The sequence below is a fragment of the Protomyctophum parallelum genome (genome assembly GCF_964188405.1).
Source record: "Protomyctophum parallelum genome assembly, chromosome: 22".
Taxonomy (NCBI): Eukaryota; Metazoa; Chordata; class Actinopteri; order Myctophiformes; family Myctophidae; genus Protomyctophum; species Protomyctophum parallelum.
The window spans coordinates 31,803,848-31,875,936 of record NC_139714.1 but is presented as its reverse complement, the minus strand read 5'-3'; the positions used below and the strand labels follow the sequence as shown (position 1 = coordinate 31,875,936).

Genomic DNA, 72,089 nt, shown 5'->3' with positions numbered 1-72,089 from the left:
ATGACTGTTGGTAGGGCGTTCCACATTTTTGTGGCATAGGAGCGAAATTAATTGTTAGTGCCGAATCTGGGTTGCACATGGTTTGTTGAACTCCCTCTGGTGTTGTGAGTGTGGACTTTGTTGTCCTTAAGGAAGTATTTAGACAGGTGCATGGGGCCGCGTATCTTGGTGGTGTAGCAAATCTTGTGGACCAGACCCATTGCAAGATGCTGTACTGTAAGATGACCTCACCCAGATGCTTTCTCAGTTTTAATGGCTTATCTGATTCTTGATTTTTAATCTCTTGTAACGAATGGGAATGGGTAGCTAGTCTAGTCTATGACTGTAAATGTATAGGCTACTGTAAAGCAGAGTCGGTGTCCCTCTAAAGGTCTCCGGCACACCAGCAAAAAAAAACGACGAAAGATGATTATTATTTTTATTTGAAATGAATGTATGTAATTAACAAATCTTGTGTTTGCCTCTTCGGTTGTGGAATACTGAAAGAACAGATATTTCCAATCAAGACATCTGATGCAGCAATGTCATTCATTTAAATTCCGCATTCTTATTTGAAGACACTATGAATTTGGACATGGTACAGAAGAAGTTGGTCGTGAGAAGCAATCAGAGTTCCGTTACATGAGGGAGGCCACAATATAGATCGTCTTTCACTTTGAATGATGAGAAGGGCTTCACTTCAAGGCTATTGATTTACCTTAAAGCTAAATGATCACATTCTCGCCTCTAGAGGGCTGGAAAACATCCTTTCAACAAGACCTAAATCAAGCAGATTGGCTCAACTAAAGCAGCAACCTTAAGCCTGAGTTCAATCAGATTTGTTTCATTTAAGGACCACTTTACCTACGTTCAACCGATCTTTCTACAGTCATCACTAATGTTCATTATAAGATGGCACCATTTCTGTCTATTAAGTCAGACATTTCAGATACCGACCTAACCTTACCAATGGCATTGATGGTAGGCAGCTACATATTTTGTCTCAAAGTGGGTTCCAAATTGACCCTTGCAGGTCTGTAAATTACGCGTCAATGTGGTTCCATTTGTGCCCTCTCAGGGTTATGGGGTCCTAGAATTAAAACGTTAGAGTCTAACGGTTAGAGAACCACTGGTCTAACCTATTCATTGTACTGTCAGAGTGAATGGCTTCAGGGCTGGCGGCGAGGATACTGATCAGAGGAGGTGTCAGCTGCTGAGTGGGCAGAACAAGCCTCCCCCCGTCTCCTCTTCCCTTCCTCCCAGGAACCCAACACCCAAACCGGGCCACCAGGGCTATGTGAACACTGGCTGACCAAATCAGATCTTTGGCCTATCCAGATTGGGACTAGATTTGTTTTTTTTATCAAGTCTGAACAACGACTGAACTGATCTACAAGCTCACAGTCACAATGCGGCGGGTGGTGAGCGTGTAGATCAGTTATCTTTGGCAATATTCCCTGAATACAAAAATCTGATCTGATCACTTGTGAATGACATGTCAGTCCTAAAAGTCATACTTGAGAAATCAGAATGCGGCCCATTGGATCCACTGGATCCATTGGATCCCATTGGATCCAGTCTGCAGAATGTGAGGAATCCTTCTGCCTTGTGCTTTCTCACACGTTCTCACTTCTCACCCCTCATCACACTTACGTTAAGTACAATTTAGAGGATTTCTCTTTACTTGTTATGTAGCATAGAGCACATTTACAATGCTCCACACTCCACAGCATCTCATTTTTACACTACAATTATTTGAAAACTTTAGTTCCTTTGTAGATGTAGATTATTATTACAAAACATACATTAACCAATTAAGCTATAGTTTACACTTGATCAACTCAAAAAGGCATAGAGCAGTTATTTAACTATTGCTGAGTGAATCAACCTATAGAGACAGCTACTGTCATTCTGCCAGCAAAACAGAGTTTTATTGAATTCCTTTCTGTTGCTGCCTCTGCAGAACACAGCATCTAACCAGTGGTGGATAAATACTGATTGATTGATTGATTTATTAACAGTTTTCAGAATTACAGTACATTTCAAGTACAACTCAATACAACAACTGTTAAAGGTATATTCAGTGATTTCACTTAATTCAAATATCACTTATTTTTTTGTTTTGTTGTGATAATCCTCCCTACTATAGAGTGTGCTGGCCATATAAGGAGTTCCTCCCTGTCCCCAGTTAACCCCTGGGGGTCAAAAAACCTTAGGTTTCGTTTTTGACTCTATCCTGATTGGACGAAAGGCTGGGTCCCACAGCCAAAAACGAAACCTAAGGTTTTTTGAGTGAAATCACTGAATATACATTTAACTGTGAGTGGACGACACCATAAAGCATTACACTTGTTAGGGCCCACCATTCTCAATTCATCAAAACAATTAGAGACGTACGAATATACACAACTATATAGTCAAAACAGGAACTCATCATAGAAGGGGTGGGGGTGGGGGGGATTCAGATTTTACGGGGGCCAGTTTAGAATTGCAGCCGTCCGTAGGTGCCCTTTGAGGGCGGTTTTGAAGGAGTCAAGGGATTTGCATGTCTTAATGACTGTCGGTAGGGCGTTCCACATTTTGGTGGCATAGCAGCGAAATGAATTTAGTCCCTTGTTTGTGCCGAATCGGGGTTGAACTCCCTCTGGTGTTACTTCAGGCTACTTTTAAATTAAAGTACCAATTCTGCAATATAGAAGTAGAAGTGTACTTGTAGAAGTACAAAAGTATTGACATCAAAATGTACTTAAAGTAGGCCTACTCATTATGCAGAATATCCCGTTTCAAGTTTTCAAATGTATTTTTTTCTTTTGAAAATAGCAGATCTACAAACTCACAATGTGACGCATCACGGCCCATTGTGAGCTTGTAGATCTGCTATTTTCAAATGGCCTAAATGTATATAGGCATATAGACAGTGTATGTTTTGTTATAATAATCAAAATCTTCAAAGTAACTATAAGTTTTCAAATAAATGTAGTGGAGTAAAAGTATACAATATTGGGATCCGAGATGTGGAGTAGAAGTAAAAGTATTGGAAAAATGGAAATACTCAAGTAAAGTACAAATACTGTACAGTAGCCTACTTCAGTAGTTACTTTGCGTAGACACACAGCTGTCATTGGGTTGAGAATTGAGAATTCGGAAATTTCTAACTTACTAATATGATATTTTCTTTAAGAAATTGAATGTATAGTTAATTCAAAATGTATTAGTTGTCAAATGTATTATTTTGTAGATTTGTGTTCCTGATAGTATTTAAAACAACGTTAACATGCTAATATGAGGCTAACATGTTGGCCAGGCTGATGCCGTGATTAGATCATCTCTGAAATACTGTAAGTAAATGCTTACAATAAGCACTATATACAAGCTTACAATTAGCACCACACACACACACACACACACACACACACACACACACACACACACACACACACACACACACACACACACACACACACACACACACACACACACACACACACACACACACAGAGAGAGAGCGAGAGAACACAAGGTTGGCTCACAGTCAATGCTTGACATTGTAGAAAACTGCTGTTGTAGCATTCTCTAATGTAAACACTGCCCTCTGGTGGGGAGAAGATGCCAGGACAGCCCATTCTTATCTGGGGGATAATAATTCACTGCAATGCAGTATATCAATGAGATGGTACAATCGGGATCTGGGTTGACAGGGCTTGCATCACTCCTTTACAACAATACATACACGTAAACAAGCACGTGAGATCTACTTTATGACCACAAGAAAGTCCTATACTGAATGTGTGATTGCAAATATATCCAATCTCTCTGTTTTGTCCAAGTACTAAGCTAAACACATCCTCTGCATTGCAGGAAGAAAAAAAAAGCCTCCTAGATTAATTTGCTTCTTAATGGGCCATAAAGCCATAATCAGCACAATTGCAAAGGGATTTTCTTGCCAGCTAGGCCTAAATATGTAATCCAAGTTCTTCTTCAAACCCTAGAGGGAAGCCGCGGTGAAACACATGTCTCTTTATTGTGAACACTCTTGGAGGGAGAACCCATGCATTATTTGCAACTACTTGAAACTAAATCCCAACAGAGTGATTTGAGGTTGTTTATTATCCCATTCTGAACGGGCACCCATTTTGGTGTCGGCATCATATTATGCTTTAGCTATTGAAAAATAGCAGATCTACAAGCTCATATCGCGCCACCGAGTGGCGCGATACGAGCTTGTAGGTCTGCTATTTTTGAAGAATCGAAGAGCGACTGACATTTCTAGAATTTGATCTCAGGTCAGAATGGGTTCATCAGGACCAGTGTGTGTCCGGCGGAAACCTCGTATGAATCTGATCTCAGGTCAGAATGGGTTAAGTGGTGGGTTGTGTCTTCCTTGTGGTGTAAAACATAATTCATGAGCAAAGCTGCACAGGGTGGTAGCCAGGTACGTGCTGCTGTTTGTGGACCATACAGCATTTGTCTGTGTGTGTACTTGTTACTAGCTACTTGTTGAGGGCCAAATGCCCCCACAATACATAGTAGAATATCAGAAGTAGATATTTTGCGACTTGCAAGGATTATTTTCCAGGTGCTCTCAGGAGAATCTGAGATTCTATGGTTAGAAAAATATGTTTTTGGGTGGCGCACATACACAGCTTTGTGTGTGTGTGTGTGTGTGTGTGTGTGCCTGTCTGTCCGATTGAGCACAAATGGTTTAATTAATTAGGCATACAATTTTGAATAGACGCAGGTTTGGGTTAGAGTTATTAGGGTGGGAATTATGCCTGATTTATACTTGCACCAAAAATAGCGGATCTCAAGCTTAATTTATAACAATTTATTTTAATGTTATTTATAAAAATTGCTGTCCTAAATGATGATGATGATGCATAATAGCATAGCAACACAAATGGTAAATGGTGCATTTATATAGCGCCTTTATCCAAAGCGCTTTACAGAGATTGTGCATTACATTCACCCATTCACACACACATTCATACACCGATTGCGGCGGAAGCCATGCAAGGCACCAACTAGCACATCGGGAGCAATTTGGGGTACAGTGTCTTGCTCAAGGACACTTCGACATGTAGACAGGAGGAGCCGGGATTCGAACCGCCGACCCATGGATCATTGGACGACCTGCTCTACCTCTTGAGCCACAGTCGCCCCACACAAACATGTGCGAGTGCACATGCGCGTGTGGGTGAGTAGAAAGCAGACGCACAATGTTTGACATAATGGTTATTGGTTGTACCAGCGAATGAATGCTCCACACAGCAGACATGTCATGGAGCTCGGTAGGAAAAACATGTCAACATGATGCACAACGTCCACACAAACAAGCCCATCAAAAAGCTTAACATTTTGAGTTAAAGGTTTTATGACATTCATTTTAATTTCTTTTTCTTTTTTCTTTTAGGTTTTATGACCTCAATTACACCCAAAAAACCTGAACTTTGAACATTCAGTGGATTTTCTGTGGTCTGAAGTTTTCTTTGGGGTTTTTTGGGCCTTTTGAGCTACAATGAAAACAGGCAACACAGTGAAACAGTGACATCTGCTGGCAAATCCCATTGACATATATGGGATTTGCAGTAAGTGATGTCACTTACTGCCGGCAAATCAGATCACCTGTTTGAGCCAGAAAACCCCAGACCACAGAAAGTATACTGAATGTTAAAAGTTCATGTTTTTTGGGTGCAATTGAGATTAGAAAACCTAAAAGAAATAAGAACAATTCCAAAACCTTTTTTTTAATGTCACAATCCCTTTAAGGACTTCACAATGAAACACGTAAAGCAGAGGCAGCATAACACCATGGGCTCTCAGTGCTCTCTGAGGGTGGCTATACTGGCTAGAGTCTAGACACATAACCACTGAGTTGGTTTGATGTGTTTGTGCCACTTGACCTCCAGAGAGGTCAACCTAATGAGCCTGCTCCCCTGGTGCCCTTCAAGTGCCAAGCGCTGGAGTGCAGAAAACAATGCCGTTTAAACAGATGCTATTTTAAATGGTGTCAGAGTGTAAGACTGGCAGCCACTGAATGGTTTGCCGGGGCTCCTTTGATGCTGTTTATATCCGTGGAGTCTGTCAGCACATATAATCATACTGCAGATTCCTCTCACTCACAGCCTGATACAGGCCACTCTGGTGCCCGGCCACTCCGGTGTGCACGTGTTGTCCAAGATGGTTCAGCACAAATATATTAGACCAGTCGTTCTCAAACCATTTTTGTTTTATAACAAGGACCCCCAGTTTGGTGTGAATTAGGCCATGGACCCCCATAACCCTGAGAGTGTACATGGAACCAAATGGACCTGCCAGTGCCGCCTACTGTTTGGTCCGTGCAGCCAGACAAGGGAGAGGCCAATATGTCTGTCACTGTCTCTCTTTGTGATCCTTCCTTTATGGCATCGCATCCTCCTCCTAGCAATTAGCTTCTGTGGCTGCCGCGTGTGCACTCACACAAAAACAGAATGGACATAGAAAGCATACACTTAAGAAAAAAGGTCTTATAGAAAACAAACTCCGGAACCCGCTGATTGGCAGACCTGTCTGCCCACTCTGGCTTTCCTGGTTAAGAGCGTGGTCGGTGTGGATGTGCTGTGGTTGTCCCCTGGTCTGGTCTGAGCCCAAAGACATGTGAGCCCGGGCCGGGGCAGGCCCGGCCCGCTGCTAGGGTACAATAACACAGCACACTGACACAGCCACAGCACCGGATATCCGAAACACTTAGTAACTCATCAATCCATATTTAGCCTGAGGCTTGTAAATAACTGTAATCCCCCCCCCGCACAGAGCACACATGACTGGAATTGTGCATTGACAATTGAATGAATCAAGGATTTGTTTCTCTCTCTGTAAAGACAAGATATGAATCAAGGATGCAAAAACAATATAAATAAAATTAACTGATTCGGCACTAACATGGGAATTGATTCCTTCTACTATGCCACCAAAATGTGGAATGCCCTCGAAAAGTGTGACTCTACCCTCCTTCAAATAGGAGTCTCCTGTCTGCAATTTGCAGCTGGAATGGACTAGAGAGAGACTAGAGTCTTCTGGCTACCAAAAGAAATTACCCGCACTGTTTTGATTCAAAGTTTACTGCTCCTAGTATTGAATGATATTTTAGTTTGTTTTGTTATGTCTTGAATACCACAATGGAAACAATCATCAGTTCTTGGGTATCATGATGGAGTCACTGTCAGTCAGAATCAGATTAGCCTTTATGTTTACAGGTGTAAGGAAGTGGGTGAAATTGTCTTTTTCGAATGTGCTCCATAAGTTGTAGTTTTTGTGTCGAAGACGAGAAAGGCTAATTACGGAGCCCCTGAATGGCCATGTATTCAAAATATATTTTATCTTGTACGGACAAGATAATATCTTGTACGGACGAGATAATATCTTGTACGGACGAGATATTATCTTGTACGTACAAGACAAAATATATTTTGAATGCATGGCCATTCAGGGCCACCGTAATCACCAGAATCGTTACCATTCATGTGTATGAATTCAAGTTCAAATTAATATAAGCAAAATAGCAGATTTACAAGCTTACGTGTCGTGACGAGATGCACTATGAGCTGTAGATCTGCTATTTCTGCTGCTTTTGACAAGTTTGGAAAATGACTACATACTGTATGGCCTGGCCTGTGATGACTTCTGTTTTCGTATCAGTGGTGCTCAAAAATGTTCATGTCAAGGACCCCCAAAATGACATGTATTTGGCCACGGACCCCCATCTCAAAATGTTTTGTTCCAGGGACACCTCAGAAGAAGAAGAAGCAAAGATTTGAATAAAAAAATGTTCACTAAAAATATATATTAAATGATTTATCCAAATCTTCCAGATAAAAAAAAGCAGATCTATATCTGCAATTTTTGAATAGCCAACCATTGTGTCACAAACCCCTCCCTCTCTCTCTCTCTCTCTCAAATTTAAATAACATGACTGTCCCCGCCTGCGGAACCTCCATAGAAGGGCAACCACGTGAGCCCCACAGACACCAACTACCGCTCTGAGTCATTCTATGTATAATAACAAGAGCTGCATTAGTGGTTGAGGGGGACAAACTGCCTCCTAACCACTTCCAACTAACAAGCTCAAATTAAGCGTGCATGCTGATGACCTCACGACTGCCAATTTAACCCATTCTGACCTGAGATCAGATTCTAAAAATGTCTATTACATCCTGACAGTTTCATTATTAACCCATTCTGACCTGAGATCAGATTCTAAAAGTGTCTTCGATTTTTCAAAAATAGCAGACCTACAAGCTCGTATCGCGCCACTCGGTGGCGCGATATGAGCTTGTAGATCTGCTATTTTTAAATAGCTAAAGCACGACATGATGCTAATACCAAAATGGGTTCAGGTCAGAATGGGTTAATCAGTCTAAATCAGTATATTGTAGTTCTCAAAACCTTTTTTAATTTAATTTAAGTAATTCGGAATTATTCAACATTCTTTAACGCTTTTAGGTTTTTTCAAACATTTTCAAAAATAGCAGATATACAAGCTCACAGTGCAGCATGCACAGAGTGACACGTACGCTGCGACATACAAACATTCCCATTGAATTTATTTTGAACTGAACAGTACTATGCATTAATAACTTAACAATAATTTGTTGTACTTTTAGTAATTTTATCAAATCTGTACGGTAGAGATTAATACAACTACGAAAATAATTGTAATTGTTGGCTGTTCACTAAGGAAGTTTTTGTTTTAGGAAAATTAATAGAAAAGGCATATAGTTGCGTTGCAGAACAATATATCCATCCGTAACTCACAGCCTGGACAATGATATGTATAGTATTCTGTTTGTTGTGTTATCTTGGTGTATGCAAATTTGGTGAGTGGATCTTGTAAGCCTGTGTGGGCTGGCATCTTGCGGTGCAGGACACTCTGTCTGTCTGTCTGTTTGTCTGTCTGTCTGTCTGTCTGTCTGTCTGTCTGTCCGTCCGTCGGTCCGATGGTCGGTCGGTCGGTCGGTCGTATTTGATCTCCCTGCTCTTCTGTTGAAACATTTAGATTGTGTCATGCATGGTCAAGATTCAATTCATCCCCTGAACACGAAGGCACGCTTATTAGCCCAGTCAGGTGGTCAGCACTTTCACATCACAGAAAGTTACATATAGTGCAGCTTTTTAAACATTTAAAAACGTTGTTGATTTTTAGAGGCCTTCCATTCATTCTGGTATAGCCTATACTCTATATAGTGTTTCTACTTTTGTTTAAAGCATCTGTGTACTTATTCCACCGCCACGTGACTTTGTTTTGGGAACATATAGCGGTGGAGACGTTGCCATTTTCACTGCATTCACAACAATGTCCCAAATCACTTCCTGTGTGAGGTTATAATGAGACCTATAAGTGGGTGAGAGTCAATTGAATGACCCCCCCTCCCTCTCCTCTAACAATTAGCATAGACTACAGTCTAATGAATTATCTGATGGTTTACCGTATCACCCCATTAACCACAAGCAGTTGCAACACAGCTACTGGACCAGAATGTAAACACCTATACGTGTGAGTGGAAGCATGGCGTTGTGTGACCACAGACAGTGTTTGCACCACGACCGGCAGCTGATATTTTTGGTCTGAAACGTAGGCAGTGCTGTGTGGGAGCCGTGGAATGCGTGACCACAGGGCCTTTTGGCCTCCGGGACGGCCCATCCTCCTCCTCCCCCCGTTGTCTGGGTGCGCGGACACGGACCATCACGTCCCTGCTCCAGGTTCTCTCACTGTGTGACAAACCACAGCCGACAGACACCCACTCGCCAAACTGGAAAATGACAACCCTTGGGGAACGGCATGTTACTGCCTCTGGATCAGAGTAAAAGAGAAAGCAAGGCGAGGAAGGGAAGGGAAGCCGTGATTGCTTCCGGCCTGAGTGTGGGCGAACGGGCCGGGGCGGGCAGAGGACATGTCGAGGTTCATGTCACTCTGCACCGGGTCATGGGTCATACTCATTACCTCTGTGATGTGGGGCCTTTGTCTGGGCTCTGGAGCAGCGTTTTCCCAAACAATGGGTCGGGAGACGTCTCGGGACCCATTTTTTGGGTTGCGGAACCCATTTTTATAGGTCGCAAGTAGGTTTAATTTATTTTTTATTCTTTATTTAACCAGTAAAAACATCTGGCCAAGAGGCAGAAACAAAATTACACTTCAATGCTATGTGGCCTGGGCCGTGGCTCAGCGGTCCAGGCACCTTGGCTGGTAATCCAGTCTGGCAGTGTGCCACGGGTTCGACTCCCGATGTTGACGGCCCTTACGGCATGTCACACCCCCATCTCTCTCCCCATTTCCTGTCAGCCTATACTGTCTATCTCTCCATAAAAAATAAAAAAATAAAGGCGAAAGCCACAAAAAAAATACATACGTCCAGAAACCTATACAGTATATATACAACAATACTCCAAAATGGTACACTAACAATTACATAGGCACAGGACATTTTGCACAGAGCAAATACCCAAGTACATTAAGGAAAATAAATAAATAAATATATGGGCCTATGCAATGGCTAGTACACATCCAAACATGTGCAGGTGTTGGACTGTACATTTAACCCATTCTGACCTGAGATCAGATTCATACGAGATTTCCGCCGGACACACACTGGTCTGATGAACCCATTCTCACCTGAGATCAGATTCTAAAAAAATGTCAGTCGTTCTTCGATTTTTCAAAAAATAGCAGACCTACAAGCTCGTATCGCGCCACTCGGTGGCGCGATATGAGCTTGTAGATCTGCTATTTTTCAATAGCTAAAGCATAACATGATGCTGACACCAAAATGGGTGCCCGTTCAAAGCAGGGGCCAAAGAAAGCGAGACACTTTACCCCCCTCAGATTTGAAGGCTGCTGGTACTATACACATTAGCCAGACAATTAATCTGAGGTTTAAACCATTTTTTTACCAAATTGGTAAAAAAAATGTATTACCAACTGGACTAATTATCCAGGAAAATATATATTATTGGTTCAATTTGAAATTACAAAAAGAGATCTAACATAATGTATTTTTTTAATCCCATCAAAACATTATTTTTAATGAAAATATAAAATATAAAATATATTTACAAGTTTCAAAAGCGTGGAATCGCATGTTGTGAGCTTGTAGGTCGGCTATTTTCACAATTTTTTAAATGGCGCTTAACTTAAAAAAAAAACTTTTGGTCATGTCATCATCTACTCTTATGTGAGTCTTATGTGAACATCCGATTGTAAGTTGCTTGATTCAGTATTTAGATATTTGATATACATTTTAACTGCCCTGTCCCCTTACCTATACAAACCCATTATAACTTAAAACTCCATTTTAACCATGATAGATTCATCAAAAACACCTAAAATAAATTCTGTTGACTGATATTGTCCTTCTAATACGTGAGGTTTCCGTGGTTTGTCATTTACTGTTTTCATTTATTTTTTATAATTATTTTGAAAAAAAAAAACACTGCTCCTCCAGCTGCAGCTCCTCCTCACAAAATCAAAAATAATTATTACAAATAAATAACTCCCATAACTCATTTTGATAGGTTGGATTGGGAATGGCTTAGGGTTGACGAAAGAGTACAAGATTCACTAAGATACCCATATAGGCATGTACCTCATGTCAAAACAAAATCCTTAATGTCAACAAAGTCCATGATGACAACACCACCAAAGGGAGTTCCACAAACGACGTTCAACCCAGGTTCGGCTCAAATAAGGGGTTAAACTGATTTCGCTCCTATATGCCTAATCCCTAGACTCCTTCAAAACCGCTCTCAAAGAGCACTTATGGGTGGCTGCAATTCTGCATGTGTTGCATGCATGATGATTTCCTTTTTTTGCATAGTGTATAAAGCTTACTAGGCTATATCTGTCCTTAAATGTTCTGATGAATTGAAAATGGAGGACCCTTATGTAAACAAGTCTTAGTGCTTTTTCTGGTTTTATCCACTTCGCAGTTTGTGTGTTGACCTGTAGCCTACTTACTTATACTTTCATTGAACAGAGTAGGCTACCCATTCTACAAACCGTTAATACATTTTTCAATAAGAATCGCCTGGGCTCGTGCTGCCCTCTGCTGGAATGCAGAGGCCATGCTGGAATGTTTAAGTGAATTCTCATTTCTCAACAGCAAACTTTAAGGTCTTCAAAGTTAGCTCACCGACACAATTGAGTTTGTTTGTATGTTTTATTTCTGTCTTTACTTTTGTGTAAAGTCGTTTAGCCTACCACACCACCATGTGCCCAACGGTGTGTGTGTGTGTGTGTGTGTGTGTGTGTGTGTGTGTGTGTGTGTGTGTGTGTGTGTGTGTGTGTGTGTGTGTGTGTGTGTGTGTGTGTGTGTGTGTGTGTGCAGAGCCGAAGAGTTTGATCAATCCTCATGGGGGCCCGTCCGTCCCCCCCGCAGCCCCGCCTCCCCGCACCCCCCCCCCCCCCCCCCCCCCCCGCCGCAGCGCGGAAAAAAATAAGTTGTTTTCGCTGGTACTTTTAAAGCAGCTTCTATAGGCCAATGTCCAAGCCAAGGTGAGGACTTTCAGGACTATATTATTTTTATTATGAGAGAGAGAGAGAGAGAGAGAGAGAGAGAGAGGGAGAGAGAGAGAGAGGGAGATTAAGGGCGCGTTCGGCTATGCGCACCGGGAATGTGGTCAGTTTGTTGAGTGTGGTGGGCGGTGACGTCACAGAGTGCGTTCAGTGTGCCTTATTTACGAACGACCAGTTACAACACACCATTCACACTGAGCAACCCTACCCTCAGGGTAGGGTTGCTCAGTGCGTGCAGCCGTGCACTCGGCACACCCGGTGCGCCGCGCACTGGATTTTCGAACGACAACGCACTGAGTGCACTGAATAAACGAACGACAAGAGAGCACACCAGTGCGTTCAGGGCGCATTTCCGAACGCGCCCATAGAGAGATACGGAGAGAGAGAGAGAGAGAGAGAGAGATCATAGCTGGCGGCGGGTGCGTTTTACCTTTGGGTAGGCTACAGAATTGCGTTGGGGGGGGACTGTCGCGGCCGAGCGAAGCGAGGCCGCCGCCGCGGATTTATTTATTTATTTATTTCCCAAATGGTCTAAAAATGAGTTCTTTAGCATACTTTTACCAATGAATTAGCCTATACACAGACAGCGACTGATCAGCCTATTTTGGACGATATGGGTCTTTTCTCGAGTCAGTGTGTAGTCTCACTAGTCTGTGGTTAGGTCTCTTTGGTGAATTCTTGATCAGTGCAATATGTCACGCCTCAAGAACAACTACAAAATAAACCAGATTAGCACTTTTTAACACCTCTTGGACGGCCGGTGTCTCTCAAGACAGACTGTTGCCTGAGGAACAACAGGGGAGGCGCTGTTTTCCCGAATATTTGACGATGGGATTCTCAGATTGCCGGCGGAGAGGTCCAAAATGTTCGGAATTCCCAGAAAATATGTAATGTAAATGTAAAATGTCCACGAAAATCTTCATGGGGGCCGAAAGGGGCCCTAGGATTCTTCATGGGGGCCATGGCCCCGTGGCCCCCACAGACTCTACGTCGCTGTGTGTGTGTGTGTGTGTGTGTGTGTGTGTGTGTGTGTGTGTGTGTACGCGCGTGCGTTCGTGCGTACTGCGTGCGTTGCCCGACTGCGCGAGAGCGCAGGTGTGTCTACTGTGTAAGCCACAGTGAATATTTGAGGCAGGCAGGCAGCTCTGTAGCCTCTGTTACATTCCCATGTGTCCCATCATCAGATCACGGTGTTAATTATTTAGCGTTCTGTTTAAATAAAAACAGTCAAGGTTTTCAGTTCAACAGGAGGATTTGAAACGGCGCGAGCGAGTGTGATCCAACACAACATGCTACGGGGGGCACGTCGCCACGCGGCCATGGTATGTTTTTTTATAGCAGTTTTAATTGGTGTACCGATAAAGTCATTCTACTTGATTTTTAATATTTAGCCTGCCCACTGCATTAGGCCTAATTAAATGATTGGTAGGCTATAGGCTGGTGCGGTCATCTCGCCCCTTTGCCAACTTTGCCCCGGAATTTCGAGAGGTGATGACGGCTCGCCCCGGATAGCTCGCCCCCAAAGCATGGATATCTCGCCCCACAGCGTGGATATCTCACCCCAAAGCACGGATATCTCGCCTATTTTTTTACCTTATTTCTCATATTAGAACATTTAGAATCAATGCTGTTTGTCAAAGGAGAACATTTAGAACCAGTTTGTTGTTGTAGTTGTTGTTGGTCAAATAAGAAATATGCATGGTTAATGAATGGCTTGAAGTATGTTTTGTATTATCAAAATCTACAAAGTAGGCTATAAAGTCTTCAAATAACCCATTCTGACCTGAGATCAGATTCATACGAGGTTTCCACACTGGTTCTGATGAACCCATTCTGACCTGAGATCAGATTCTAAAAATGTCAGTCGTTCTTCGATTTTTCAAAAAATAGCAGACCTACAAGCTTGTATCGCGCCACTCGGTGGCGCGATATGATAATTACTAGATGTAGTGGAGTTAAAAGTAAAAATGTTGGACCTGAAATATTGAAATGTAGCGGAGTAGAAGTGAAAGTATTGGAAATTGGAAATACTTCAAATAATATAAATGCTTTCTGTCCCTAGAATCAGAACGAAAATGTGGAAAAGCAGAATTCACGATTACGCTTCACATATACAGAACAAACTCCCAGAAAACTGCAGGTCTCCTACAACTCTTAGTTATTTTAAAACAAAGCAAAAAGCATTCCTGTTTACCACTGCCTATCATTGAGATTGTTTTTCTGCACTGTAATTTTTCTCTTATTTTGCCGTTTATTTTTTATGATATTCATATTACCGGCATGATTATTATATTGCTCAATTAATTTCACCTATACTGGGAGTGTGTGTGTGTGTGTGCAAGGTTTCAAACTGATCGGTCCGCAGCGGTGCCTGACATTATCTGGTTCATAAATGCAGACTGTGTCCGCTGCCTGGACCGATCCAAGTGAAACTTTCCACACATAATACCATGCCAATATATAGACCAAGAGCGTTTTGGCCTTTAACCCATTCTGACCTTAGATCAGATTCATACGAGGTTTCCACTGGACACACACTGGTCTGATGAACCCATTCTGACCTGAGATCAGATTCTAAAAATGTCAGTTGCTCTTCGATTTTTCAAAAATAGCAGACCTACAAGCTCGTATCGCGCCACTCGGTGGCGCGATATGAGCTTGTAGATCTGCTATTTTTCAATAGCTAAAGCATAACATGATGCTGACACCAAAATGGGTGCCCGTTCAGAATGGGTTAAAAGGATATTTCACTTTCAAACATGTTAGATTTTTAACGTTCTTGTTGTGTGTGTGTGTGTGTGTGTGTGTGTGTGTGTGTGTGTGTGTGTGTGTGTGTGTGTGTGTGTGTGTGTGTGTGTGTGTGTGTGTGTGTGTGTGTGTGTGTGTGTGTGTGTGTGTGTCAAGGTCCAGTTCAATCCAGATGGTTCAGTCCATGTCCTTGTCTTCGTCCTAGCCGGGCTAGGCCTAGATATTGGTGTACACTGCACCTCAGTGACAGCCGTTCCAACTGCAGGACCACCAACTGCTGTTGTACCAAGTGCAGAAGAAGGTGGCTTAGCGTCTATCAAGTATGGTAAATAGCTTTTTTCCCCTGACTTCTAGCAATATTGTCGCTGCTCTTCTTAAAGGGGGTATATTCAGTGATTTCACTCAAAAAACCTTAGGTTTCGTTTTTGGCTGTGGGACCCAGCCTTTCGTCCAATCAGGATAGAGAGTCAAAAACGAAACCTAAGGTTTTTTGACCCCCAGGGGTTAACTGGGGACAGGGAGGAACTCCTTATATGGTCAGCACACTCTATAGTAGGGAGGATTATCACAACAAAACAAAAAAATAAGTGATATTTGAATTAAGTGAAATCACTGAATATACCTTTAATACTTTTCATTGGTTCGTTATATTTATAAAGTACAGTCCAAAAGGTGCACGACGCACATCCGAAAAATATTCCTCTGGGATCACACAGGCAACACTGGAGAGAGGATAAGATCTACATGCCGTCTTTTTACTCCAAAACACAAGGGTTTGTTGTGGAGTACAAGTACAGTCTGTACAAGCTTGTAGACGGGCTATTTTTGCTACTTTTGTGTGACACATAATTTACGGAAAGAAAACAAAAAAAGGGAGATAAAAGGTTTCTGCCTGACAGCAGTGATATAAGAAATGTTATAATGTAGCCTATACGGTACAGGCCCATACACCCACGCACACGTGTGCACACACACGTGCACACACACACACACACACACACACACACACACACACACACACACACACACACACACACACACACACACACACACACACACACACACACACACACACACACACACAAGTTGTTGTAGGGAAGGCTATGTGGGGATTATCTGACGCGATCTCACACATGCCTCTTGCCTCAATAAAGTACATAGAGTTTTAAGTGGTTAACCCATTCTGAACGGGCACCCATTTTGGTATCGGCATCATGTCGTGCTTTAGCTATTTAAAAATAGCAGATCTACAAGCTCATATCGCGCCACCGAGTGGCGCGATACGAGCTTGTAGGTCTGCTATTTTTGAAAAATCGAAGAGCGACTGACATTTCTAGAATCCGATCTCAGGTCAGAATGGGTTAATCAGACCAGTGGGTGTCCAGTGGAAACCTCGTATGAATCTGATCTCAGGTCAGAAACTCTTGTCTTCCCCATGGACGACTCGTCCTCAGTGCCTGCTGACCTTGAGCCTCCCTATCTGGAGGACGTTTCTGCGGAAGCTGTCGTGGGAGGCAACGAGGCCCAACCCAATGCTTGGCCCTGGCAGGTAACATTTTAGGAGGCAACGAGGCCCAACCCAATGCTTGGCCCTGGCAGGTAACATTTTAGCAATCTGGTTTCATTTGCACGCACGCACGCATGCACGCACGCACGCACGCACGCACGCACGCACGCACGCACGCACGCACGCACGCACGCACGCACGCATGCACACGCGCACGCACACGCACACGCACACGCACACGCACACGCACACACACACACACACACACACAGAGTGAGAAATATGAGTAAGATACGATTACGTTGCCATGGTCAGGTCACGTGTAAAGCAATCTGAGTCTGAGAACCCATTGTCGAAAAACAGCACCCTCCTTTCCTTTTTTGAATTTGAATATTTGATGTTTGTCTCGAGAGACTACGTGTTTGTAAATTAATCAAAGATGCGATTATAATCCATTTCTAATGGATAAAGCCTTTGGATCCAAACCTTCTTTAGAGTGTTGAAACACTCTAAGAAGGGTTGGATCAAAAGGCCACTATACAACCACTATTACACTCTCCAGTTGGCGGGTCGAGCAGTGATTGGCCAAATCACTGCCCCTCTCATCCTGGCTTCCAGCTATAGACGAATCCACAGAGTGGTTTGCCTCCTGCCTAGCTCATTCTGACCGGCACCCATTTTGGTGTTGGCATCATGTCGTGCTTAAGCTATTGAAAAATAGCAGACCTACAAGCTCGTATCGCGCCACCGAGTGGCGCGATACGAGCTTGTAGGTCTGCTATTTTTGAAAAAAAATCGAAGAACGACTGACATTTTTAGAATCTGATCTCAGGTCAGAATGGGTTAATCAGACCAGTGTGTGTCCAGTGGAAACCTCGTATGAATCTGATCTCAGGTCAGAATGGGCTAGGGTCCTCCTACGTCTCACCGGACTGTTTGTGCGGTGTGCATGCGTCTGTCCTTGTCCACACTTGGCCCTACTCTGGTGTATTTGAGTCAAGGGAGCCTTCTCTGTGTCTGTATGTTGTCATTTAATCTGTCCTAGCGAGTTACTATAGTTACTTTGTAGATTTTGATTATTATTTACAAAACGGAAACATATACATTTCCCACTTGACTTCAGCCCTATATTCATTTCAGCCATTTGGAAATAGCCGATCTACAAGCTCACAATGTGTCGCAATGTGACGCATTGTGATCTTGTAGATCAAATTTCTAAATATATTCTTTAATACATTGTTTATACATTTGAGAACTTGTGAAATGGAACATAATGAGTACTTTCTACTCATGAGTACTTTCTACTTACTTTAGGTATATTTTCATACCAATATTTTTGCTCAAGTACATTTTGAATTCTGGACTTTTACTTGTAACAGAGTATTTCTACATTGCATTATTGATACTTTTACTTGAGTAAACACAACGACCACTAGTGGTTGCCATACAGCACAAATACGTACGTAGCAAAATGTTTAGGAACTGCTAATGCCTGATCTCTACAGTATGGAGCTTAAATTACCTTTCTTTCACTAGCACTGTTTGATTGATTGAAATATTTATTAACAGTTTGTAGAATTTACAGTACATTTTAAGCACAAACTCAATACAAAGACTGTTAACTGTGAGTGGACGACCCAATTAAGCATTACACTTGTTTACAACAGGGTCCACATTGTTCAATTCATCAAAACATTTAGAGACATACAAATAGACACTTCTATGTAGTTAAAGAACAGAACAGGAATTCATCATATAGGAAGCGAAAAGGGAAAAGATACATTATACAGTGAGGGGAAATGGGGCGGGGGGGAGGGGATTCAGATTTTACAGAGGCCAGTTTCGAATTGCAGCCATCCGTAGGTGCCCTTTGAGAGCGGTTTTGAAGGAGTCAAGGGATTCACATGTCTTAATGACTGTTGGTAGGGCGTTCCACATTTTGGTGGCATAGGAGCGAAAATAATTTAGTCCCTTGTTTGTGCCGAATCTGGGTTGTACATAATTCATATGTATTGGTGTTGTGTCTCAGATCTCGCTTCAGTATCAGGACAGGACTGGCAGATACATCCACGTGTGTGGAGGAACCCTGATCGGGTTGAACTGGGCCATGACTGCGGCTCACTGTGTGGACTGGAGGTAACATAGTTTAATCATAAATCTCTGTGTGACTGTGTACATATGCCTATACTTTCCTTTAGGGCATTTTAATGCATGTGAATGACACATCAGGGACAGTGAAATGAATACACAAAGTGAGAATCCACGATTTGATGTTAACAGAATCTATGTCAATTGTTTGTGTGCAACAACTCAGGTCCGGGCAATGGCGCGTGGTCGTTGGCGAGCATGATCTGAACAGGGACAGTGGCAGGGAGCAGGTTATGAACGTCAGTGGTGTCCACATCCATCCCACCAGAAAGACAGCCAGAGGGTGGGTTGGGTGGAACATCAACATCATACTATTTATCATAGATTTCAAGAAGACCCCGCCTAGACATTCAAAGTAAATATGTTTTCACTGACACACACAGGGCTGTATTTTGCGTGTCTTAAGTACCAGGTCTTATTACCTAACTTGAGTAAACTAAAGACCTGGAGGTGTGATCAATGCCATTTGGCTATTCTGAGTGGCCAAAGAGCATTGACCACGGTCTTTAGTTTACTCAAGTTAGGGAATAAGACCTGGTACTTAAGACACGCAAAATACAGCCCACAGTAGCCTACAGTATATTGTGCTGGTTGCCCTGGAAGATTGTGTAGGTGTATTGGTTACATTTTGATAATGTAACCTATTGTTTTATTTTAAACAAGAAACATCTAAAAATAAATGTAAAATTAAATAATGGTTTGAGATGTTTATCTGTCAAAGTACAGTATATGGCTTGGTTTATACTGAAATTGTAAGTATAAATCAGACTTTAACCCATTCTGACCGGGCACCCATTTTGGTGTTGGCATCATGTCGTGCTTTAGCTATTGAAAAATAGCAGATCTACAAGCTCATATCGCGCCACCGAGTGGCGCGATACGAGCTTGTAGGTCTGCTATTTTTGAAAAAAATCGAAGAACGACTGACATTTTTAGAATCTGATCTCAGGTCAGAATGTGTTCGTCAGACCAGCGTGTGTCCAGTGGAAACCTCGTATGAATCTGATCTCAGGTCAGAATGGGTTAATAGTCCAGCCGACAGCTGACAGTAGTCTGTGGTCTTTAACAACACAACACCTACAGTACACTGCGTGTGCTTAAGTTTCTCTTAGATATGACATTGCCCTGCTGCGCCTCCACTCTGATGTCAGCCTGAACCATTATGTCCAGCTAGCTTACCTACCACCTTCTGGACACATTCTGACTCACAACACCACCTGCTTCATCACCGGATGGGGGCGTACTTCCAGTGAGTTGACATATTACTTTTTTTAATATATATATTTTTATCCCACGATTTTGTAACCCATTTTTCTGTCAATCATCTAATGTGATCCTGGGCTAAACCTACACACCCTCCACCAACCTAGTCCCCATATATGGGGGACAAGGGGAGAGCAACGGACTTGAACTCATGCTTCCTTCATGCCTGAGTGTCCAAGTTGCTCCTTTACACCTGACAGGGAGTTGACATATTACATAGTCGTTGTTAAATGGAAACCTTGTAGGCCTATGTAAAAAAAAACGTAACTTTTCAGGGAATGGAAAAAAGATGTTCCAATTGATCCAATGTAGTTGTTAATTTAGTCACAAGCTGTTGTGAATCATCACAACCCTTCATTGGTTAAATATTTATAAATCCCACAGACCTTCAATTTTAGAAATCTTCAAATAATACCAAAAGATAGCCAATCTACAAGGTCGCAATGTGACTGCTGCGAGCTTGCTATTTTCGTCACTTTTGAAAAATCATGAAAGTGTGTGAACTACTGGATTTAGAAGGCATCATTTGTAGAATCGGCCTCAGCTTTTTTAAGCATTTTCCCTTTTCCTTTCACAGCTAAGGGACACCTATCTGCCCAACTGAAGCAAGCCCATCTCCCTCTGGTAGACCACCGGACCTGTACCAGAGATGACTGGTGGGGACCAGCTGTAACGGCCGCCATGATCTGTGCAGGAGGTGGTAATGAGGCTGGCTGTAATGTGAGTGCGCTGGACATAATAATAATAATAATAATAATAAAACTTTATTTGTATAGCACCTTTCATGACATGAAATGCAGCTCAAAGTGCTTTACAGAACAATGGAGAATAAAAGAAAAGCAAGGCAACGACAAAAAACAAGCAGTAATGCAATACAGTGAGGACATGAATAACAAAAAAATAATAATTAAAAAAAAGAAACTACCATCACTTGATTTATGGTCGCAGCAGTTCATGAATTCATCCTGCAGTCAGTTGGAATTATTTATTTATCATTAATAATAAATAAATAAATCATTAATTTATCAATATTTACCATATTCATAGCCAATAGGGGGGGGGGAGCTTTAGAATGATGTATAAAATGATATAACGTTTAAAATCTTGAAACATATATGAAAGTATGAAACAGCATGTAATCACACGCTGTTTATTTATCAGTAACTGGGTCCTTATAGACCAGACAGTGGCCTTGTGGTTTGAGTGTCTGCCCTGAAACTAGGAGGTCGGGGTTCGCTCCCTGGCCGGGTCATACCAAAGACTGTAGAAATGGGACCCAGTCCCCCTTTTTTAAACCAGTCCCTTGACTTGAAGTGCTCTCGGGAGGTTCCCTCGTCAGGAAGTGCCCCTCCAGCTGAATCAAGTTCCCTTGATAAGGGTGCTGGGTATAAAGAACAGTTGGAAATGCACTTGCTCTCCTTGTGCAGAAACAGGAAACAGACGCCATTCGTTGCCATCACGCCATTGTGTTACCTGTTATTTTATTTGTACAGTTATATTGCATTGCATCGTGTATATGTTTGTGTGACATGTGGATTTCATTAATATGGACATTTAAAAGGAAGTACAGCGTGACTGTCAAAAAGGACATTTCATAATACATCCATGGTGTTTATAATAAATCATTGTGTTAAATGGTGTTTTGTTTGTGTGGTTTCATTTATAGTTTTTCACGGTGGGGTCAAATGCAGAGAACAAATTTCACTGCTCTAACGTGTGTATGGGGCGGCGGTGGCTCAGGGGTAGAGTGCCTGGATGGTAACCGTAAGGTTGCCAGTTCGAACCCGGGCTCCCCCAGAGTTACTGTCGAAGTGTCCTTGAGCAAGACACTGAACCCCTAATTGCTCCTGATGTGCTAGTTGGTGCCTTGCATGGTTTCCGCTGCCATCGGTGTATGAATGTGTGTGTGAATGGGTGAATGTAATGCACAATCTCTGTAAAGCGCCTTGGATAAAGGCGCTATATAAATGCACCATTTACCATTTTATTTTACCATTTGTAACTAATCGTACGACTTTGACTTTAGACACTTTCTCTTTCTGTCTGCCACTAGGGTGACTCTGGTGGCCCCCTGAACTGTGAAGTGAATGGCACACGCTACCTCGTCCTTGGCGTCGCCAGCTTTGTGTCCAGCGAGGGCTGCGATGTCCCTAAGAAGCCCACTGTCTTCACACGTGTCTCTGACGTCACAGAATGGATGAACTCGGTCAGTATAAGATATGTAGAAAGGTTTATCTCATACATTTTATGAACCCCATATAGATTTGAAGCGACATCATACACGTGTATTGAATCCTATACTTGACTGTGGACTCAAGTGGTTTCTTTTTAAAGATATTTCTTTGGCTTTTTGCATAATCGGGAATTGCTTTCGTTTTAGTCTAGTTTTATTCGACTAAATATCCTACAATTTTAGTCGACTAAATCTACAGTTGATTTTTGTTGCATGCTGAAAATAGCCAATCAACAAGCTCACAACGTGTCGAAGTGTTGTGAACTTGTAGATCTGCTATTATCAAAATACCTGAGCGCAACCACGCATAAAATGTCTTTTAGTTCTACTGGATATCTTCTATTCCCTCCCTAATATTTAGTCTAGTTTTTATTTGACGAAATTGTCTGGTATATTTATATTATAAATTGTTATATTTAGTCTTAGTTTTAGTCATCATAGCTTAGTTTTTATTTAGTTTTCATCAGTGAAAAAAGAATAACAATAAAATATCTCGTAGCCTGCTGCCTTTTTTGAGAAAAGTCGGTTTGAGGGAAAAGGAAGTTCCAGATTGATGAGTCCTGCCTGATGACAAAAGAAAATACAATGACTACAACGTGACGTAGCGATATGACTACAACATGACGTAGCGATATGACTACAACGTGACGTAGCGATATCATCTGCTCCCGACCCGATCATAAACCTGAAAAGGAATTCTGCCCACTGTGCCCATGCTATAAAATCATAGTCTGTCTCTTGTTCGTCTTGTTGCAGGTAATGAACGGTTGCTGCTGCCGAGTGGATGTCTGCTATCCTGTGCTTCTTTTTAGTTATTTTTTTTATACTCTTATACTTTCTTTTTAAGCCTTTCCTCACCAGGACTGCCACTGGCTTCCGGTCAAGTAGGCCTAAAGAATTTCAAAAATACTCCTCACTACCTAGTTACCTGCAAGGCCTTCCTTCACCAACCTCCCATCCAGTGGTGGAGGAAGGAGAAAGTGCTCAGATATTTTAAGTAAAAGTGCCAATGCCACAATATAAAAGAATACTCTTACTTACGAGTAAAGGGCCTGTGTTCAAATGTTACTTGAGTAAAATAAAAGTATTGACATCGAAATATACTTAAAGGACACAAATGTTGTGAGCTTGTCGATCGGCTATTTTCAAATAGCTTATGTATAAAATAGGGCTAAAGTGGTTCATGTTTGATTGATCAAACATTTTATTCACAGTATGTACAATGGGTACATACACACGAAAAGCACAAGTCAATAGAAAAACTGCTACGAGGATGAAACCAGAAAAGCACTAAGACTTGTTTTAGTACTTTTCCGGGTCCTCCATTTTCAGTTCATCAGGACATTTAAAGATGTTTCAACTGTTACAGAGATTACACAATGCGGAGGGTGAAGGCGAGATTTATTGCAGATAGATTGATACAAGTATGGAGCTGGGATGGGTGAATGGACAGAACAGGTGACTGATGCATGATAAACAGAATGATGAGGAGGAGACATGGTGAAGGAGCTTTGGCGTGAGCCCCCGTGGGGACGGGCCGGAGCCTCAGCTCGGATCCTGCCTGGCGAAGGCAGGGGGGCTCTTGAGCCTGCCCCCCTGGGGCTGACCTGGTGGAGCCTGCTGCTGGGCGGCGTCGGGGAGGTGGCGGGTACGTACCTGAACGGAAGCACAGATGAATGACGGGAAGGAGAGGACGCGCTTTTAAAGGGGCGCGGATAAGGTAACGCTGATCTGATTGGAGCTGTTGAGTGATGGGTAGTTCCATCTCTCAGTTGAACTGACGTTTAAAACTAGCACACAAATATACACTTCTATGAAGGAGAAGAAAAAAAGGAAATAATCATACAGTTAAAGAAAGTAAAAAAAGGGGGGGGGGAAAGTATGGGGGAAAGGGGGGGAACATTGACATTTTTACAGGGGCCAGTTTCAAATTGCAGCCGTCCATTAGGTGCTCTTTGTGAGCGGTTTTGAAGGAGTCTAGGGATTCACAGCCATTTCTTAATGGCTACTGTTAGGGCGTTCCACATTTAGTGGCATATAGGAGCTAAATTAATTTAATACCTTGTTTAATCTGGGTTGAACGTGGGTTGTCCTATGTATGTATCATGTTGTACGTTTTAAGATAATTGTACTAGTGGAGTAGAAGTGATGCTTGATGAAGGTCTGACAGACCGAAATGTTGCAATAATGTATGAATAAAAGTTTTGTATTGTCAAGACAGTGTGCGTGACTCTCCTCTTAATTCCTACTAGTGAAGTAGAAGGTTTTCTGGTGACACTGCAGCTAATGCTTTCAAAGATTTGTTTGACCTGGCAGTAGTGTTATGTAAATTGTAAAGTAAATGTTTTTTTTTGGTTTGGTTTTGGTGGGCCCCTAAAGTAACTTTGAGAAGCCACTGGGGGTCGCTGACTCCCTGTTGAAGAAGACCGATGTTTAGGCCTCTGCTCTTAAAAGACATTAATACGGTAATTGTAGCATGCATTAGACTACACCGTGGCCTCCGTCATTTTTATACAGTTCAATTACAGCTTTTAAAGTGATACAATGACAATCTGATCCCCAGGTCTGTAACGGTCAGATGTTGCTTTGCTTCCTATATGATGAATTCCTGTTCTGTACTTTAGCTACATAGAAATGTATTTGTATGTCTCTAAATGTTTTGATGAATTGAACAATGTGGACCAGGTTGTAAACAAGTGTAATGCTTTATGGTGTCGTCCACTCACAGTTAACAGTCTTTGTATTGAGTTTGTGCTTGAAATGTACTGTAAATTCTGCAAACTGTTAATACATATTTCAATCAATCAATCAATCAATGTTCGCCTGGCAATGCAGCTTATTGTTTGCTTTAGCAGATTCGACACGTTTCTCTTCCGGAAAAATAATACAATTTATTAACAACTTTATTAACAAATAAAACTTTGAGCTGCATCTAAAAAATAAATAAAAAAAAAACATTTGACAGGTCAGAATATTTCTTCGCAAAAAGTTTAAAATAGATATATTATTTTAACAAAAGGATACGGTTGGCATTTTATTCTTTAACCGTCGAATCACGTGCGGTGAATCGTCAGATGGGTCAACATTCAACAAAGCGTCACAGACTAGTGTTCGGGCGGGCTGGTTGAAATAGTTCAGACTTCAGAGTTGTTTGTTTTATCGTGGGTTTTAATCAAATAAAACTAACGAACTAGTTTACATTTAGTTTAGTTTCAGTCTCGCGCAGTGTCACTTTACGTTACACCGTCACTGCTACCCGTCGACACGGCGTGAGTGTGATTGTAACGCGCCGTTAGCTCGAACAATAACAGTAGCATTAGCATTATCACTATGGATCGACCAGCGAGGTTTGTAACTTTTGATTGATTGATTGATTGATTGAAATATTTATTAACAGTTTGCAGAATTTACAGTACATTTCAAGCACAAACTCAATACAAAGACTGTTAACTGTGAGTGGACGACCCAATTAAGCATTACACTTGTTTACAACAGGGTCCACATTGTTGGACCAACTGACTTTCAATTGTAGGCTACATCATGTATTTTGTTTTGATTGTACTGTTCCACTTTTTTGCTTTGACAATGTAAACGTATGTTTTACCTTTTTGAATTGGATTGAATTGCAACCAACCACAGCAATTCTTAAAGTTACATAAAAAAGCTCTAAAAAAAAAGGCTTAACGTGAGAAATACACCTTAAGTTTAGCCCCTTCGGAACCCTTGCTTACCTTTTCTGTATTTTTGGGGAGACTACTAAATACAGAAAAGGTTAAACAATGGCCCCGAAAGGGGCTGTTCATTAAAGTAGCTGCGTGTATGTATACGTTGTTGTACTGGTACATTAATGACTTAATTCATGCTTGGGGAAATAACAGCCACAAAGGGGTTATTTCCCCTTTAAGATACATGGTCCCTATAACTTTAGTTTTCCAACAGGAGAACAAAGATGGTCAACTATCGTGATTCCCAAGACTTTGGCGATGACGATGGTGAGTTTTGTTTCATGCATATTTAATTTCAATGCATTAATTTATTTATTTTCAATTCATACAGTAATATACATACACACTTATAACTAAAAAACATTGCATGGATGCACCTGGGACGTATCCTCAGTGATGTATCCTGAGGTCAACGGGGTTTCGGGTCTCTCAACATCATACCCCTCACTCAGGCGACCCAGCCGGGAGTGATCAAGTCCCGACTTACGTCCCAGTAGCTACCCTCAATCAGTCCCACTAGGGAGAGTAACCAGGGGCACACAATCCATTGGAACTACTCTGCCAGGGCTGGGAGGTACACTTCTGGCACATGGATTGACTAAACTCTGTGGGTTGTCTCCTGGCCGGGCCCCTCCTACGTCTCACCAGGTCCACTCCTGCTCTCACCAGGAGTAGAGCGAGGACCTGTGCGTTGCACCAGAGTCCCAGCACCAGACAGTTCATTCAGGAGTGGTTATTACTTAATGTAATAATGGCCTTAGCCTAACGCAAATGATAGATCGAAACAACCATATCAATAAGTTAATAACCATATAATAATAATAATATATACGATTTATATAGCGCTTTTCTGGGTACCCAAAGTCGCTTTACAGAAAGAAGTTCAGACATATTTATTAGAAAACTATTAAAACTATTTAAAAAGGTTTAAAAGGTTAAAAACTAGAAATCAAAATCAAAAGAGGGACAAACAAGAAGGGTGTGTGTGTGTGTGTGTGTGTGTGTGTGTGTGGGGGGGGGTTATGTAGGGAAAGCCAGTTTGAAAAGGTGGGTTTTGATCCTGGTTATGTAGTGAATTAGTGATAATGAACATGATTTACCCTTTGAGCGCATCACTTGGATTCCAAAGTTGTATAATTATGCTTTCAGTGTATTCCTCCCCTATCACAAGAAAAACATATTCAACAATGTCTACATGGAGAACATATGTGAGCCTTTCCAAAATGAGGTATAGAACACGAAGCAAACTTGAAAGTAAAAGGCTGATTTGACATCCAGCCAATGCGGAAAGATGTAATGATGACCAAGCTTGAACAGTACTATTATTCAAGACGATTCTCTTGACTTCTATTTGTTTCAATTCAGGTGACGCAGCCTGTCAGGTCTAGGGGGTGTGGGCTGTAACATAGATACAGTACATAATCATAGACATATAGAGCATTCAGCTCGATTAAATGTAGGTTTAAAAGTTCATCTTAAATTGAGTGCTTCATGTTAACAATCTAGTTAAGCAATCTAGTTTACTGCTTATTCAGAATGGCTCCACCGCCATTCTTATTCTTATATATTTTGTTTTATAGAGGGACAGATGGTAGGCTGACAGGAAATGGGGGAGTGAAGCCCACCACACACCGGCTGCGTCCGCCGCGCGGCGGACGCAGCCGCCTCCATTATTTTCAATGAACCTATCGCACACCGGCTCCGTCCGCCGCGTCGCCTGGCGCGCCGATAGAACCCAGTTCTATTTTCCAGGCGGCGCCGCACGGCAACGCGTCGCGCCGCAGACGGTCGCAGACGGTGTGTGTCGGGCTTGACATGCAGTAAAGGCCATCGGGATCTGGCACACTGCCAGATTCGGACTACCGGCCAGGGTGCCTGGGCCGCTGAGCCACGGCCCAGGCCCCACCACCATACTTCATGGTGGAGAGTTAAACCACTGGCTCTCAAAGTGGTGGTCGGGGGTCCCTGAGTTAGAGGTGGTTCCAGGGGCCCACAGCTAAATGATTGTTATATTAATAATCTTTATTGTCCCGAAGGATATTCGTCTTCACAGTCTGTTCAAACACCCACATCAAAAACAACACAGCCACAAACGGCGACTGTGTACAAAACTACAAATGGAACCCTATTGGTCTGTAACTCTGACTGTTATGAGAGTCTGTGTGTGGCCTAATTCATACCAAACTGTGGGTCCAGGAAATTAAAAAGTTTGAGAACCACCAAGTTTATCCTCATCATCAGAGTTGTATCTTTCTTCTCATTTGAATTAGATGACTTTTCCTCCAGCACGAAAGCTCCCCCACGCAAAAAAGCCAGAGAGGAACTGAAACAACAGAAGATGAAACCATCAAGCAAGCACTCTAGTCAAGAAGACAGTGATTCACAGTCCAAAATAAGCAGCCAAGACAGGTGGGGAATACATAATGCATCATGTGGGTTTATTTACTGCATGTCTGTGAGAGTGTTTTATTAAACCATCTCTGTCAGGTGGAAAGGTATTTCTTAATCACTATTGTGACAGTATGGTATACCATTTATTTATTTAGATTTAGATTATTTAGATTTTCTTATTGTTACATGATGCAACGCCTTGTGAGCTTGTGTATTTTGCAAATATTTATTTTGAAAGTATAAAATAAGGTTCAAGTGTTTCAAACTAGGAAAAGACAACTCTTATCATATTACTTAATTACAACCAAAATACCAGATGATGATTGATGGATGATTATATCAGTGCAATATATCGATATTCCCCATTCTCTCGAATGTGTGTCCAGTCATCTTCTGTACTGTACAGTAACAGTCAGAGTCACAAGCTTTTCTGGTGACATTTGATGTTGAAAACAAAGTGAGTCTGTTGTAACATCAGTTTAATCACTGGCCTGCAGCACGCAAGGTTGACCACAGTTCCTGCTCTAATTAGCATACTGTACATGTTACAGTAGCCACCACGTGTAAACATACAAACTCACATGTAAGCTTGTAGATCTGATATCACACATTTTGCACTACACCTGTGTTTGGTGGCAGACCCAAGTCAGTCGATTATATAAAAGAAACGCCAGTTTGTTGATATTAAAGGTATATTCAGTGATTTCACTTAATTCAAATATCACTTATTTTTTTGTTTTGTTGTGATAATCCTCCCTACTATAGTGTGCTGGCCATATAAGGAGTTCCTCCCTGTCCCCAGTTAACCCCTGGGGGTCAAAAAACCTTAGGTTTCGTTTTTGACTCTCTATCCTGATTGGACGAAAGGCTGGGTCCCACAGCCAAAAACGAAACCTAAGGTTTTTTGAGTGAAATCACTGAATATACCTTTAATTATTAAATAACACTTATCGCTAACAATCACTGAGAAAATGATTGATTGTTGCAGGCCTACTTGAAATAAGCCTGAACTCCAGCTGAAATTCTGTCCTTTTGGTTTTAAAGAAAGCCATTGGTTGAGAAGGTGTTAAAACGGGATCTAGAAGCTGCCCTCACGCTCTCCCTGCTGCATTCTTCAGATGGGAAAGAGGATCCGTCTGCCAACGTCACAGGTTGGTGCAGTGGTCAGCAAAACACACCCTGTTACATTTTGTTGACACCGAAAACAGTGTGTGATTGTTGCATATTTCCTTTCTTTGGAAGATGTCGAGGAGTGTCCAATGCAAGAAGACGAGAATGTCCCTCCATCCTCGCAGCACATTTCCAACTGCAGTGTGAACATCGCTGTTTTGGGTACTTACTGTTTTTACCAGCACCTATCCTTTATCCCATTCTGACCTGAGATCAGATTCATACGAGGTTTCCACTGGACACACACTGGTCTGATCAACCCATTCTGACCTGAGATCAGATTCTAAAAATGTCAGTCGTTCCTTCGATTATTAAAAAAATAGCAGACCTACAAGCTCGTATCGCGCCACTCGGTGGCGCGATATGAGCTTGTAGATCTGCTATTTTTCAATAGCTAAAGCATAACATGATGCCAACACCAAAATGGGTGCCCGGTCAGAATGGGTTATGCTATGGTTGGACAAAATTAAATGTTATACTTTGACCATTTACCTTGATATGCAACACATTGTGGACTTGTAGATTGGCAATTTTCATTTTCAAATATAAAACGGGGCTTAGGGGCTGTGTTTCTCAAATGGGGTATGTGATAGAAAGTGAAGTGGAAAGTCGTGCGAACAGAATTGGCCTGTGCTCGTGGGAGAGAACCCGGGCGGAGCATTGCCACATAATCCTACGGGCTGGGGCGGCACCTGTTGGGTGGGAGGAGTAGGACGAAGACCCGACAGCGCTATAGTGTGAGGTGCAGGGGTTCCTTTCACGCAGTTTCACAAATTGCAGATTAGGACTTGGCCTAACAATTGTTTTGTTATGAGATTTTATTTTGCTTTAATCCATGGAAATGCTATTATGCTATTTTATTTGGAACATATTGACATGTTTTTGTGTCAGAAAAAGGTGCTGATACACTTTGACAACACTTTGTGACACCGTGACTGTATTCAAACAGCATCTGGAAGGCCATCAAGCAGTAACTCTTTGCTTTTACGCTCTTAACAACTGGGCGTAATTTCACCTGTAACAATGATAACTTAAAATGTTACTTCAACCAACTGGTGTTCCTATTTTGGGCATATCATTGTAGGTGAAAATTGTTTAAAAAGAAATAGCAATTCTACAAGCTCACAATGTGTTGTGACGAGCTTGTAGATAGGGTATTTTTTGCCATGAATACACGTGTATTATCATAAATACAGGAGGTGTGCCAGGTGGGTCTGATGTGCTGTGGTCACAAAAAGTAGAAAACCACTCATCTACACCGCATAATGGAACAATTTAACCCATTCTGACCGGGCACCTATTTTGGTGTTGGCATCATGTCATGCTTTAGCTATTGAAAAATAGCAGATCTACAAGCTCATATCGCGCCACCGAGTGGCGCGATACGAGCTTGTAGGTCTGCTATTTTTGAAAAATCGAAGACGCTTTTAGAAACTGATCTCGGGTCAGAATGGGTTAATAATGAAACTGTCAGGATGTAATAGACATTTTTTGAATCTGATCTCAGGTCAGAATGGGTTAAGAACAGAATGAAGAAGGATCACAAGTGTTGATAGAATACCCTCTTTCTCCTGCAGGTCTGGAACAGATCACAGCAGAGCAGGGTTCACACTGTGCCCCCTCCAGACAGAGGAAGGCTGCCTGTCCAGAGCAGGGTTCACACTGTGCCCCATCCAGACAGAGGAAGGCTGCCTGTCCAGAGCAGGGTTCACACTGTGCCCCCTCCAGACAGAGGAAGGCTGTCTGCAGTGCACAAGAGCCGCACAGGGCCAAGTCGAAGGGAGACGATGAGGACTATCTGCCCAAAATGACACCAGGTTAGGGCAGTGGGCCCGAGCGCGGTCAGATCAACATATGGAATTAACCCATTCTGACCTGAGATCAGATTCATACGAGGTTTCCGCCGGACACACACTGGTCTGATGAACCCATTCTGACCTGAGATCAGATTCTAAAAATGTCAGTCGCTCTTCGATTTTTTCAAAAATAGCAGACCTACAAGCTCGTATCGCGCCACTCGGTGGCGCGATATGAGCTTGTAGATCTGCTATTTTTAAATGGCTAAAGCATAACATGATGCTGACACCAAAATGGGTGCCCGGTCAGAACGGGTTAATTCTGTACTGGCCCATATGGGGTGTGTCTTGAGTGTACAGGGTTTGATGAGGTCAGATCAACACATGGAATGTCAGAACAGGTCAGCTCCATATATGGGGGGCAGTGTCTTGTGTACAGGGTTTGATGATCTAATAATCTGTGCATTGTTTCTCTGCTTTTGTGTGATAACGTAAAAAACTGACTTTCTGTTCAGATACAGACAGCGACGACGATGTCAGTGACGACGCACCTGAAAGTGAGGACGAGGAGTTCACTGTGAAGAAAATCAACAGAACCAGCAAGAAGGACAACAAGATAAAGACCCAGAAAACCCAAGCTTCCCCCGTGACCCTTGTCTCTAAGAAAGAAAAACAACCCTCCAAATCACATACAGCAGGTCTGTCTTTGATATTTAGTTTATACGCTGTAGTTTGTTTTAGGGCTGCAACAGTTGATCAAACTCATTGATTTAATTGATTACCGTATATAATTTTATGACACTACTTGGGGACCACACAAGTCAAGAACAGTTTCAGACTCCATCATGGCCCATAGCACTTACCCTAACCCCTTAGATAGCATTTCTGTTGGCTTAGATAGCATTTGACACAGACTTATAGCATGTTATGTAGACAGCACTATAATTGTATTGTATATAGTCATAGCACGCCATAGTACATATGTATAGCATAGTAGTAAATATGTATAGTTTATATGTATAGTGTATGTATAGTTTCATTATATAGATATTCCACTGTTACTTTCTTAGCTTACGCATGTTTCATGATAAATGCTTTTATGTGATGTATTCCCATGCTTTTGTTCTTGCTTAAATGTAAGTCGCTCTGGATTAAGAGCGTCTGCTAAATGCCTAAATTGTAAATTGTAAGAACAATGTATGTGGAACGATGCAATTGGGAATACATGCTGGTTATGCAGTAGCCAGCCATTATACCCGTTTTCAGAGTACTCGCTTTACCCCGTGGTTAAGAATACCCAATACTATTCATTTTTCAATGGTTATTGGTCAATCTGTCCAACAGCAATCTCACCACCAGGCAGAAGTCCTCCCACGACAAAGATCTCACCACCAGACAGAAGCCCTCCCCTGACAAAGACAGCATCCACTTCCAAAAGGCCTGAATCTCACCCTCTCAGCCCAGCAGGTGGCAGCAGAGTACCAAAGTGGACTCCTCCAGGTATGAATTCACAAACGGGTCTCATGGTCGCAGCTTACGTATTTCCTGTAGGCAGACTCGACGGAGCTGCGGGGTTTAAACCCTCACCAGGCGCATCTCTTCTACTACAGTGAACAGTAGAGTGACTGATGTTACTCTGCCTCAAACGTTACTCTTTTACCTGCTTTTTACTAAACACTAACATTACAAAGATGCCCAGAACATCGAGATGAACCTGTGTAGTTTATGGCTGCTCCAACAGTAGTGGCAACATAAAATAAATAAAAATAAAACGGAATGTCAAAATATCCACTGCGGTAGCTGAGACCAGAGCCATTGAGTAATGGTTGAGACGAAGCAGTGAAAGGTCATGAAACATACATAACGTCAGTCTTACCCAATACCCAATCTTTCTGTTTTATGAACACAAGGCTGCTGTACTTTATACCTCATACTTACATACTTTTTTTATTTTTATTTTTTATTTTACGATATATATATGTCGACAGTCGGGATCTGGAGATTTACGCACATAGTGTGACGTGCTTGCTGACAGACAATGAAAGAAACATATTTAGGTGGCTTTTAAAATGCGGTACTTATTCCTTAATTAAAAAATATGATTGGCACCTCATAAGTGTAAATATAAAATCAAATATAATATAGCCTACAATTGAAAGCTGCTACTGCAGTGATTTTATCCTGTGTTCAATGCGTTTGTGTGTGGACATAGATATCTCTGTCGTATGGCCAGGGATTCTTTCTAAAACGTAGGACGAAAATATCCGTTTTGCAAAAGATCCAGTAGTGTGGCCTGGGCCTTAATAAGGGTCCATTTTGTTACTAACTCCATCTTTTGGATGAGGATCACCTGGAACTGTTCCCTGGACCAGTGTTGAGCTAATTGATCACCATAGCAACCCCAGCCTAGGTCAATTCCCAACACCTGCTAAATCCTCCAAACCTGTATCTTGATTGGAATCAATCTCCACTCACACTCAGTCACTCACACTCCTGTTTGGATGACAATATTGCCTTTCCAACAGATTTTCATTAATTTTAATAATCGATTTCGGGTCCGATTATCGATTCATCGGACCCATCCCTACTAAATACTTGATTAAATACATCTTTACAGCTTTACTGCTACAATATGCAGAAATCAGGTTTTCACATAGCAGCTGTAAAACAGGACACTTCACAAACTGAGTGCACAGTAAAACATCTGAATGCTCACCTAACCAAATGAACCCATGAACATAGACTGTGCCTATAACACTTGGTTGGCCAGCGGACGTGAGGTGAAATATGACCCTTTTTGCTTTCCACACAACTCACCTCATTCAATCGTGATTGTGTTGTGAGAGCACGTAGAAGTGGGGATCAACAAAGGTCTATTGTCTCATCTTCAGGTCAGGTGGGTAAAAGCCCCGGGTCATCACAGACGGTACCAGGAAGGTCTCCGGGACAGGGACTCAGACTAGGACTGTCCCGCCGTGTCCGGGTCAAACCTCTACACCCCAGTGTCGCAAGTCACTGAGTCATCTTTGTCACCCACCCGCGCGCCCCGCGGCTCTCCTTCTTCCTTCCGTCTGTGGCAGTGGACAGCCAAACTGTTTTATTTTATTTTATTTTATGTCGGTGACATTTTAAAAAGTAAAGCATCCTTGAAATACAGAATATTGTCACTGCCAGCTAGGAGGAAACCTTGTATGTAAAAAGAAACCAACAAAAAAAGGGGTGCTTTTCAGGAAAAACTTACCCGCAGTTGTTCCAATGGATATAATGTTTATGATTGAGTCCCAAGCTCTTATTAATATTGTTCAATGTTTGACATCCACAGATACAATTAACCACTTTTAATGTCACATTCAAGTAAAAAAATACCCGATCCACCAGCTTCCAACGCATGCTGTGAGCTATTGTATGATGATGTAGGGCATTAATTGACAAAACAATAATAAATAAATAAACATGCATATGGACATGCAAGGTTTCTGCCAGACGGCAACAATATCCTTTTCTAGAGCAAAATGAAAAAGTTCCAAGGCATAGTCAAGAGATTGTGATTTGACGACCATCTCACAGCTGTCATAGCAGTAATTGTCTCATTATTTGTTCATCTTCTCAATGCAATGAAGGTTCATGTTTCAAACTCAAAAACAGTGGAGTCGATTGCTGGTTGCACACGCGTTTTTATACACCTCCCCATTGTGTGTATCGAATCGATTAATGTCAAACTTCTTTTCTTTACTCTTTAGTTTGAAAGAAAAAAAGAAACATGTATATTCTGTACATTTAATTAAAAGTCTTTAAACGTGTTAAACATTTCCAAAGTGCATGATTCGTCATACTGTAGGTCAGACAGCTGTGCTTTCTGAGGTGTCTGAACTGTAGTACAGATTACTTCGTGGTACAAGAGTGTCACAGTACAATTTACAATTTAGGCATTTAGCAGACGCTCTTAATCCAGAGCGACTTACATTTAAGCAAGAACAAAAGCATGGGAATACATCACATAAAAGCATTTATCAATATCATGAAACATGCGTAAGCTAAGAAAGTAACAGTGGAATATCTATATAATGAAACTATACATACACTATACATATAAACTATACATATTTACTACTATGCTATACATATGTACTATGGCGTGCTATAACTATATACAATACAATTATAGTGCTGTCTACATAACATGCTATAAGTCTGTGTCAAATGCTATCTAAGCCAACAGAAATGCTATCTAAGGGGTTAGGGTAAGTGCTATGGGCCATGATGGTAAAGAAATGGGTCTACAAGCTCACAACTTGTGAGTTTTGTACAACTGTCACACAAGTAAAAAATAGGTCTACCCCCCCCCCCCCCCCCCCCATTTCCTGAAAAGTAACAGTTTGACAGCCACAATATATTTTCCATTTTCTTGCAAATTGATTTGTTCAGGAAGAAATCGGACTAGTCAATAAAATGTTCTTATGTACAAATATCTTTGCTTTTTGTTATTCAAGAATATGCCATAAAGCACTGACTAGAACACATTTTAAAGGTTAGAGAGGATATTTGAAATTTAAATGTGTTTTAGTCAGAAGTCTCTTTCATCCAAAGCCAGATGTGGCAACCACACCATCAGCGTAGCTGAATCCTAGTCTTCCTACTCTCTTTGAGTGGTGCAACCACTCCAAGGAACAGCAATGTCCGTGTTCACCTATGTGACTACCCTGTATGTGTTAAAGGACAACTTTAGTTTTTTTCAACCAAGGTTCATGTTTTAGGTTGTCATTAGGGAAAGTAAAAGACGAGTGTACATTTCTTTTCATTTGCTGCTTTCTTTCGTTTTAGGGATTTCAGCTCTTTTTGACAGGGGGCGGGGGCATTCGAGCATGGGGCTAAATATGTATTTTTTTTACCAATTTTTATGGCGATTTATTTTTGTATTATTTACTATAGTCCTAATAAACCCCAGGAAATTACATCTGGCCACAGCAGATCACAGGATCTACTGAATGTGAAGGTAGCCTATAGACCGATTCCGTAGCGGGTCTCATGGTCGCAGCCTACGTATTTCCTGTAGGCGGACTCGACGTAGCTGCGGGGGTAAAACCCTCACCAGGCGCACCTCTTCCACTACAGTGAACGGCAGAGTGACTGATGTTAGTTTGCCTCAAACTGTACTCCTTTACCTGCTTTTTTACTAACACTAACATTACAAAGATGCCCAGAACATCGAGATGAACCTGTGTAGTTTATGGCTGCTCCAACAGTAGTGGCAACATAAAAATAAAATAAAAACGGAATGTCTAATATCCACCGCGGTGGCGGAGACCAGAGCCATTGAGCAATGGTTGAGACAAAGCAGTGAAAGATACATAACGCCAGTCTTACCCAATACCAAATATTTCTGTTTTATTAACACAAGGCTGCTGTACTTTATACCTCATACTTTAAATGCTTAGTATGAGGTATAAAATACAGCAGCCTTGTGTTCATAAAACAGAAAGATTGGGTATTGGGTAAGACTGAAATTATGTATCTTGCAGGATTCTTCACTGCCTTGTCTCAACCATTACTCAATGGCTCTGGTCTCAGCCATCGCGGTGGATATTAGACATTCCGTTTTATTTTATTTGTTATGTTGCCACTACTGTTGGAGCAGCCATAAACTACACAGGTTCATCTCGATGTTCTGGGCATCTTTGTAATGTTAGTGTTAGTAAAAAAGCAGGTAAAGGAGTAAAGTTTGAGGCAAACTAACATCAGTCACTCTGCCGTTCACTGTAGTGGAAGAGGTGCGCCTGGTGAGGGTTTTACCCCCGCAGCTACGTCGAGTCCGCCTACAGGAAATACGTAGGCTGCGACCATGAAACCGGTACGGAATCGGTCTATAGGGGGAAGGCTTATACTGTGTGTATAGGCTCAATATGTCAATTTGTCACCTTCAATAGATCCTGTGATCTTTTGTGGTCAGATGTAATTTCTTGGGGTTTATTAGGACTATAGTAAATAATAAAAAAATAAATCGCCAAAAAAAATACATATTTAGCCCCATGCTCGAATGCCCCCGCCCCCCTGTCAAAAACTGCTAAAATCGCAAAAACAAAAGAAAGCAGCAAATGAAAGAAAATTAACACTCATCTTTTACTTTCTCTAATAACAACCTAAAACATGAACCTTGGTTGAAAAAAACTAAAGTTGTCCTTTAATGAGCACCAGTATATGACTGAGTACCAGTAGGGGCGCTGTTGTGCCAGAAACAGAGAGAGGGATAGTGCCGCACTGTTGCCTGCTAATGAGAGAGAGAGTAGGGGGGGGAGTTGCACCACTCAGTTCACACGGGTGTAAGAAAAGAAAAAAATGCGCAAAATAATTGAGAAAATAGCCAAAATTCAAGCTCAGGCACATGCCACCAACATTCTCGCTTCCAGTGGTGGAAAAAGTACTCAATTGTTTTACTTAAGTAAAAGTATCAATACTGCAATGTAAAACTACAAAAAAGTCTGGAATTCAAAATGTACATGAATGAAAGTACAAAAGTATTGGCATCAAAATGTACTTAAAGTACCAAAAGTAGAAAGTACTCACCGGTACCCAAAGTACAGACAACTCACCCCGCCATGTCAGAAAGTGAAGACAACTCACCAGGGTGAGTTGTCCAAATACTGTTGGGCGAGCTGTCCGTCTTTTCCCTTTACCAACTCGTCTAACTTGCCCCAGCGGAAAGTACAGACAACTCACCCCGCCATGTCAGACAGTGAAGACAATTTACTGGGGTGAGTTGTCCAGTATTCGAAGGCCCAGGTTAGCAGATTTCATGATTTTCATAATTTTGTTAAATCCTTCCCGGAAAACATACTAGGCTATACGTATGTGTTCCGAAACCATGATATAGTATGTTGTTTATTTAATAGTTTAAAAAATATAGTGCTTTAAAATTTGAGAAATTTATAATGGGGGTCAATTACTTTATGAACTTGTAGGTCTGCTATTTTTGAAAAATCGTGAAAATGCGCCTCAAATCTTATATAATGCTTCTGGGGAGGTCCCTGGAACTACATATTTTCAGATGGGGGGGCGGAGGCATATTAAATATAATTTTTGGGGTCCTTGACATGAAATATTGAGCACCACTGATACAGAAACATAAGGTTTATCAGAAAACTGTCAGGATTTGATGACATGTTTTCTATTTCGACGTCAGGCCTAAATGGGTGAACATGTGGGCTGCTTTAAAGGTGTGGCTGTATGTATGCTCAGTGGTGTTCAAGTGGTGACCACCAGTGGGCCTTGAGGTGGTCCCAAGTGGTCCCCCCCCCCCCCCCCCCCCCCAACGGGTCCATTTGGTTCCATTTGTTACGCTCTTCTAAAGGATGGAGTGCTGGTAACCATTTGGTCTCATTTTAGGCTCTCAAGAGGTATAATTTATTATTGTTAAAACATCTGCATTACTTAATTTACACGAAATGTACCCATTTAGAGATATCATCACAGCATGGAATTGTAGACAACATCTTATCCAACGACAACTCATTCGTACTCATTCATACTGTTGGTGGCCTGTGATTGATATTGATTGATTGATTGAAGTATTTATTAACAGTTTGCAGAATTACAGAACATTTCAAGTACAACTCAATACAAACTGAGTGGACGACCAATAAGCACTAGACTTGTTTACCTTGTTCAATTCATCATAACATTTAGAGACATACAAATATACACTTCTAGAGAGAGAGAGAGAGAGAGAGAGCAGATGTATATATATATATCTAATATAATATTAATATAATGTATACAATATCTAAAATAATAATAATAATATCTCAAACTTATATTGCGCTGAGTACCCAACGACGCTTTACATGGGGGGGCTTTACAGAGATAACAACACAATAAAAACAACTTTAATAGAAAAAAGAAAAAAAATCACTAGAAGCTAAAAAACATTAAAAGACAGTGAAAAGGGTTAGCTAGGGAAGTCAATGTTGAAGAGGTGGGTCTTGAGGGCGGTTTGGAGGGTGGGGGGCATCTCTGAGTGCCTTAGGGAGGGCATTCCACAAGGTTGAGGCAGCAAAGGCAAAAGCTCTGTCACCCCATGTCCGGAGTTTGGTCTTTGGGACGTCAAGGAGGTTTGCATCACCAGATCTGAGGGAGCGGGAGGGGACATGACAAATGTCTGTCTGTCTGAGTTTATTTGTTTAACAAGTAAAAAATAAATTCTGTCTATAAAATAATAGTCTTGTAGAGGTGGTGTCTGGTCCTTGTGGGAGTTCCAGTGGTTCCCCAGCTGAATGATAGTTTGGAACCATATGGACCCTTACGGGTCTGTAACTCTGAACCATATGGACCCTTACGGGTCTGTAACTCTGAACTATATGGACCCTTACGGGTCTGTAACTCTGAACCATATGGACCCTTACGGGTCTGTAACTCTGAGAGTGTACAAATGTTTTGTCAACCAACACTCTGAGAGTGTTGGTTGCCAAAACATCTCAAAGTACAAAGTTATCCAGTTCTCCACTCAGATTGTCCATGCTAGACAAATAGCCTAATAATCGAATCTACAAGCTATTTTCACATAGCTGATTTTGTCTATTAACACTGTTTTTGGGGACCACGCTGACTACTAGCTAACACAACACTGTGAGCTTGTAGACAGGCTCTGATGTATATATATAATTTGTATACTGGCCTGTTGATTTTGATGCTATATTAACACATTTTGGGGACCACTTGGAACTGACTTAAGGACCCCTGGGGGTCCCCTGACCCCAATCAATATTTTCAATGGTTTTGACTCATAGCCATTAATGACAGGTGCATGGGCCATTCAGGTGACCACAAGATAATGGCTAACTAGGCAACATTTTATAATGGGTAAAATGAGTTTGACTCTGTATATAGGACAAATGCTACAACAGTGAGAAATCAAATGATAATATGCATTGCAGATATGTTTACTGTACCTGATATTGTATTATTTATGTCTATGCTCTTGTTTAGTGCAGAAGATAGGGCAGATCCATTTGGTTCCTTAGAGTTAGGATTTTATAGTATTGGTTTCAGAGATATATTATCCAAACTAAATGTCAAATGGGGCAGCCTATGTTCTTGTTTGCTGTTCATGCTAGGGTTAGTCTCGCGTTACCAGACTGTTCCCTCTCGCAATTTCCAAATGCTTTCATCGTACAGTCCAACGGAAGAGCTATATCATGTGTAAGCGATAAAGCAGAAGTGGAGCCTCCTCGCCACTTCCGTAGCAGCAAAGGAAACAAAAAAATAAGCTCTAAAGATATTTTTAAATATATTTTCATGAACGGAAATAGCAGCTTCCTTACTACAATTTACAATTTACAATTTAGGCATTTAGCAGACGCTCTTAATCCAGAGCGACTTACATTTAAGCAAGAACAAAAGCATGGGAATACATCACATAAAAGCATTTATCAATATCATGAAACATGCGTAAGCTAAGAAAGTAACAGTGGAATATCTATATAATGAAACTATACATACACTATACATATAAACTATACATATTTACTACTATGCTATACATATGTACTATGGCGTGCTATGACTATATACAATACAATTATAGTGCTGTCTACATAACATGCTATAAGTCTGTGTCAAATGCTATCTAAGCCAACAGAAATGCTATCTAAGGGGTTAGGGTAAGTGCTATGGGCCATGATGGAGTCTGAAAAGGTGGGTTTTCAGGCTACGGCGGAAGATTGGGAGTGATGCTGCAGTTCTGACTGCAATGGGAAGTGCATTCCACAGTTTTGGAGCCAGAAGGGAGAAGAGTTTGGGACGTGTGGAGCGTTGTCCCGGCGTTTTTAGTGTGGGTACTTCCAGTTTCCCTGCGTTGGCTGATCTGAGTGCGCGGGAGGGTTTGTAGGGTTCAATCATACTTGTAAGATATGGGGGAGCCATACCTTTGGTTGCTTTGAATGCCAGCATCAGAGTTTTGTATTCTGTGCGGGCAGCGACCGGGAGCCAGTGGAGGGAGCGGAGCAGGGGGGAGACATGTGAGAATTTTGGCTGGTTGAAGACCAAGCGAGCTGCTGCATTTTGGATCAGCTGGAGAGGCTTAAGTGCACATGCTGGTAGGCCAGTAAGGAGGGAGTTACAATAGTCGAGTTTTGACAAGACTGTTGTCTGGATTAGGAGCTGGGCTGATTCCTGGGTGAGGAACGGTCTAATTCGTCGTATGTTATAGAGTGTGAACCTACATGATCGAGTGACAGCTGTGATGTGAGCTTTGAACGAGAGCTGACTATCCAGGACAACACCAAGATTCCTGGCTGTTGGGACAGACGTTACCAGGGCGTTGTCTACGGAAATAGTTAGCTCCCGCATAGGGCAGGACTTAGCTGGGAAGAAGAGAAGCTCAGTCTTGTCTGGGTTCAGCTTGAGGTGGTTGGAGGACATCCACTGTGAGATGTCAGCCAGGCATGCAGTGATGCGCTCTTCCACCTGAGTGGCAGAGGGGGGAAAGGATAGGAACAGTTGTGTGTCATCGGCGTAGCAGTGATAGGATATATTGTGAGCAGAGATGATAGTGCCAAGGGATTTAGTGTACAGTGAGAAAAGGAGGGGACCAAGTACAGATCCCTGTGGGACCCCAGTTTGGAGGGTTCGGGGGGATGATAACAGACCTTTCCAGGAAACCTGGTAGGTCCGGTCGGTGAGGTAGGAGGAGAACCACTTTAGTGCCGTTCCACCGATGCCTAGCTCCGCTAGGGTGTCTAGGAGCAGCTGGTGGTTCACTGTGTCAAATGCTGCTGATAGGTCTAGGAGAATCAGTACTGCAGAGTGGGAAGCAGCTTGGGCAGCATGCAGTGCTTCTGTGACTGCCAGCAGGGCAGTTTCTGTGGAGTGGGCTTTCTTGAATCTGGACTGGTTGGGATCCAGCAGGTTGTTCTGTGAGAGATGGAGAGAGAGCTGGTTGGAGACGACACGTTCAATGGTTTTAGAAATAAATGAAAGGAGTGATACCGGTCTGTAGTTCTTGACATCTGAGGGGTCAAGGGTTGGTTTTTTGAGGAGTGGTGTTACTCTGGCTGACTTGAGGGCAGATGGGACGCAGCCTGAGGTTACTGAGGTGTTGATGATGGAGGTGATGAAGGGGAGCAGATCAGGTGTGATGGTCTGGAAGATTGGAGACGGGACAGGGTCAAGAGGACAAGTGGTAGGTCTAGAGGATGTTACTAGTTGTAGAACCTCGTCTGGGGAAAGAGGAGAGAAGGAGGACATGCATGGTATGTTGGGGTTAGTGTTGGTTGGGTCAGATGCCATTTTATGTGGGAGGGGAGGAAAGGAGCTGCTGATATCATCAACCTTCTTCTCGAAGTAGTTGACAAAAACATCAGCAGTGAGGGATGAAGGTTGAGTTGGGGGAGGGGGTTTAAGGAGGGAGGTGAAAGTGGAGAAGAGCTTCCTTGGGTTAGAAGTACAGGATTGTATTTTGGTGTGGTAGAAAGAGGTTTTAGCAGTGGTTAGTGAGTGGGCAAAGGCAGAGAGGAGTGAGTAAAAGTGTGAAAGGTCATCTGGTAGCTTTGTCTTGTGCCACTTTCTTTCGGCTGCCCTTAGAGGTGTTCGTTCAGATCTGAGAGTTTCAGATAGCCAGGGAGCCGGTGGACATGAGCGAGCTGGCCTGGATGAGAGCGGGCAGTGTTGGTCGAATGCAGATGAGATAGAGGAGAGGAAGGATGAGGTTGCAGTGTCAGGTGAGAGGGAGAGGAATGACTCCAGGGAGGGTAGAGAGGAGAGAATAGAGGATGAGAGGGAGGAGGGGTTTAGGGATTTGAGATTGCGTCGGGAGGTGACGTTCGGGGGGTTAGTAGGTTTAGGCGGGAGGGTGGAGAGAGAGAGGGAGAAGGTTATGAAGTGGTGGTCAGACCTAATTAAGGGGGTAACAGAGAGTGTGGAGGGAGAGCAGGCTCTGGAGAACACAAGGTCCAAAACATTACCAGCCTTGTGAGTGGGAGGGGAGGGAGATAGGGAGAGGTCAAATGAGGCCAGAAGGGATGTAACGGGAAGATACTTCTCTGTGGTAGGAAGGTTGAAGTCACCCAGTAGAATCAGAGGGGTTCCATCTTCCGGAAACGAGCTGATCAGAGAGTCTAGTTCTTCCAGGAAGTTCCCGAGAGTTCCAGGAGGGCGATAAAGCACAATGAGGATGAGGGGGACTGGCTGTGATATTGAGATAGCATGAAATTCACATGTGGACAGAGAAAGGTGAGAGAGATTTAAGACTCAGCTCATGGGGTCTATAGTTCCAGACTCTATATAGCATTCCTTATTCAGCTCATAGGGTCTATAGTTCCAGACTTTATATAGCATTCCTTACTCAGCTCATAGGGTCTATAGTTCCAGACTCTATATACTGTAGCATTCCTTACTCAGCTCATAGGGTCTATAGTTCCAGACTATATAGCATTCCTTACTCAGCTCATGGGGGCTATAGTTCCAGACTCTATATAGCATTCCTTACTCAGCTCATGGGGTCTATAGTTCCAGACTCTATATACTGTAGCATTCCTTACTCAGCTCATGGGGTCTATAGTTCCAGACTCTATATAGCATTCCTTACTCAGCTCATAGGGTCTATAGTTCCAGACTCTATATAGCATTCCTTACTCAGCTCATGGGGGCTATAGTTCCAGACTCTATATAGCATTCCTTATTCAGCTCATAGGGTCTATAGTTCCAGACTCTATATAGCATTTCTTATTCAGCTCATAGGGTCTATAGTTCCAGACTCTATATAGCATTCCTTACTCAGCTCATAGGGTCTATAGTTCCAGACTCTATATAGCATTCCTTACTCAGCTCATGGGGGCTATAGTTCCAGACTATAGCATTCCTTACTCAGCTCATGGGGTCTATAGTTCCAGACTCTATATAGCATTCCTTACTCAGCTCATGGGGTCTATAGTTCCAGACTCTATATAGCATTCCTTACTCAGCTCATGGGGGCTATAGTTCCAGACTCTATATAGCATTCCTTACTCAGCTCATGGGGCTATAGTTCCAGACTCTATATAGCATTCCTTACTCAGCTCATAGGGTCTATAGTTCCAGACTCTAGCAGTCGGATATTGTGGAACACACGAGGCTATGCTAGGGTATACCGTCTGTGTGTTATTAATGTTAGGTCTTTATTTGTAGTGTACATAATTTGGATGCTGTGTGTTCAGCATGCTGCCAACTAGTATATTTAGAGTTGATGCTCCTATTTTAATATTTTCTGTATTGACATGCAAGTACGGATGCTGATGTCAGAAAACAAGCAGTGGTAGTCGGTACATTCTAACATTGCTAGAGTCGGGGTTCAAATCCCTGCGCTGCTGCTGACTGTCTCACCGTTGTCCACATGTGTTTTAACCCATTCTGATTCTGACCTGAGATCAGATTCATACGAGGTTTCCGCCGGACACACACTGGTCTGATGAACCCATTCTGACCTGAGATCAGATTCTAAAAATGTCAGTCGCTCTTCGATTTTTCAAAAATAGCAGACCTACAAGCTCGTATCGCGCCACTCGGTGGCGCGATATGAGCTTGTAGATCTGCTGTTTTTAAATAGCTAAAGCATAACATGATGCTGACACCAAAATGGGTGCCCGGTCAGAATGGGTTAAAGGAAATGTTACCATTGTCACACTGTACAGTAAACAGATTAAGAGTCTAGAGTACTGTCTACCACCATGTCTTCACCTCCTCCTATAGGACATTCTAGGACTAGACTAGAGGGTGATATTTAAATGTCCAAATGTCAGGAATTTGCAGGGTCTCAAACCCTGTCCATAAAATGTTTACTTTTATTAATAATAACCTAATATGGTTCATATATTTTTATATAGTAATTAGAATTAATTTGCCTCCTGTGTGAATAGGATGGGATAGGGTATGTGTACGCCACTGTATTTTAGCTACTGTATTTTAGTGTCATAATGGTGGTATTTTAACCCATTCTGACCGCCGACCGGGCACCCATTTTGGTGTTAGCATCATGTCATGCTTTAGCTATTTAAAAATAGCAGATCTACAAGCTCATATCGCGCCACCGAGTGGTGCGATACGAGCTTGTAGGTCTGCTATTTTTGAAAAATCGAAGAGCGACTGACATTTTTAGAATCTGATCTCAGGTCAGAATGTGTTCATCAGACCAGTGTGTGTCCGGCGGAAACCTGGTATGAATCTGATCTCAGGTCAGAATGGGTTAATTTGATTAAGTGATATTTGAAAGATTTGTTATGACTTGTTATGAGAATTCACTCAGTTAGAAGGCGCCACGGGCAGAAGGCCCCGTGGTATTGAGGAGTCACATCGCAGCCGATATCAATGTGAAATTACACAACATCGGTTTACAACATTACAGTATTAACTTCAAAGTCCCTCCTCCATGGGCTATACCTCCGCTTTTAGGATCCATCAGACTCAATAACAATTGGCACATTTAATAATGAGCTACAGAATGGCCTACAGTGACACAATACAGAATTTGATATTCTGTTAAGAATAATCCATCTAATTACTCTGAAACAGATGCCAACGACTGCTGTTCACCACTGTAAATGTCTACTGACATTACCATTAGTTGTGGTATGATCTCTGCCATAGAAAAACATACAGTTATCTTGGTGTGTAAGGGACAGGCCTCTACACTTTACATCACACTTGCCATTGTGTAAAATGGGTCAGGTTACTTTTGGACGAAGCGGGGCTCGAACTGGCGGCCTTGGTCAAAGCAGGGATTGAACTGGCAACCTTGTGATTTAAAAAAATGACGAAAATCAGACCATGGGCTATATTATAGCCCGTGGTCTCGGGCGGCATACTATAGCATGCCGTTTTTCATCATTTTTGAGGATTTGAAAAGAAGACGAAAATCACTCCGAGTCCATGGACTATAGCCCATGGTCTCGGAGTGATTTTCGTCTTTTTTCAAATCCTCGTTATTTCTAAAACTATAAAACATTTCAAAGATTCCTTTTCAGGCAAACATGTCCACCGTAAGATGAACCTAAACAGGTTTGAATGGGGTTTCTAGGTGTAAGTATGTAGTAGCATGCATGCCAACGTTTGTGCTATGCATTGGGCGTTCAGAAGGAGATGGAAAGCTGAGGAAATTCTCAGAGAGCATGGTGGCACTCTGTGATAAGCTGCTGTCTAGGTGAGCCACAGGTTGTGGGTTCAAGTCTAGCTGATTTGCTTCTACTCTTCACTGTGGACCACATTTTGGAGAATAACACTAGAAGAGCAATAGAAAGCGGAGGAGCTTATCAGAGAGCATGGTGGCACTCTGTGATAAGTTGCTGTCTATGAGAGCCACAGGTCGTGGGTTCAAGGCCCATGCCGTTTTTCATTCTTTTTGAGGATTTGAAAAAAAGACGAAAAGTGAATTTCCATATCGGACGGTATACTATAGCATGCCGTTTTTCTACATTTTTGAGGATTTGAAAAAAAGACGAAAATCACTCCGAGACGATGGGCTATATATAGCCCATGGTCTCGGAGTGATTTTCGTCTTTTTTTAATCCTCGTTTTTCATCATCTTTGACCATGGGCCATAGCCCATATCGGACGGCATACTTTAGCATGCCGTTTTTCATCATTTTTGACGATTTGAAAAAAAGACGAAAAGTGAATTTAGACTTTTTTTCCCCCAAATCCTCGTTTTTCATCATTTTTGACCATGGGCTATAGCCCATCGTCTCGGAGTGATTTTGGTCTTTTTTTTCAAATCCTCAAAGATTATCAAAAACGGCTTGTTATAGTATGCCGTACGATATGGGCTATAGCCCAATGGTCTCGGAGTGATTTTCGTCTTTTTTTTAATCCTCGTTTTTCATCATTTTTGACCATGGGATATAGCCCATATCGGACGGCATACTGCCACATGATCGGGAGATGGTGAGTTCAAACCCCACTCAAGTCTTTACTTTCAAGACTTTCAAGACTCTAGAGTCACCTAGAAACTCCATTCACACTTTTTATTATTCAGCTTACTGTGGAGACACATGCTTTTACTTTGAAATGTTTTGTAGTTTCTGAGTTATTTAACTTAAACGCCCAATGCATTCTCTATGGCAATTGCACAAACTTTGGCATGCTACTAGTCCTACATACTTACACCTAGCAACCCCATTCTAGCCTACTTAGGTTCATCTTACGGTGGACATGTTTGCCTGAAAAGGAATCTTTGAAATGTTTCATAGTTTTAGAAATATAGTGCTTTCAAATTTGAGACATGTCCATCTGGGCCCAATTGGGTTTTGACATGGGCTATGGACATGGGTTCCAAGTGGGCCGTGCACCCAGTTTTCTCAAAGGGCCCACCCGTGTTAGCCCATATGGGCTTACGTGGGTTTCTAACTGGATCTTAGGTGGTATCCAAATGGGCCATTTTATTTCAGAACCATGTGTGCGCCACCTGTGTTTGCCTATTCAGTATTTTAGCTGTGACGTGAGCGCCCCCTCCTGAGATACTTCCGGGTCCTACTTTTGTGTCGCTTTTGTGTCCCCATGGAGTTATACTGTGACGCTCCGTCGGACTAAATCTGAGACGAAAGTCTAATTTTACCGCTTTCCTTGTACAAAACATTAATAATTCCACTCGAGTTGGAAGCATTAAGACCCATTTTAACCCTCAATCGCTTCCTTTCTGAAAAATAACGTCACTGTAAAAAGATTCACGCGTTTAGATATTCAATTTACAATGAGATGCGGACGGGAGCTGGTGCCACTTGGACCCGGACGTAACGTAGCACTACAAAATGACGTCGGACTTAAATACTGAATATGGGTTTGAACTGGGATCTGATTGGACACATTGTTTGTGGGGTCAGTATCTATACGTCATTTGTCAGCCGATCGCCATGTGCGTATCACGTATCTATACGCATTTATAGCTTTTTTATTGAATACTTTAGTTCATCTTTCTATGTGCCCGGACAACATATAATGTATCTCCGATCGCATCTTCAAAGTTCCGGGTATGTGATCCTGAAAAAAGAGAGAGAAAAAAAAGCCCCCCCCCTCATGAAAAGAGGCGGCGGTCTATGGGCGGTCCGCTTCCTTTACGTGTATATGTCAGGGGATCTAAAATGGACGCGCCCATGATCTAGTGTGTGTGAATAGAAGAGTAACACTCGATTCCCCCTCCCCTCCTGTTTCTACATGGTTTCTCCCGAGGAGGTGGATGGATTTTCCGAGAACGAGAGAGAGACAGACCCCCCGGGGGTCGGTCTCTCTCTCGTTCTCGGAAAATGATTGAACACACTACGCAGCCTAAGAAGTGCATTGACTTGCCCGCAGCCCGTATATGCCAATCGCCATGAAACCCCACGGCGAATAAGAATAATCTGCAACGGATCACATGGAGTCATGGACAGATGCATGTTTCCTTCTTCATATTATGAACTAACAAACGAATCACATTATCGAGGGACCGCCATGAAAACAGTGGCCGCTGACGTACGGCATACTGTAGCACGCCGTTTTTCATCATTTTTGAGGATTTGAAAAGAATGAAAAAAAAAAACATGGGTTATAGCCCATCGTTTTTTTTAAATCTCGTTTTTCATAATTTTTGACCATCCCACTAAACAATAGCCGGCTATTAGACGTGCGTCTAAAAATGGGATAAAAAACGTCTAAAAAGGAGCTAAGCCCGGCTGTGATGTCAAGATGACAACTCGACGAGGAAGGGGAAATGGCTACCACCACAGAACACAACGGTTTAGGATGAGGAAATGTGTATTCGTTATACATTACAACCGGGTCGATGACGTCCCCGATGCGTTCATTGCGGTCTTATCACTGGAATTATAATGAATAAAAAGGTGTTACAATCACACGAGCTATAGTGATTGCTGGGGAAGACGGCTATGTGCAGATCCCCAACGGAAGAACCTGTGTAGTTTATGGCTGCTCCAACAGTAGTGGCAACATAAAAAAAAAAAAAAAACGGAATGTCTAATATCCACCGCGGTGGCGGAGACCAGAGCCATTGAGCAATGGTTGAGACAAAGCAGTGAAAGATACATAACGCCAGTCTTACCCAATACCAAATATTTCTGTTTTATTAACACAAGGCTGCTGTACTTTATACCTCATACTTTAAATGCTTAGTATGAGGTATAAAATACAGCAGCCTTGTGTTCATAAAACAGAAAGATTGGGTATTGGGTAAGACTGAAATTATGTATCTTGCAGGATTCTTCACTGCTTTGTCTCAACCATTACTCAATGGCTCTGGTCTCAGCCATCGCGGTGGATATTAGACATTCCGTTTTATTTTATTTGTTATGTTGCCACTACTGTTGGAGCAGCCATAAACTACACAGTTTCATCTTGATGTTCTGGGCATCTTTGTAATGTTAGTGTTAGTAAAAAAGCAGGTAAAGGAGTAAAGTTTGAGGCAAACTAACATCAGTCACTCTGCCGTTCACTGTAGTGGAAGAGGTGCGCCTGGTGAGGGTTTTACCCCCGCAGCTACGTCGAGTCCGCCTACAGGAAATACGTAGGCTGCGATCATGAAACCGGTACAGAATCGGTCTATAACCCATGTTTTTTTTTTTTTTTACATTTTTTTAAAATCCTCAAAAATGATGAAAAACGGCTTGCTATAGTATGCCGTACAGTATGGGCTATAGCCCATGGTCAAAAATGGGATAAAAAGCGTCTAAAAATAGACGTCTAAAACACGTCTATTTTTAGACGTGTTTTAGACGTCTATTTTTAGACATTTTTATCCCATTTTTAGACGCTCGTCTAATAGCCCATACTGTACGGCATACTATAGCACGCCGTTTTTCATCATTTTTGAGGATTTGAAAAAAAAGAAAAAAAAAGAAAACGATGGGTTATAGCCCATGGTTTTTTTTTTTTTTTTTTTTTTTAAATCCTCAAAAATGATGAAAAACGGCTTACTATAGTATGCCGTACAGTATGGGCTATAGCCCATGGTCAAAAATGGGGTAAAAAACTTCTAAAAATAGACGTCTAAAACACGTCTATTTTTAGACGTGTTTTAGACGTCTATTTTTAGACATTTTTATCCCATTTTTAGACGCTCGTCTAATAGCCCATACTGTACGGCATACTATAGCACGCCGTTTTTCATCATTTTTGAGGATAAAAAAAAACAAAAAAAAAACGATGGGTTATAGCCCATCGTTTTTTTCATTTTTTTTTTCAGATCCTCAAAAATGATGAAAAACGGCTTGCTATAGTATGCCGTACAGTATGGGCTATAGCCCATGGTCAAAAATGGGGTAAAAAACTTCAAAAAATAGACATCTAAAACACGTCTATTTTTAGACGTGTTTTAGACGTCTATTTTTAGACATTTTTATCCCATTTTTAGACGCTCGTCTAATAGCCCATACTGTACGGCATACTATAGCACGCCGTTTTTCATCATTTTTGAGGATTTAAAAAAAAAAAAAAAAAAAAAAAAAAACGATGGGTTATAGCCCATGTTTTGTTTTTTTTTGTTTTTTTTCAAATCCTCAAAAATGATGAAAAACGGCTTGCTATAGTATGCCGTACAGTATGGGCTATAGCCCATGGTCAAAAATGGGGTAAAAAACTTCTAAAAATAGACGTCTAAAACACGTCTATTTTTAGACGTGTTTTAGACGTCTATTTTTAGACATTTTTATCCCATTTTTAGACGCTCGTCTAATAGCCCATACTGTACGGCATACTATAGCACGCCGTTTTTCATCATTTTTGAGGATTAAAAAAAAAAAAAAAAAAACGATGGGTTATAGCCCATCGTTTTTTTTTTTTTTTTTTTTTCAGATCCTCAAAAATGATGAAAAACGGCTTGCTATAGTATGCCGTACAGTATGGGCTATAGCCCATGGTCAAAAATGGGGTAAAAAACTTCTAAAAATAGACGTCTAAAACACGTCTATTTTTAGACGTGTTTTAGACGTCTATTGTTAGACATTTTTATCCCATTTTTAGACGCTCGTCTAATAGCCCATACTGTACGGCATACTATAGCACGCCGTTTTTCATCATTTTTGAGGATTAAAAAAAAAAAAAAAAAAACGATGGGTTATAGCCCATCGTTTTTTTCTTTTTTTTTTTCAGATCCTCAAAAATGATGAAAAACGGCTTGCTATAGTATGCCGTACAGTATGGGCTATAGCCCATGGTCAAAAATGGGGTAAAAAACTTCAAAAAATAGACGTCTAAAACACGTCTATTTTTAGACGTGTTTTAGACGTCTATTTTTAGACATTTTTATCCCATTTTTAGACGCTCGTCTAATAGCCCATACTGTACGGCATACTATAGCACGCCGTTTTTCATCATTTTTGAGGATTTGAAAAAAAAGGAAAAAAAAGGAAAACGATGGGTTATAGCCCATGTTTTTTTTTTTTTTTTTTTTTTTTCAAATCCTCAAAAATGTAGAAAAACGGCTTGCTATAGTATGCCGTACAGTATGGGCTATAGCCCATGGTCAAAAATGGGGTAAAAAACTTCTAAAAATAGACGTCTAAAACACGTCTATTTTTAGACGTGTTTTAGACGTCTATTTTTAGACATTTTTATCCCATTTTTAGACGCTCGTCTAATAGCCCATACTGTACGGCATACTATAGCACGCCGTTTTTCATCATTTTTGAGGATTTAAAAAAAAAAAGAAAAAAAAAGAAAACATGGGTTATAGCCCATGTTTTTTTTTTTTTTTTTTTTTTTCAAATCCTCAAAAATGATGAAAAACGGCTTGCTATAGTATGCCGTACAGTATGGGCTATAGCCCATGGTCAAAAATGGGGTAAAAAACTTCAAAAAATAGACGTCTAAAACACGTCTATTTTTAGACGTGTTTTAGACGTCTATTTTTAGACATTTTTATCCCATTTTTAGACGCTCGTCTAATAGCCCATACTGTACGGCATACTATAGCACGCCGTTTTTCATCATTTTTGAGGATTTGAAAAAAAAGGAAAAAAAAGGAAAACGATGGGTTATAGCCCATGTTTTTTTTTTTTTTTTTTTTTTTCAAATCCTCAAAAATGATGAAAAACGGCTTGCTATAGTATGCCGTACAGTATGGGCTATAGCCCATGGTCAAAAATGGGGTAAAAAACTTCTAAAAATAGACGTCTAAAACACGTCTATTTTTAGACGTGTTTTAGACGTCTATTTTTAGACATTTTTATCCCATTTTTAGACGCTCGTCTAATAGCCCATACTGTACGGCATACTATAGCACGCCGTTTTTCATCATTTTTGAGGATTTAAAAAAAAAAAGAAAAAAAAAGAAAACATGGGTTATAGCCCATGTTTTTTTTTTTTTTTTTTTTTTTCAAATCCTCAAAAATGATGAAAAACGGCTTGCTATAGTATGCCGTACAGTATGGGCTATAGCCCATGGTCAAAAATGGGGTAAAAAACTTCTAAAAATAGACGTCTAAAACACGTCTATTTTTAGACGTGTTTTAGACGTCTATTTTTAGACATTTTTATCCCATTTTTAGACGCTCGTCTAATAGCCCATACTGTACGGCATACTATAGCACGCCGTTTTTCATCATTTTTGAGGATTTGAAAAAAAAAAAAAAAAAAGATGGGTTATAGCCCATCGTTTTTTTCTTTTTTTTTTTCAGATCCTCAAAAATGATGAAAAACGGCTTGCTATAGTATGCCGTACAGTATGGGCTATAGCCCATGGTCAAAAATGGGGTAAAAAACTTCTAAAAATAGACGTCTAAAACACGTCTATTTTTAGACGTGTTTTAGACGTCTATTTTTAGACATTTTTATCCCATTTTTAGACGCTCGTCTAATAGCCCATACTGTACGGCATACTATAGCACGCCGTTTTTCATCATTTTTGAGTATTTGAAAAAAAAGAAAAAAAAAGGAAAACGATGGGTTATAGCCCATGTTTTTTTTTTTTTTTTTTTTTTTCAAATCCTCAAAAATGATGAAAAACGGCTTGCTATAGTATGCCGTACAGTATGGGCTATAGCCCATGGTCAAAAATGGGGTAAAAAACTTCTAAAAATAGACGTCTAAAACACGTCTATTTTTAGACGTGTTTTAGACGTCTATTTTTAGACATTTTTATCCCATTTTTAGACGCTCGTCTAATAGCCCATACTGTACGGCATACTATAGCACGCCGTTTTTCATCATTTTTGAGGATTTAAAAAAAAAAAGAAAAAAAAAGAAAACATGGGTTATAGCCCATGTTTTTTTTTTTTTTTTTTTTTTTCAAATCCTCAAAAATGATGAAAAACGGCTTGCTATAGTATGCCGTACAGTATGGGCTATAGCCCATGGTCAAAAATGGGGTAAAAAACTTCAAAAAATAGACGTCTAAAACACGTCTATTTTTAGACGTGTTTTAGACGTCTATTTTTAGACATTTTTATCCCATTTTTAGACGCTCGTCTAATAGCCCATACTGTACGGCATACTATAGCACGCCGTTTTTCATCATTTTTGAGGATTTGAAAAAAAAGAAAAAAAAAGGAAAACGATGGGTTATAGCCCATGTTTTTTTTTTTTTATTTTTTTTTTAAATCCTCAAAAATGATGAAAAACGGCTTGCTATAGTATGCCGTACAGTATGGGCTATAGCCCATGGTCAAAAATGGGGTAAAAAACTTCTAAAAATAGACGTCTAAAACACGTCTATTTTTAGACGTGTTTTAGACGTCTATTTTTAGACATTTTTATCCCATTTTTAGACGCTCGTCTAATAGCCCATACTGTACGGCATACTATAGCACGCCGTTTTTCATCATTTTTGAGGATTTAAAAAAAAAAAGAAAAAAAAAGAAAACATGGGTTATAGCCCATGTTTTTTTTTTTTTTTTTTTTTTTCAAATCCTCAAAAATGATGAAAAACGGCTTGCTATAGTATGCCGTACAGTATGGGCTATAGCCCATGGTCAAAAATGGGGTAAAAAACTTCTAAAAATAGACGTCTAAAACACGTCTATTTTTAGACGTGTTTTAGACGTCTATTTTTAGACATTTTTATCCCATTTTTAGACGCTCGTCTAATAGCCCATACTGTACGGCATACTATAGCACGCCGTTTTTCATCATTTTTGAGGATTTAAAAAAAAAAAAAAAAAAAGATGGGTTATAGCCCATCGTTTTTTTCTTTTTTTTTTTCAGATCCTCAAAAATGATGAAAAACGGCTTGCTATAGTATGCCGTACAGTATGGGCTATAGCCCATGGTCAAAAATGGGGTAAAAAACTTCTAAAAATAGACGTCTAAAACACGTCTATTTTTAGACGTGTTTTAGACGTCTATTTTTTGACATTTTTATCCCATTTTTAGACGCTCGTCTAATAGCCCATACTGTACGGCATACTATAGCACGCCGTTTTTCATCATTTTTGAGTATTTGAAAAAAAAGAAAAAAAAAGGAAAACGATGGGTTATAGCCCATGTTTTTTTTTTTTTTTTTTTTTTTCAAATCCTCAAAAATGATGAAAAACGGCTTGCTATAGTATGCCGTACAGTATGGGCTATAGCCCATGGTCAAAAATGGGGTAAAAAACTTCTAAAAATAGACGTCTGAAACACGTCTATTTTTAGACGTGTTTTAGACGTCTATTTTTAGACATTTTTATCCCATTTTTAGACGCTCGTCTAATAGCCCATACTGTACGGCATACTATAGCACGCCGTTTTTCATCATTTTTGAGGATTTAAAAAAAAAAAGAAAAAAAAAGAAAACGATGGGTTATAGCCCATGTTTTTTTTTTTTTTTTTTTTTTTCAAATCCTCAAAAATGATGAAAAACGGCTTGCTATAGTATGCCGTACAGTATGGGCTATAGCCCATGGTCAAAAATGGGGTAAAAAACTTCTAAAAATAGACGTCTAAAACACGTCTATTTTTAGACGTGTTTTAGACGTCTATTTTTTGACATTTTTATCCCATTTTTAGACGCTCGTCTAATAGCCCATACTGTACGGCATACTATAGCACGCCGTTTTTCATCATTTTTGAGGATTTAAAAAAAAAAAGAAAAAAAAAGAAAACGATGGGTTATAGCCCATGTTTTTTTTTTTTTTTTTTTTTTTCAAATCCTCAAAAATGATGAAAAACGGCTTGCTATAGTATGCCGTACAGTATGGGCTATATCCCATGGTCAAAAATGGGGTAAAAAACTTCTAAAAATAGACGTCTAAAACACGTCTATTTTTAGACGTGTTTTAGACATCTATTTTTTTACATTTTTATCCCATTTTTAGACGCTCGTCTAATAGCCCATACTGTACGGCATACTATAGCACGCCGTTTTTCATCATTTTTGAGGATTCGAAAAAATAGAAAAAAAAAGAAAACGATGGGTTATAGCCCATGTTTTTTTTTTTTTTTTTTTTTTTCAAATCCTCAAAAATGATGAAAAACGGCTTGCTATAGTATGCCGTACAGTATGGGCTATAGCCCATGGTCAAAAATGGGGTAAAAAACTTCTAAAAATAGACGTCTAAAACACGTCTATTTTTAGACGTGTTTTAGACGTCTATTTTTTGACATTTTTATCCCATTTTTAGACGCTCGTCTAATAGCCCATACTGTACGGCATACTATAGCACGCCGTTTTTCATCATTTTTGAGGATTCGAAAAAAAAGAAAAAAAAAGAAAACGATGGGTTATAGCCCATGTTTTTTTTTTTTTTTTTTTTTTTCAAATCGTCAAAAATGATGAAAAACGGCTTGCTATAGTATGCCGTACAGTATGGGCTATATCCCATGGTCAAAAATGGGGTAAAAAACTTCTAAAAATAGACGTCTAAAACACGTCTATTTTTAGACGTGTTTTAGACATCTATTTTTTGACATTTTTATCCCATTTTTAGACGCTCGTCTAATAGCCCATACTGTACGGCATACTATAGCACGCCGTTTTTCATCATTTTTGAGGATTCGAAAAAATAGAAAAAAAAAGAAAACGATGGGTTATAGCCCATGTTTTTTTTTTTTTTTTTTTTTTTCAAATCCTCAAAAATGATGAAAAACGGCTTGCTATAGTATGCCGTACAGTATGGGCTATAGCCCATGGTCAAAAATGGGGTAAAAAACTTCTAAAAATAGACGTCTAAAACACGTCTATTTTTAGACGTGTTTTAGACGTCTATTTTTTGACATTTTTATCCCATTTTTAGACGCTCGTCTAATAGCCCATACTGTACGGCATACTATAGCACGCCGTTTTTCATCATTTTTGAGGATTCGAAAAAAAAGAAAAAAAAAGAAAACGATGGGTTATAGCCCATGTTTTTTTTTTTTTTTTTTTTTTTCAAATCGTCAAAAATGATGAAAAACGGCTTGCTATAGTATGCCGTACAGTATGGGCTATAGCCCATGGTCAAAAATGGGGTAAAAAACTTCTAAAAATAGACGTCTAAAACACGTCTATTTTTAGACGTGTTTTAGACGTCTATTTTTTGACATTTTTATCCCATTTTTAGACGCTCGTCTAATAGCCCATACTGTACGGCATACTATAGCACGCCGTTTTTCATCATTTTTGAGGATTTGAAAAAAAAGAAAAACGATGGGTTATAGCCCATCGTTTTTTTTTTTTTTTTTTTCAAATCCTCAAAAATGATGAAAAACGGCTTGCTATAGTATGCCGTACAGTATGGGCTATAGCCCATGGTCAAAAATGGGATAAAAAACGTCTAAAAATAGACGTCTAAAACACGTCTATTTTTAGACGTGTTTTAGACGTCTATTTTTAGACATTTTTATCCCATTTTTAGACGCTCGTCTAATAGCCCATACTGTACGGCATACTATAGCACGCCGTTTTTCATCATTTTTGAGGATAAAAAAAAAAAAAGAAAAACGATGGGTTATAGCCCATCGTTTTTTTTTTTTTTTTTTTTCAAATCCTCAAAAATGATGAAAAACGGCTTGCTATAGTATGCCGTACAGTATGGGCTATAGCCCATGGTCAAAAATGGGATAAAAAACGTCTAAAAATAGACGTCTAAAACACGTCTATTTTTAGACGTGTTTTAGACGTCTATTTTTAGACATTTTTATCCCATTTTTAGACGCTCGTCTAATAGCCCATACTGTACGGCATACTATAGCACGCCGTTTTTCATCATTTTTGAGGATTTAAAAAAAAAAAGAAAAAAAAAGAAAACGATGGGTTATAGCCCATGTTTTTTTTTTTTTTTTTTTTTTTCAAATCCTCAAAAATGATGAAAATTGGCTTGCTATAGTATGCCGTACAGTATGGGCTATAGCCCATGGTCAAAAATGGGGTAAAAAACTTCTAAAAATAGACGTCTAAAACACGTCTATTTTTAGACGTGTTTTAGACGTCTATTTTTTGACATTTTTATCCCATTTTTAGACGCTCGTCTAATAGCCCATACTGTACGGCATACTATAGCACGCCGTTTTTCATCATTTTTGAGGATTTGAAAAAAAAGAAAAAAAAAGGAAAACGATGGGTTATAGCCCATGTTTTTTTTTTTTTTTTTTTTTTTCAAATCCTCAAAAATGATGAAAAACGGCTTGCTATAGTATGCCGTACAGTATGGGCTATAGCCCATGGTCAAAAATGGGATAAAAAACGTCTAAAAATAGACGTCTAAAACACGTCTATTTTTAGACGTGTTTTAGACGTCTATTTTTAGACATTTTTATCCCATTTTTAGACGCTCGTCTAATAGCCCATACTGTACGGCATACTATAGCACGCCGTTTTTCATCATTTTTGAGGATTTAAAAAAAAAAAGAAAAAAAAAGAAAACGATGGGTTATAGCCCATGTTTTTTTTTTTTTTTTTTTTTTTCAAATCCTCAAAAATGATGAAAAACGGCTTGCTATAGTATGCCGTACAGTATGGGCTATATCCCATGGTCAAAAATGGGGTAAAAAACTTCTAAAAATAGACGTCTAAAACACGTCTATTTTTAGACGTGTTTTAGACATCTATTTTTTGACATTTTTATCCCATTTTTAGACGCTCGTCTAATAGCCCATACTGTACGGCATACTATAGCACGCCGTTTTTCATCATTTTTGAGGATTCGAAAAAATAGAAAAAAAAAGAAAACGATGGGTTATAGCCCATGTTTTTTTTTTTTTTTTTTTTTTTCAAATCCTCAAAAATGATGAAAAACGGCTTGCTATAGTATGCCGTACAGTATGGGCTATAGCCCATGGTCAAAAATGGGGTAAAAAACTTCTAAAAATAGACGTCTAAAACACGTCTATTTTTAGACGTGTTTTAGACGTCTATTTTTTGACATTTTTATCCCATTTTTAGACGCTCGTCTAATAGCCCATACTGTACGGCATACTATAGCACGCCGTTTTTCATCATTTTTGAGGATTCGAAAAAAAAGAAAAAAAAAGAAAACGATGGGTTATAGCCCATGTTTTTTTTTTTTTTTTTTTTTTTCAAATCGTCAAAAATGATGAAAAACGGCTTGCTATAGTATGCCGTACAGTATGGGCTATAGCCCATGGTCAAAAATGGGGTAAAAAACTTCTAAAAATAGACGTCTAAAACACGTCTATTTTTAGACGTGTTTTAGACGTCTATTTTTTGACATTTTTATCCCATTTTTAGACGCTCGTCTAATAGCCCATACTGTACGGCATACTATAGCACGCCGTTTTTCATCATTTTTGAGGATTTGAAAAAAAAGAAAAACGATGGGTTATAGCCCATCGTTTTTTTTTTTTTTTTTTTCAAATCCTCAAAAATGATGAAAAACGGCTTGCTATAGTATGCCGTACAGTATGGGCTATAGCCCATGGTCAAAAATGGGATAAAAAACGTCTAAAAATAGACGTCTAAAACACGTCTATTTTTAGACGTGTTTTAGACGTCTATTTTTAGACATTTTTATCCCATTTTTAGACGCTCGTCTAATAGCCCATACTGTACGGCATACTATAGCACGCCGTTTTTCATCATTTTTGAGGATAAAAAAAAAAAAAGAAAAACGATGGGTTATAGCCCATCGTTTTTTTTTTTTTTTTTTTTCAAATCCTCAAAAATGATGAAAAACGGCTTGCTATAGTATGCCGTACAGTATGGGCTATAGCCCATGGTCAAAAATGGGATAAAAAACGTCTAAAAATAGACGTCTAAAACACGTCTATTTTTAGACGTGTTTTAGACGTCTATTTTTAGACATTTTTATCCCATTTTTAGACGCTCGTCTAATAGCCCATACTGTACGGCATACTATAGCACGCCGTTTTTCATCATTTTTGAGGATTTAAAAAAAAAAAGAAAAAAAAAGAAAACGATGGGTTATAGCCCATGTTTTTTTTTTTTTTTTTTTTTTTCAAATCCTCAAAAATGATGAAAATTGGCTTGCTATAGTATGCCGTACAGTATGGGCTATAGCCCATGGTCAAAAATGGGGTAAAAAACTTCTAAAAATAGACGTCTAAAACACGTCTATTTTTAGACGTGTTTTAGACGTCTATTTTTTGACATTTTTATCCCATTTTTAGACGCTCGTCTAATAGCCCATACTGTACGGCATACTATAGCACGCCGTTTTTCATCATTTTTGAGGATTTGAAAAAAAAGAAAAAAAAAGGAAAACGATGGGTTATAGCCCATGTTTTTTTTTTTTTTTTTTTTTTTCAAATCCTCAAAAATGATGAAAAACGGCTTGCTATAGTATGCCGTACAGTATGGGCTATAGCCCATGGTCAAAAATGGGATAAAAAACGTCTAAAAATAGACGTCTAAAACACGTCTATTTTTAGACGTGTTTTAGACGTCTATTTTTAGACATTTTTATCCCATTTTTAGACGCTCGTCTAATAGCCCATACTGTACGGCATACTATAGCACGCCGTTTTTCATCATTTTTGAGGATAAAAAAAAAAAAAGAAAAACGATGGGTTATAGCCCATCGTTTTTTTTTTTTTTTTTTTCAAATCCTCAAAAATGATGAAAAACGGCTTGCTATAGTATGCCGTACAGTATGGGCTATAGCCCATGGTCAAAAATGGGATAAAAAACGTCTAAAAATAGACGTCTAAAACACGTCTATTTTTAGACGTGTTTTAGACGTCTATTTTTAGACATTTTTATCCCATTTTTAGACGCTCGTCTAATAGCCCATACTGTACGGCATACTATAGCACGCCGTTTTTCATCATTTTTGAGGATTTAAAAAAAAAAAGAAAAAAAAAGAAAACGATGGGTTATAGCCCATGTTTTTTTTTTTTTTTTTTTTTTTCAAATCCTCAAAAATGATGAAAATTGGCTTGCTATAGTATGCCGTACAGTATGGGCTATAGCCCATGGTCAAAAATGGGGTAAAAAACTTCTAAAAATAGACGTCTAAAACACGTCTATTTTTAGACGTGTTTTAGACGTCTATTTTTTGACATTTTTATCCCATTTTTAGACGCTCGTCTAATAGCCCATACTGTACGGCATACTATAGCACGCCGTTTTTCATCATTTTTGAGGATTTGAAAAAAAAGAAAAAAAAAGGAAAACGATGGGTTATAGCCCATGTTTTTTTTTTTTTTTTTTTTTTTCAAATCCTCAAAAATGATGAAAAACGGCTTGCTATAGTATGCCGTACAGTATGGGCTATAGCCCATGGTCAAAAATGGGGTAAAAAACTTCTAAAAATAGACGTCTGAAACACGTCTATTTTTAGACGTGTTTTAGACGTCTATTTTTAGACATTTTTATCCCATTTTTAGACGCTCGTCTAATAGCCCATACTGTACGGCATACTATAGCACGCCGTTTTTCATCATTTTTGAGGATTTAAAAAAAAAAAGAAAAAAAAAGAAAACGATGGGTTATAGCCCATGTTTTTTTTTTTTTTTTTTTTTTTCAAATCCTCAAAAATGATGAAAAACGGCTTGCTATAGTATGCCGTACAGTATGGGCTATAGCCCATGGTCAAAAATGGGGTAAAAAACTTCTAAAAATAGACGTCTAAAACACGTCTATTTTTAGACGTGTTTTAGACGTCTATTTTTTGACATTTTTATCCCATTTTTAGACGCTCGTCTAATAGCCCATACTGTACGGCATACTATAGCACGCCGTTTTTCATCATTTTTGAGGATTCGAAAAAAAAGAAAAAAAAAGAAAACGATGGGTTATAGCCCATGTTTTTTTTTTTTTTTTTTTTTTTCAAATCCTCAAAAATGATGAAAAACGGCTTGCTATAGTATGCCGTACAGTATGGGCTATAGCCCATGGTCAAAAATGGGGTAAAAAACTTCTAAAAATAGACGTCTAAAACACGTCTATTTTTAGACGTGTTTTAGACGTCTATTTTTTGACATTTTTATCCCATTTTTAGACGCTCGTCTAATAGCCCATACTGTACGGCATACTATAGCACGCCGTTTTTCATCATTTTTGAGGATTCGAAAAAAAAGAAAAAAAAAGAAAACGATGGGTTATAGCCCATGTTTTTTTTTTTTTTTTTTTTTTTCAAATCGTCAAAAATGATGAAAAACGGCTTGCTATAGTATGCCGTACAGTATGGGCTATAGCCCATGGTCAAAAATGGGGTAAAAAACTTCTAAAAATAGACGTCTAAAACACGTCTATTTTTAGACGTGTTTTAGACGTCTATTTTTATCCCATTTTTAGACGCTCGTCTAATAGCCCATACTGTACGGCATACTATAGCACGCCGTTTTTCATCATTTTTGAGGATAAAAAAAAAAAAAGAAAAACGATGGGTTATAGCCCATCGTTTTTTTTTTTTTTTTTTTCAAATCCTCAAAAATGATGAAAAACGGCTTGCTATAGTATGCCGTACAGTATGGGCTATAGCCCATGGTCAAAAATGGGATAAAAAACGTCTAAAAATAGACGTCTAAAACACGTCTATTTTTAGACGTGTTTTAGACGTCTATTTTTAGACATTTTTATCCCATTTTTAGACGCTCGTCTAATAGCCCATACTGTACGGCATACTATAGCACGCCGTTTTTCATCATTTTTGAGGATTTGAAAAAAAGGAAAAAAAAAGAAAACGATGGGTTATAGCCCATGTTTTTTTTTTTGTTTTTTTTTTTCAAATCCTCAAAAATGATGAAAAACGGCTTGCTATAGTATGCCGTACAGTATGGGCTGCCCATGGTCAAAAATGGGGTAAAAAACTTCTAAAAATAGACGTCTAAAACACGTCTATTTTTAGACGTGTTTTAGACGTCTATTTTTAGACATTTTTATCCCATTTTTAGACGCTCGTCTAATAGCCCATACTGTACGGCATACTATAGCACGCCGTTTTTCATCATTTTTGAGGATTTAAAAAAAAAAAAGAAAAAAAAAGAAAACGATGGGTTATAGCCCATGTTTTTTTTTTTTTTTTTTTTTTTCAAATCCTCAAAAATGATGAAAAACGGCGTGTTATAGTATGCTGTACGGTATGGGCTATAGCCCATGTTCAAAAATGATGAAAAACGAGGTTTAAAAAAAAATCAAAATTTCAAAAAAACGATGGGCTATAACCCATGTTTTTTGAAATTTAGATATTTTTTTAAATCCTCAAAAATGATGAAAAACGGCGTGTTATAGTATGCCGTACGGTAGGGGCTATAGCCCATGTTTAAAAATGATGAAAAACGAGGTTTACATTTTTTTCAAAATTTCAAAAAAACGATGGGCTATAACCCATGTTTTTTGAAATTTTGATTTTTTTTCAGATCCTCAAAAATGATGAAAAACGGCTTGCTATAGTATGCCGTACAGTATGGGCTGCCCATGGTCAAAAATGGGGTAAAAAACTTCTAAAAATAGACGTCTAAAACACGTCTATTTTTAGACGTGTTTTAGACGTCTATTTTTAGACATTTTTATCCCATTTTTAGACGCTCGTCTAATAGCCCATACTGTACGGCATACTATAGCACGCCGTTTTTCATCATTTTTGAGGATTTGAAAAAAAAGGAAAAAAAAGGAAAACGATGGGTTATAGCCCATGTTTTTTTTTTTTTTTTTTTTTTTCAAATCCTCAAAAATGATGAAAAACGGCGTGTTATAGTATGCCGTACGGTATGGGCTATAGCCCATGTTCAAAAATGATGAAAAACGAGGTTTAAAAAAATTTCAAAATTTCAAAAAAACGATGGGCTATAACCCATGTTTTTTGAAATTTAGATATTTTTTTAAATCCTCAAAAATGATGAAAAACGGCGTGTTATAGTATGCCGTACGGTAGGGGCTATAGCCCATGTTTAAAAATGATGAAAAACGAGGTTTAATTTTTTTTCAAAATTTCAAAAAAACGATGGGCTATAACCCATGTTTTTTTTATTTATTTTTTTTTCAAATCCTCAAAAATGATGAAAAACCGCGTGTTATAGTATGCCGTACGGTAGGGGCTTTAGCCCATGTTTAAAAATGATGAAAAACGAGGTTTAAAAAAAAATCAAAATTTCAAAAAAACGATGGGCTATAACCCATGTTTTTTGAAATTTTGAAATTTTTTAAATCCTCAAAAATGATGAAAAACGGCGTGTTATAGTATGCCGTACGGTAGGGGCTATAGCCCATGTTTAAAAATGATGAAAAACGAGGTTTACATTTTTTTCAAAATTTAAAAAAAACGATGGGCTATAACCCATGTTTTTTTAAATTTTGAATTTTTTTCACATCCTCAAAAATGATGAAAAACGGCGTGTTATAGTATGCCGTACGGTAGGGGCTATAGCCCATGCTTAAAAATGCTGAAAAACGAGGTTTAATTTTTTTTCAAAATTAAAAAAAAACGATGGGCTATAACCCATGTTTTTTGAAATTTAGATTTTTTTTCAAATCCTCAAAAATGATGAAAAACGGCGTGTTATAGTATGCTGTACGGTATGGGCTATAGCCCATGTTCAAAAATGATGAAAAACGAGGTTTAAAAAAAAATCAAAATTTCAAAAAAACGATGCGCTATAACCCATGTTTTTTTAAATTTTGAATTTTTTTCACATCCTCAAAAATGATGAAAAACGGCGTGTTATAGTATGCCGTACGGTAGGGGCTATAGCCCATGTTTAAAAATGATGAAAAACGAGGTTTAAAAAAAAATCAAAATTTCAAAAAAACGATGGGCTATAACCCATGTTTTTTGAAATTTTGAATTTTTTTAAATCCTCAAAAATGATGAAAAACGGCGTGTTATAGTATGCCGTACGGTAGGGGCTATAGCCCATGTTTAAAAATGATGAAAAACGAGGTTTAAAATTTTTTCAAAATTAAAAAAAAAACGATGGGCTATAACCCATGTTTTTTTAAATTTTGAATTTTTTTAAATCCTCAAAAATGATGAAAAACTGCGTGTTATAGTATGCCGTACGGTAGGGGCTATAGCCCATGTTTAAAAATGATGAAAAACGAGGTTTAAATTTTTTTCAAAATTTCAAAAAAACGATGGGCTATAACCCATGTTTTTTTGTTTTTTTTAAATCCTCAAAAATGATGAAAAACCGCGTGTTATAGTATGCCGTACGGTAGGGGCTATAGCCCATGTTCAAAAATGATGAAAAACGAGGTTTAAAAAAAAATCAAAATTTCAAAAAAACGATGCGCTATAACCCATGTTTTTTGAAAATTTGAATTTTTTTCACATCCTCAAAAATGATGAAAAACGGCGTGTTATAGTATGCCGTACGGTAGGGGCTATAGCCCATGTTTAAAAATGATGAAAAACGAGGTTTAAAAATAAATCAAAATTTCAAAAAAACGATGGGCTATAACCCATGTTTTTTGAAATTTTGAATTTTTTTAAATCCTCAAAAATGATGAAAAACGGCGTGTTATAGTATGCCGTACGGTAGGGGCTATAGCCCATGTTTAAAAATGATGAAAAACGAGGTTTAAAATTTTTTCAAATTTTCAAAAAAACGATGGGCTATAACCCATGTTTTTTAAAATTTTGAATTTTTTTCACATCCTCAAAAATGATGAAAAACGGCGTGTTATAGTATGCCGTACGGTAGGGGCTATAGCCCATGTTTAAAAATGATGAAAAACGAGGTTTAAAAAATTTTCAAAATTAAAAAAAAACGATGGGCTATAACCCATGTTTTTTTAAATTTTGAATTTTTTTCACATCCTCAAAAATGATGAAAAACGGCGTGTTATAGTATGCCGTACGGTAGGGGCTATAGCCCATGTTTAAAAATGATGAAAAACGAGGTTTAAAAAAAAAATCAAAATTTCAAAAAAACGATGGGCTATAACCCATGTTTTTTGAAATTTTGAATTTTTTTAAATCCTCAAAAATGATGAAAAACGGCGTGTTATAGTATGCCGTACGGTAGGGGCTATAGCCCATGTTTAAAAATGATGAAAAACGAGGTTTAAATTCTTTTCAAAATTTAAAAAAAACGATGGGCTATAACCCATGTTTTTTTAAATTTTGAATTTTTTTCACATCCTCAAAAATGATGAAAAACGGCGTGTTATAGTATGCCGTACGGTAGGGGCTATAGCCCATGTTTAAAAATGATGAAAAACGAGGTTTAAATTTTTTTCAAAATATCAAAAAAACGATGGGCTATAACCCATGTTTTTTTTTATTTTATTTTTTTTCAAATCCTCAAAAATTATGAAAAACCGCGTGTTATAGTATGCCGTACGGTAGGGGCTATAGCCCATGTTTAAAAATGATGAAAAACGAGGTTTAAAAAAAAATCAAAATTTCAAAAAAACGATGGGCTATAACCCATGTTTTTTGAAATTTTGAATTTTTTTAAATCCTCAAAAATGATGAAAAACGGCGTGTTATAGTATGCCGTACGGTAGGGGCTATAGCCCATGTTTAAAAATGATGAAAAACGAGGTTTAATTTTTTTTCAAAATTTCAAAAAAACGATGGGCTATAACCCATGTTTTTTTTAATTTTGAATTTTTTTCACATCCTCAAAAATGATGAAAAACGGCGTGTTATAGTATGCCGTACGGTAGGGGCTATAGCCCATGTTTAAAAATGATGAAAAACGAGGTTTAAAAAAAAATCAAAATTTCAAAAAAACGATGGGTTATAACCCATGTTTTTTGAAATTTTGAATTTTTTTAAATCCTCAAAAATGATGAAAAACGGCGTGTTATAGTATGCCGTACGGTAGGGGCTATAGCCCATGTTTAAAAATGATGAAAAACGAGGTTTAATTTTTTTTCAAAATTTCAAAAAAACGATGGGCTATAACCCATGTTTTTTTAAATTTTGAATTTTTTTCACATCCTCAAAAATGATGAAAAACGGCGTGTTATAGTATGCCGTACGGTAGGGGCTATAGCCCATGCTTAAAAATGATGAAAAACGAGGTTTAAATTTTTTTCAAAATTTAAAAAAAACGATGGGCTATAACCCATGTTTTTGAAATTTTGTATTTTTTTCAAATCCTCAAAAATGATGAAAAACGGCGTGTTATAGTATGCCGTACGGTAGGGGCTATAGCCCATGTTTAAAAATGATGAAAAACGAGGTTTAAAAAAAAATCAAAATTTTCAAAAAAACGATGGGCTATAACCCATGTTTTTTGAAATTTTGAATTTTTTTCAAATCCTCAAAAATGATGAAAAACGGCGTGTTATAGTATGCCGTACGGTAGGGGCTATAGCCCATGTTTAAAAATGATGAAAAACGAGGTTTAAAATTTTTTCAAAATTTCAAAAAAACGATGGGCTATAACCCATGTTTTTTTTAATTTTGAATTTTTTTCACATCCTCAAAAATGATGAAAAACGGCGTGTTATAGTATGCCGTACGGTAGGGGCTATAGCCCATGTTTAAAAATGATGAAAAACGAGGTTTAAAAAAAAATCAAAATTTCAAAAAAACGATGGGTTATAACCCATGTTTTTTGAAATTTTGAATTTTTTTAAATCCTCAAAAATGATGAAAAACGGCGTGTTATAGTATGCCGTACGGTAGGGGCTATAGCCCATGTTTAAAAATGATGAAAAACGAGGTTTAATTTTTTTTCAAAATTTAAAAAAAACGATGGGCTATAACCCATGTTTTTTTAAATTTTGAATTTTTTTCACATCCTCAAAAATGATGAAAAACGGCGTGTTATAGTATGCCGTACGGTAGGGGCTATAGCCCATGCTTAAAAATGATGAAAAACGAGGTTTAATTTTTTTTAAAAATTTAAAAAAAACGATGGGCTATAACCCATGTTTTTGAAATTTTGTATTTTTTTCAAATCCTCAAAAATGATGAAAAACGGCGTGTTATAGTATGCCGTACGGTAGGGGCTATAGCCCATGTTTAAAAATGATGAAAAACGAGGTTTAAAATTTTTTCAAAATTTTCAAAAAAACGATGGGCTATAACCCATGTTTTTTTTTTTTTTTTTTTTTTTCAAATCCTCAAAAATGATGAAAAACCGCGTGTTATAGTATGCCGTACGGTAGGGGCTTTAGCCCATGTTTAAAAATGATGAAAAACGAGGTTTAAAAAAAAATCAAAATTTCAAAAAAACGATGGGCTATAACCCATGTTTTTTGAAATTTTGAATTTTTTTAAATCCTCAAAAATGATGAAAAACGGCGTGTTATAGTATGCCGTACGGTAGGGGCTATAGCCCATGTTTAAAAATGATGAAAAACGAGGTTTAAATTTTTTTCAAAATTTCAAAAAAACGATGGGCTATAACCCATGTTTTTTAAAATTTTGAATTTTTTTCACATCCTCAAAAATGATGAAAAACGGCGTGTTATAGTATGCCGTACGGTAGGGGCTATAGCCCATGTTTAAAAATGATGAAAAACGAGGTTTAATTTGTTTTCAAAATTTCAAAAAAACGATGGGCTATAACCCATGTTTTTTTAAATTTTGAATTTTTTTCACATCCTCAAAAATGATGAAAAACGGCGTGTTATAGTATGCCGTACGGTAGGGGCTATAGCCCATGTTTAAAAATGATGAAAAACTAGGTTTAAAAAAAAAATCAAAATTTCAAAAAAACGATGGGTTATAACCCATGTTTTTTTAAATTTTGAATTTTTTTAAATCCTCAAAAATGATGAAAAACGGCGTGTTATAGTATGCCGTACGGTAGGGGCTATAGCCCATGTTTAAAAATGATGAAAAACGAGGTTTAATTTTTTTTCAAAATTTCAAAAAAACGATGGGCTATAACCCATGTTTTTTTAAATTTTGAATTTTTTTCACATCCTCAAAAATGATGAAAAACGGCGTGTTATAGTATGCCGTACGGTAGGGGCTATAGCCCATGCTTAAAAATGATGAAAAACGAGGTTTAAATTTTTTTCAAAATTTAAAAAAAACGATGGGCTATAACCCATGTTTTTGAAATTTTGTATTTTTTTCAAATCCTCAAAAATGATGAAAAACGGCGTGTTATAGTATGCCGTACGGTAGGGGCTATAGCCCATGTTTAAAAATGATGAAAAACGAGGTTTAAATTTTTTTCAAAATTTTCAAAAAAACGATGGGCTATAACCCATGTTTTTTGAAATTTTGAATTTTTTTCAAATCCTCAAAAATGATGAAAAACGGCGTGTTATAGTATGCCGTACGGTAGGGGCTATAGCCCATGTTTAAAAATGATGAAAAACGAGGTTTAATTTTTTTTCAAAATTTCAAAAAAACGATGGGCTATAACCCATGTTTTTTTTTTTTTTTAATTTTTCAAATCCTCAAAAATGATGAAAAACCGCGTGTTATAGTATGCCGTACGGTAGGGGCTTTAGCCCATGTTTAAAAATGATGAAAAACGAGGTTTAAAAAAAAATCAAAATTTCAAAAAAACGATGGGCTATAAACCCATGTTTTTGAAATTTTGTATTTTTTTCAAATCCTCAAAAATGATGAAAAACGGCGTGTTATAGTATGCCGTACGGTAGGGGCTATAGCCCATGTTTAAAAATGATGAAAAACGAGGTTAATTTTTTTTTCAAAATTTTAAAAAAAACGATGGGCTATAACCCATGTTTTTTGAAATTTTGAATTTTTTTCAAATCCTCAAAAATGATGAAAAACGGCGTGTTATAGTATGCCGTACGGTAGGGGCTATAGCCCATGTTTAAAAATGATGAAAAACGAGGTTTAATTTTTTTTCAAAATTAAAAAAAAACGATGGGCTATAACCCATGTTTTTTTTAATTTTTTTTTTTCAAATCCTCAAAAATGATGAAAAACCGCGTGTTATAGTATGCCGTACGGTAGGGGCTTTAGCCCATGTTTAAAAATGATGAAAAACGAGGTTTAAAAAAAAATCAAAATTTCAAAAAAACGATGGGCTATAACCCATGTTTTTTGAAATTTTGAATTTTTTTAAATCCTCAAAAATGATGAAAAACGGCGTGTTATAGTATGCCGTACGGTAGGGGCTATAGCCCATGTTTAAAAATGATGAAAAACGAGGTTTAAATTTTTTTCAAAATTTCAAAAAAACGATGGGCTATAACCCATGTTTTTTTAAATTTTGAATTTTTTTCACATCCTCAAAAATGATGAAAAACGGCGTGTTATAGTATGCCGTACGGTAGGGGCTATAGCCCATGCTTAAAAATGCTGAAAAACGAGGTTTAATTTTTTTTCAAAATAAAAAAAAAACGATGGGCTATAACCCATGTTTTTTGAAATTTTGATTTTTTTTCAAATCCTCAAAAATGATGAAAAACGGCGTGTTATAGTATGCCGTACGGTAGGGGCTATAGCCCATGCTTAAAAATTATGAAAAACGAGGTTTACATTTTTTTCAAAATTTCAAAAAAACGATGGGCTATAACCCATGTTTTTTGAAATTTTGAATTTTTTTAAATCCTCAAAAATTATGAAAAACGGCGTGTTATAGTATGCCGTACGGTAGGGGCTATAGCCCATGTTTAAAAATGATGAAAAACGAGGTTTAAATTTTTTTCAAAATTTCAAAAAAACGATGGGCTATAACCCATGTTTTTTTAAATTTTGAATTTTTTTCACATCCTCAAAAATGATGAAAAACGGCGTGTTATAGTATGCCGTACGGTAGGGGCTATAGCCCATGTTTAAAAATGATGAAAAACGAGGTTTAATTTTTTTTCAAAATTTCAAAAAAACGATGGGCTATAACCCATGTTTTTTTAAATTTTGAATTTTTTTCACATCCTCAAAAATGATGAAAAACGGCGTGTTATAGTATGCCGTACGGTAGGGGCTATAGCCCATGTTTAAAAATGATGAAAAACGAGGTTTAAAAAAAAATCAAAATTTCAAAAAAACGATGGGTTATAACCCATGTTTTTTTAAATTTTGAATTTTTTTAAATCCTCAAAAATGATGAAAAACGGCGTGTTATAGTATGCCGTACGGTAGGGGCTATAGCCCATGTTTAAAAATGATGAAAAACGAGGTTTAATTTTTTTTCAAAATTTCAAAAAAACGATGGGCTATAACCCATGTTTTTTTAAATTTTGAATTTTTTTCACATCCTCAAAAATGATGAAAAACGGCGTGTTATAGTATGCCGTACGGTAGGGGCTATAGCCCATGCTTAAAAATGATGAAAAACGAGGTTTAAAATTTTTTCAAAATTTAAAAAAAACGATGGGCTATAACCCATGTTTTTGAAATTTTGTATTTTTTTCAAATCCTCAAAAATGATGAAAAACGGCGTGTTATAGTATGCCGTACGGTAGGGGCTATAGCCCATGTTTAAAAATGATGAAAAACGAGGTTTAATTTTTTTTCAAAATTTTCAAAAAAACGATGGGCTATAACCCATGTTTTTTGAAATTTTGAATTTTTTTCAAATCCTCAAAAATGATGAAAAACGGCGTGTTATAGTATGCCGTACGGTAGGGGCTATAGCCCATGTTTAAAAATGATGAAAAACGAGGTTTAATTTTTTTTCAAAATTTCAAAAAAACGATGGGCTATAACCCATGTTTTTTTTAATTTTTTTTTTTTCAAATCCTCAAAAATGATGAAAAACGGCGTGTTATAGTATGCCGTACGGTAGGGGCTTTAGCCCATGTTTAAAAATGATGAAAAACGAGGTTTAAAAAAAAATCAAAATTTCAAAAAAACGATGGGCTATAACCCATGTTTTTGAAATTTTGTATTTTTTTCAAATCCTCAAAAATGATGAAAAACGGCGTGTTATAGTATGCCGTACGGTAGGGGCTATAGCCCATGTTTAAAAATGATGAAAAACGAGGTTTAAATTTTTTTCAAAATTTTCAAAAAAACGATGGGCTATAACCCATGTTTTTTGAAATTTTGAATTTTTTTCAAATCCTCAAAAATGATGAAAAACGGCGTGTTATAGTATGCCGTACGGTAGGGGCTATAGCCCATGTTTAAAAATGATGAAAAACGAGGTTTAATTTTCTTTCAAAATTTCAAAAAAACGATGGGCTATAACCCATGTTTTTGAAATTTTGTATTTTTTTCAAATCCTCAAAAATGATGAAAAACGGCGTGTTATAGTATGCCGTACGGTAGGGGCTATAGCCCATGTTTAAAAATGATGAAAAACGAGGTTTAAATTTTTTTCAAAATTTTCAAAAAAACGATGGGCTATAACCCATGTTTTTTTTTTGTTTTTTTTTTTTAAATCCTCAAAAATGATGAAAAACCGCGTGTTATAGTATGCCGTACGG

The 72,089-nt window shown here is 39.0% G+C and overlaps 2 protein-coding genes across 2 annotated transcripts; both read left to right on the top strand.

The window, feature by feature from the left end:
- Positions 1-16,706: 16,706 nt before the first annotated feature.
- On the top strand, positions 16,707-23,292 carry LOC310853126 (elastase-1-like; the record flags this gene model as incomplete). The annotated part of the gene is made up of 7 exons (XM_083757365.1): positions 16,707-16,820; positions 18,808-18,914; positions 19,093-19,209; positions 20,039-20,175; positions 20,767-20,909; positions 22,243-22,395; positions 23,179-23,292. 7 exons carry the CDS (start codon positions 16,707-16,709, stop codon positions 23,266-23,268), a joined length of 861 nt encoding a protein of 286 aa, XP_083613491.1. The 3' UTR covers positions 23,269-23,292.
- A 2,242-nt stretch (positions 23,293-25,534) lies between these two features.
- Positions 25,535-35,409, top strand: rad51ap1 (RAD51 associated protein 1). The gene is made up of 8 exons (XM_083757645.1): positions 25,535-25,769; positions 26,362-26,414; positions 28,418-28,556; positions 29,583-29,693; positions 31,392-31,525; positions 32,020-32,202; positions 32,849-33,004; positions 34,396-35,409. Exons 1-8 carry the CDS (start codon positions 25,753-25,755, stop codon positions 34,521-34,523), a joined length of 921 nt encoding a protein of 306 aa, XP_083613771.1. The 5' UTR covers positions 25,535-25,752; the 3' UTR covers positions 34,524-35,409.
- Positions 35,410-72,089: the final 36,680 nt, after the last annotated feature.

What these genes read in the sequence shown, in the direction of transcription:
- rad51ap1 (XM_083757645.1), top strand. An exon ending in AAAATAAGCAGCCAAGACAG is followed by an intron (nt 28,557 to 29,582) that starts GTGGGGAATACA and finishes TTGGTTTTAAAG; the next exon opens with AAAGCCATTGGTTGAGAAGG. An exon ending in TCTGCCAACGTCACAGGTTG is followed by an intron (nt 29,694 to 31,391) that starts GTGCAGTGGTCA and finishes ATCCAGACAGAG; the next exon opens with GAAGGCTGCCTGTCCAGAGC.